The sequence below is a fragment of the Indicator indicator genome, chromosome 1 (assembly GCF_027791375.1).
Source record: "Indicator indicator isolate 239-I01 chromosome 1, UM_Iind_1.1, whole genome shotgun sequence".
NCBI lineage: Eukaryota > Metazoa > Chordata > Aves > Piciformes > Indicatoridae > Indicator > Indicator indicator.
In genome coordinates, this window is record NC_072010.1 from 69,136,131 (window position 1) to 69,208,219 (window position 72,089).

Genomic DNA, 72,089 nt, shown 5'->3' on the forward strand with positions numbered 1-72,089 from the left:
AGGGAATAAAGGAGAGGCACTTAGGAATTGGAAAACTAAAACTACTTTAATTAAAGTAATAATAATAAAATAAATTATATACAAAACAATTATCAAAACCAGGCCCCCTTAATGACAATTGCATCACTGTCACCACTGATGCTGTGGCAGAAGTCCCAGACTGGATCTGTTCTCTCTTTACATTTTCACAAAGTCAGAATGAAAGGCAGAAAGGGACTTTGGCCCAGAATCTCACTTTCTGCTGGGACTAAATCAGTTGGTATGACTCGCTCCTAACAAATAATTTGATCAGTCTCTGTCACTTCCTACAGAGTCTCAAGTGACAACAAAAGGTGACAGTGCTGAGTGATTCCACTTTCATCTATTCCACATGATTAAGGGGTTTAGTCTAATAAATTCCACTATATAAAAATAAGTATAAATGATGACAGGAAAGATACAGATTAGTCACTGCATAAAGAGATTTCTTTGGGGGCTTTCCCCCTTCACATAAATAGAGGTCTTTCTAGAAAGGTGAGTTTGTATATACTTATCTTCAGTTAAGCTCATGAAGCTTGCAGGGAGGCTGTAAAGCTCTGTAAGCTCACTGAGCTCTAAAGACTGGACGGCACTACCCCATGAGCACTGCATTTACAATCAGCAGAGACAGAGAAGCCCTAAACATAACTCCCTTTAAATAGTCAGACCTTGTTAATCCAAGCTTAGTTTAACCGAATGCCTGAGTATCTGAAATACTTATGTGGCAACTTGTCTCCAAGTCTGAACGCACCTTTGATTTGTTAATCTGATGGTAAGGATGGAGGTATCCTGTATGGAATGAAGTTTGCAAACAGCTTTGGATTAATCAGCCTTACTTACTACAAAACAAAGTAGATTCCTGCCACTGTATTTATCATCAAGAAGGGCTGGCACCCTCTCTCCCTGGCTGATTTATAGAATTGCACATTTGGCATAGCAGTGTAATATTCAGATGGCAGAGTTTGCTAATAAGGATGTGCAATGAACGGAAATAAACTGAATGTACCTGAAATTATGCACCTAATTTTAGAGTACATTATGTCCTGGCAGCTTAAAATAAATAAAGAAATCTTTATTAGAATGCATTAACTTTCTGGACAACCTGATTCATACATAGCATATTTGTAACCTTTACATTATTTGATCTCTCTGCCACATGTTTATTCTGTTCAAGTTCCAAAGAAATGTTCTTTATTAAATCTACTAGATTCTGATATAAGGCTGCCTGTCATTTTGGTTCTAGTCAAAGGACTTCTTATGCTTGATATCTCTATGCCATTAATGCTGGGGCATCTGTCCATTTCCAAAAATGAGCTATCACACATCTGGCTGCTGGTAATAATTGTTTTATCAATGGCTACTTGTTTAAGTCAATAACCTCATTTGGACTGTAGCAGGATAGGTCTGGTGTGCAGCCTAACTTATCTAATTCCATAGCTCTGCATTTCTGTCATATACATGAGAATGTCAGATGGCCCTAGTATTAAGTCATTTGAGTTCTTACCAGAATAAAATGTATTTCTGAGGAAGCATTCTCACTCTCCTCTGGATTAAGAAAATAATTTTTCTATATGTTTAATATTTTATCAAAATTTAAAGATTGGAATTAACAGTGTAAGGTTTGATGGACTTGTCTTGAATATACTCTACATGTATACTTGTGGACATACATAAATATTGTGTCTCCTTTTGGTGATATGGTTGGCTATCATTTGGCTTGAATGCAGTAATGTTGTGAAAAGGTCTTGTGACACTGTTGGAGCGTTAACTAAACAGATAAACTATTTATTAAAGATTTTTTCCTCCAAACCCACAACTTTTTAAATGTATTTTTTCCTACCACATTTCTGAGGTTCTCTCTCATTATGGAAAGTTACTGCTTTGAAGCTAATGTCTTGTTTACTGTGGAGGAGTCATTTGCTAAACCTAATTTAGACAGAGGAAGCACCAGGACAGAAGGCTTATCAAATGAATGGTATCAGAGTATCCTGATGAATGAACCTGGGTTTTCAGAAGAGTGCCAGTGATATAGGGCTTTGTACCTACCATCATTACTGACATATGAAACACATGCACATATGAAACTGCTTTATCTGAAGCAGAAGTGCTCGTGTGAAAATGGGAAATAAAGTCTCATCTGAGGGAGAATCAGGGCTCCTTGTTCTACTTTACAATCTGGACAGAAAGTATAAGGATTTTGACTGGAATCAAAGGACTCTTTCTTCCAGATCAAACTTATGACTGCTTTATTTTTTTGTTAATACTTCCAGTTCAAAATCCTTACCTTAGTTCACTTAGAAATCTGAGAGTATTTACATGATAGGAAAAGCAGCATGATGCAAGGATTCTCAGGGCATCACTGATTCAGGCTAGTAAATTCAACCACTGTGGAGTATCACTGTATGTGTCAAAACCAGAAGGCACACTCAGACTCAGCTGTGCCCAGACTAGAAAGTCTGCCTGTCTTTTTGGGTTGGGTTTATCATATGCAAACACAGACATATGGCTCTGGATTAAGATGGTTCAGGTAGGATGAGATTTACTGTTTAATGGTTGATGTGTTTAAGGCCAACAGTGGTATCTGAGAATCATTGTGAACCAGCATTTATCTACTTCTTCCTTCTCTGGTTGCTGGCATTCAGGAAATTGCTCTAACTTATTTAAGTCTTTGTCCCTCATTATGTTCATTTTTGAGTCTGAAAAAGAATATTAGGGAAATTAGCATTTGTCTGTTCTGATAGTATTGCTGTGACAAAAGTAGTAAAGATGTGAAACGAATGGCTATTGAGATAAGACTGAATTTGTCTCCTTTGAAAAGTTAATCCGCTCTCATCCATTTTATTCTTCATCTTGCCATGATCCATGCTGCAGTCATTCATGCCTCTGAGAGCCAAATTGTGAGGCAGACACCTTAAATGTAAGGTAGCACCCAGCGTAGACATTTGCACAGTTTTCTTAAAGGTAGTGACAGTAAAAACAAGCAGTTGTAGCAAATTAAGGTGATGGAGACTAACTGGTCCTCTGTTCCTCTGTCATGGTAACGCCGAATAGGTCCAGTATAAACCCAGACAGGCCTTAAGGTGTCTAGACATGGTGCCCCTCTCCCCCTTCCTTCCTGCAGAAAGTCAGGGCAATGCGGGAAAAGAAACAATAGGGACAGGACCATGCACATCTGGTAAACAAGTTGTTTACCTGGGATAAGAGCAGGTGTACTGGTCACTGCTGCCCCAGAAACAAGGCCTTTGTTTCTGCCTTTTATAGTCATACCCTGGCAGAACACCTTTCCATTGGGCAGCTATATGTTGGCCTCAATTGCCCCAATGGACCAAATGGATCTCGGGCAAGATATATATACAGGCTGACTAGAAGTCACCTTTGCCTTGCTTTCAAGCCTTGCTTGAACCTGCTTGGACCCCTCTTGCTAGAAGCTGCCTCGAGTTGTCCTGCCCCACCTCGAGCGCCTGGTCCAGAGCCTGGGATAAAGCCACGAGCCCATACACAGCAAGCTGGAGAAGCCGCAAGCCAGAGAAGCCACAAGCCTAGAAGCCAGAACCAAGTCTAGACTGCTTCCGCTTGCCACTACAATCATGCTGTACCTCAGTTTACCCAGGACAAGCAAGTGCCCATCGCGAGAAGCATTGTTAACCACCCGCCGTCCGCTGAAGCCAGATCAGCCCTGGGACAACGTGGCACCCTTCTTGCTAGCACCTTGCCATGCCAGCGCTGTACAAGAGCACCCCAAAAGCCTCTACAGATCATACACAGCAACAGCACTCCCCACTTGGGTGAAACCAGCTGTGAGTAATTAATTCATTGCCTCTTGGGCTTAAGGGTTCTTATCGAGTCTCCCCCCTGCTGTGACTGAGCACTACCTGCTCCTGGGGACCTTCTCTTTCCATGTTATTTCCTCCCAGTTTCATAGAATTATTGTTGTATTTTGCCCAAAGACTGTATATTCCCATTGTAAATATATATTCCAATCCTACAATGATCCTATTTAACAAGCTTTGGCAATTTTTCATATTAATAAAATTTTACTAGCATTTTTATTGATACCTGTTTGCCATATTGTTTATTAGTTAAGTGAATTCCTTACCAATATCCTCCCTGTATGTCATTTACATAAGCATCTAATGTCTTCAGACAGTTTTTCCCCCTGCTTTGCTTGGAAGTAAGCTATTGGTATGATTATGCTCACTCCCCTATTTGCTATAGTACGCATCACATTGTGCCTGACATGTCTCTGGCAATACCAATCTGTGATACTGGTGCATAGGAACAAATTCCATTAACAAACTTGCAGACTGGTGAAACTCTCATGCTGCAAATATGCAGCTCTGCAGTATCCGTTCCCTCTTTCTCCACTGCATAAAACTCAAAGAACTGATCTTCAGGGTGTACTCTGCAAACTCATTGATATTTGCAGCTTGATGTCACACCCTACATATCTGTTAGTACTATTCTGTATCAGTGTCAAGCAAAACAGATAACTGATTGTATCTGCCACAGCTAGGCAGGAATTCATAGCATCACAAAGCATAGATGCTTTATCATCTAACTGGTAGAGTGGTTTGGGACAACTTGTTTATTTACTCTTGGGATGTGAAAGTAAATATACTTGAATGGTGGGATTCCTTGCCTGGAATTTACCACACACAGCAATGATGAGCAACTATTTGCCTAAGATATCAAGGTACTATGGCTATTGCTGAAGCATAGATATATATCTATTTTTAACAACATGGTTGTTTCTCTTCTATGCTGCTTCTAGTTGTCTCAGATAGAAGTGGTAAAATCAGAAGCAGTTCTGAGGTCACTGAAGACAAAAAATAAACGTCTTTCAAAAAAAATTCAACACTAGCACTATTACCAGCACTACAGCGTGAGCTATTGGACAAGAATAAAGGAGCTGTAGTCTGACTATAAGCTGGCAAATGATCCCATTGCCTTCTTGAGTCAGTGAACACCAATTCACTTTAGAAGGAGCCAATTGCACTGGAAATATAGCAGTAAGTACAGAGTCATCTCATGAAACAAAAGCACATCCATTAAGAGGTTAGAGTACTCTGTCCCAGCCATGAAGATGCAAGTTACCCATCTGAGAAATAACATATGCTTTTGTTGCTATTTGGTATCATAAAGCATATTCCTATCTGGGCAGCTAAAAGTCAGTTCTCTATTAAGCAGAGCTGGGAAAATCTACTACTGGTGAAGTGGCCATTGATGTTTGCGAAGAAATTAATTCTTCTCTATCCCTCAAGGCTGTCAAAATTGAAAGTACAGCCGAACTAACAATAAGGTTATGAAAGTACCACTGATCAGACAGAACATGTATCCTTGTCCTATGCTTGTGAATATATTAATCAGGATAGGATACTATTTTTTTTAATGTCCATTCTTTTAACATGGGCAAACCAAATAACAAAAATATTTGGACTACAGCATTCATACCACCACATGGTAGAGTTATTCCTGATTTTTTTTGTTTAGTACACAGAACTGGAGAAGGAAGCTACTTTGATTTGGACTGTTTCTCTTCATCCTTAGAGCAGTTCAGCATGGTTTAAAAAGAAAACAGGCCTGTGAGATACATTAATGCCACTGAAAGTTTTTTTTTCTCAACCATCTTATAAACTTTTGACAAATTTGTGAGCTCTCCAGCACTGCAGGTCAGGCAGCTGCTGGTAATCCAGGATCCTTTGGTGTCCAAGGAATGGGACAGTATATTGTACAGCTCAAAGTAACCAAGAACAAGTTTCTTGGCAGCTGAAACATGACCATTCTGGTTTTGAATATACTTTCAGATCTCCACAATGTCCTGTTGTCAACTCCCTCAGTGCTATGAAATTCCTCTGAAAGTAATTCTGTCACCTTCCTTTGATCCTCTTCAGTGTCATTTACTTCTCTAATTAACTTTCCATCAACCACACTGTACTCCTGCTTCCATTTCTCTTCATTCCTGCTTCCTTTTCTTGCTTGTTTTTCCTCAAGTTCCTGCTCTTCTCATCACTATCGAAGTTTCCTATCAAATTCTGAAGTCTGTTACTTTGTTGGATGGTCTTCTATACAACAGATTTCTCTTTAATTTGTCAAACACAGTTGTAGTTGTTCCTGAAGAAGAGAAAAAAAAACAGGAAATCATAAAGCACTTCCCTTCTATTTATTCCTCACATATGGTGCTGTACATGAAGTAAGTTTTTATATCTAAAAACTATTCTTTCTGTGAGAGTTCCATTTTTACCAGAAGATCCTTACCATGTGGGACTTCCATCAAAGAGTTATTCCAAGAAAAGAAGCAATGAGACAATTTTACCTTTCAAATTTACCAAAAAAATGTGCTATGCAGAAAAGAAAAGAACTCTGGACAAGTTAAAAATACTAACAAACTGGAATTCTCAGGATTTTCCCTTTTTTTTTTTTTACTAGAAATTTCCTTTCATTAGGAACACATAAAAATTGTATGATTTCTGTGTTGTGAATTGACATCAGAAAATCTTAACAGTCAGGATGTTTGGGGTGGTAGCAAGTTCCCTTATGAAGAACTCACGACACCTACAATTTTGACTGTTATATTTACAACCCCCTTAAAATCATACTCTTTATCTTTTTTTTTCATACCATATTGAAGGGGGTTTAAGGGTGGTGTATTCATTTATATGTATATTTATTTAAATCCCTCCACATAGCTGTAGTTTTGAAGCAGCTGTCAACAACTGTGAGAAAAGAATGTTGTGTTTGAGGATGATGACCACATGCAGCTGCAGCTAAATCAAATACAGAAAGCAGATACTTAAGAACTCACTTCAGTATTTTTCAGTAGCCATTGTAATAAGACCAGACAACAGAACTCTATCTTCTCATCTCAGACACCTGTCTTTGTAGTGCAGGAAAACTATTCTACACTCTCTGAGTGTGTGAATATCTCCTAAGAACTGCCCACAAATGGTTTTGGAACATCATCGTATTTCTTGAGAGATTCTGTTTTACATTCATAGCCTCTGCCTTTTACTCAGATTAGAGACCCATACTCTCAGTTCTTCCTGACACATTTTAGGTAGAGTTTCATTTAAAAAATTAAGTTCTTTCTTGTTCTTTTAAGGCCGTATATCAGACACTGACTCAAAGTAGCTTCTGCACTGTAAGTTTCACAGACCCGTACACCATGACATCATTTTAACTTGTAGAATTATTTAGTTGGTGTAAGTTTGCCAACAATTTAAGCCATCATATTTCTTACTCATTTTATTTGGCTTATAGGCAAGATTTTGCTAGTAGAGGACCTGCAGTGGTGGTATCTGTGAGAAGACAATAAGACCTGGTGAAGCAGGCTGTCCCTATGCAGAACATGAAGGACCACGCTGGAGCAAATATCCACCTTGCAGCCCGTGGAGAAACAGTGAACAATAATGGTAGAGCAATGTGACTCATAACTGATAAAACCAGTGACATCTTTGAAACAAGTAGGCCTTTAGCAAAGTTTTAAAAGAGGTGAAATTTAAAGCATAGTATCTAAATTGAAGTATTTAATCATAGAATCATAGAATCAGTCAGGGTTGTAAGGGACCACAAAGATCATCTAGTTCCAACCCCCCTGCCATGGGCAGGGACACCTCACACTAGATCAGGCTGGCCAGAGCCTCATCCAGCCTGGCCTTAAACACCTCCAGGGATGGGACCTCAACCATCTCCCTGACAACCCATTCCAGGGTTTCACCACTCTCATGGTGAAGAACTTCTTCCTCACATCCAGCAGCCATGGTAATGGCAATAACTTGAGGAATGTGATCTCTGAGGTAGGGAGTAGGTAGAAGGAGCCACATTAAAGAAACACAAGTAATTATAAACTGGCACGAATTGTGATCTTCATTATTCAGATAGCATTATCTGACTTTTCTAAGTAAACTCAGATACAAAACAGTCTCTTGCATGAATGCATTTTCTTTAGACGAAAGGTGTACTAATTTCTCTAGTTCTTCAGAAACTGCAAGCAAAATAATTCTCCCCAGCATCTGACCAGTATTCTCTGATTTCCACAGCTCTTATTTACCCTCAAGGCATGAAAGTGCTGTAATCTCTTGGTCTAAAACCTAACAGGCTCCACATCTGTGTGCTTTTGTGTGTGCTTTCTCTAGTCAAATAAGGCTTTTGCTGTTGCTTTTTAATTCAGTAAAAGGCTTTTTTTTCTTTAATTCTAATATTGACATACTCTAACACAATTTATTGCACCTCATAGTTTAGTCAAGACCTTTCTTTTATGGCCAGATTAAAAACTCTGCAGTCTACTGACAGATAAAGTTACAAAGTAAGCCAGTTCAGACTGTGTACATTCCCAGGTTTATGTTGGAAGTCAGGATCCATCTTCAGATCAGATCGAACATATGAGATATCTTCTAAAACACTTTTCTTGTGGAGGGATGTGTTTTCAGATTAGTCCTCTGAACGTGGCAGAGGTTTGAATGGGGAACATCAGTTCTGCTCCATTCCTACTCCAAACTGAGAGTGTTTGCGAACAGATATTATTTCAGAAGAAAAACAGATTAAAAAGTCGTTTATTTCCCATCTCCAAAAATGTTACTTTTCAAAACAAAGAAACAGGTATCTGGAAGCAGGAAAAGAGGAATCAGATGCTTCTAGGCAAATTTTCCACTCAAATTTTCCATGTTGCACCCATTTCACAGCCATCCCTTTAAAACATTCATGTTGATTTGTGGGACTATGAAAGGCTCAAAATTAAATGAAACTAAATGCTTTAGTACTAAACAAGAGGAGGTCATTTCCTGCTATTTCTGGTCTATCTGTCTGTGCCTGGAGTGTGAGGGAATGAGGGAAGGGGGAAGAAGTGTTGTGGTGGAAGTGCCAAGCTGCTGAAGTTCAGAATAAATCTGTCTCCTGGCAACTCTGCACATTTGCTTTCCTTTCCCTCTACCAAGTGTTGTGGTACAGCAGAATACAAAGTCAGCAACTACTTTACATCCTCCTGTTGAAAAAAATATAACTGATTGCAAGGCAAAGTAAACACACAAGTGAATCAGAAAATGGAGTCTCTCCTACCCAGACGTGTTCCATACTTTCATGTAAAAAGACGCTGACAGTACTACTCCTGCATAATCATCCTGTTTTTAAAACTAGAGACTTGAGGAACAGGAACTGCTCCAGCATTGATGCCTGCACACCGTTATTGCTGGATTGCCCAGTGTGTGCTAATAACTTCTATGGGCTAAGACTAGTCCTCCACATACATCTTACTCTCTCTGTCTCTTCCTAAATCTCTTTTTTTATGCTGGCCACTTCTAAATTTAAATCAGATATCTTAAACTACAACAGAAATGCTTTAGGGTTGACATTCAAAACTCAATTTCATATCAGCATTCCCTTCTCCAAACCAGTCTGATTTTGGCAACAGATGGAGTATGTTTCCCTTTATCATCTTTTCTTTCATCTCAGAAAGATGCAAAACAACCAGGAAGGTGGTTTTAACTAACATGATTGTTATCATAGCTCAGATTAAAGAGGTAATATCCAGCTTAGTGGTGGTAGCCTCTGAAGATGAACTAACTCCCTCTCTTGCAACTGTGATATTGAGTTCAAATCTGCATATGATGGACAGGCAAAACTTGCTTTTAGAAGCTTTGGCCTCATCTTACAGACGGACAAGGCCTTAAATGACAGAAAAAAAAGCTCCCTACCACACTCTGTTTGTCTAAATCACTTTCTGTCCCTGATGATAAAAGAAGAAAATCCATTTTAAGAATGAACCTGCTCATATTATCCACATTTTCCCAGTAAGGATTCTTCAGACAGGAAGTACTCCAAAGGAAAAGATTTAAAATATTCTTAAATTTCTTTTATGAGCCAGTCTATCAGCTCCTAATTTCACAGACCTCTTGACACAATCAAGGCAGCTTTCCCTCTTGTCTTACAGGTACTCTGTTCCATGCTGAAGCTAGAAATAAGCCTGTAATGTGACTCAGGTGACTGATCACACTAGAAAGAGTAAAAACCAGTGACAGAAAATTCACAAATAGCTAGTGGCCTGATATGTTTTGCATGATTCACTGTTAACCAGTGAACACAGATCTTTTCCAACTGAAACAATTCTATGATTCTATGAAAATGACAGCTTAGAGATGGCAAAAAACATGAGTGGCAAAGATTATGTTTCTATCACATGAGAGTACCTGCTGCTCTAAAAGTTAAGATAAATGAAGAATTTCCTTTGCTAAAAGGTTTCCTCAGTAACTTGGCAGAGTGCATTTGTTATTCCCAAAACTTTCTTTCTGCTCTGAAATCCTGTGCTACCCTCCTGTGACATTTTCTTGCATGCACTCCACTGAAGTTTGGATCTATTGTTTCACAACAAGGGAGCTGATCCTTGACCAGTTACTTATTTATTGAGGTCACTTGAAGTCAGTGATGTAGGTTTTATCAGGTACTTTTTTTCAGAATACAGTCAGTCAGGTCTGTTGGAATTCCTTTAATTTTGCAAAGGAGGAGGTAGGTGGTGGAGGACTTTAATTTTTAAATTACAGATATAACAAACACATAGGTCTATAGCTGTATTGTATGTATAACTGAGTATTTTTAATGGGTGTCACCCTCCTGTCACAATTTCAGTTGGATATTAATGGACCCTCATGGTTTTTCATGAGCAAGATCTTAGTTCTTTATTTTTCACTGAGGGTATTTTTGTGTTATGCAGCAAGGAAGGGCTACTCTGCCTTACCTCTCACATTTCCTTCTAGCCTGGGTGACAAGGGATTTGTTGACATTTGCTGCATGCCCTGTTGCTATTATAAATCGGAAGCTACATTTCAAGCTTCATCACACTCAGAGTTAAGCTGCACTGGAAAGAGGACAATGGAAAATATAAATGGAAGAAATTTGAAGATGTGAAAAAAGAATTATCTGGATGAACTTTTTATTCGTTTTAAAGCATTTAAGAATGGAGTGAGAAACAAATCCTTACAAAGTAGTGGGTATCTTGCTTTGTTTTCAAAGCTGGATGCCTAAAGTTAAGGTTCTAACTCTGTGTTTAAGTCGTCAGAATTTGCCTCCACTAAAGCTATTCTGAAATTCTCCTGAAACAATCCTCAGCACAAAAAGTACAGATTTTGTGATGTGAAGTATTTTCCAGAATTTTGAAAGTGTCTTTCTAAATAGTGCTTAATGTCAGGATGTTAATGAATCAAGAAAATTAGTTTAAAAATCCCACTATATGAAGTTTCATCTTTCATTTTAAAAGCTTTCTTGTGTGTGTGTGTAATACATAATAAATGAATAATAACTATTGAAATATAAACAAAGAAATAAATTGAGAAAAGAAAATTTTACAAATCAGGGCAAATAAAATATTTCAGTTGATATTTCAGTTGATATTTTAGTCGGAATGGGTGTTTTACATCACACAATTTCCCTGAACTTAAAAATCGGGTTCTCCTACAACTCCAATGGCCAGATTTTCTAGTCACTTAGGAAGTCCAAGTGACTTTAAAAGGTGTTTGAGTTTAAACATTTTATCTGGACTAGTTACGATGATTGTCTAATGAAAAGGAGTATAATGCATGAAGTTGATTTTATAAATGAGGCCACAATTCAATACCACAATCCTTAAAAAACCAGAACAAACAGAAAGTGTAAAATAATAGAGAGAAAGCATATAATACAAAAATATTTTTCATGACCTATTTTAGCTTGTTTCACAACGTTTCTTCTTTTTGTGCAGAACAGTTTAATGCATAATTCAAACCTGCTGATAATTTCAACCTCTTTTCCTTTATTACTAGCTATTAAATTTTATTTAACCTTGATCGTTTTTAAAGGGATGGGTGGAGTAAAGTGAAGCTTCTAATTTTGCATCTTGCTCTAATCTTCAACTTGAGAATGCTACAGGCTGTGTTTTTACATAGTAACACACAGGCAACAGATAGATTTGATACACACCCACACCTTTGCATATCAATCTCTAGAGTGGCCTGTATGTTTTGCAGTGTTAGGTGGTGACCACAACAGTCTCTTTTGCTGTATTCATTCATAAATGCTACTCTTTCTATGAGGGATGCTCCTATATTTTATAGTTGGTTTATTTCATACGGAATTTGGGGTTTGTTTGTTTGTTTTTGAAGGTTTGGGGTTTGTTTTTGTTTTTGTTTTTTTTTTTTGTGTGTGTGTGTCTTTTTTTTTTTTTTTTCGGGAGCGAGGGGGTTGTTGGACGAGACAAACACATAGTTACTTCTGAACGGCAGTTCTCCTGCCCTTAACTTGAAGGCTATTTTCAGGCTTTGCCAAACGTTTTATTTTTGTAATTATTGCTAGGATTTCCCCCACTCCGCACACCACCACACCAGCCCCAGCGCCCCCCCCCCCCCCCCTCCCCCCCCCCATCCCCCCACCTCCCCCTACCCCCAACCTCCCTCTACACGGAAACTAAAATTGTGATTTAGATATTTGGTCCCAGCGGCCCTGCCTGTGCTCAGCAAATGGTTCCATGTCACTCGCTGCATCACAATATCGGAGCGGCGGCGCTCGGTGGCAGCTAATCCTCTGAGCCCGTTAATAAGCTTAGGAGCACGTTCATTGAAGACTGACGCGTTAGTCACAAACAGGGAGAAAATATCTACTGGGGGAAGCTGAATTGGTTTTAATCATCTGCTAATCACCAGTAATGAGACCTACTCTGGGGAAGAAAAGAAAAACAGATAGTCAGAGGGAGGTTTTGTTCTTCACAGCGGAGTAACAGGGAATGAGAGGGCAGCTGTTATTAGGAGAGAAAAGATGGAAAGAAAGGAGGGATTTGGCCAGACCAGATGAAACTTCTTCTGTGGCGCACTGTTTTGTTAGCTGAGTGTTTCTTTCATTCAGCCTCCAAAACTTCAGATCTGTCAGCCCCTCTGAAAGCCCCGGCCCACCTCTCCACGCCGCCAGGGAGAAAAGGCGCCGCCACCTCGCCCCGGCTCCCCCCTTCTCTGGCCCGGCTCCCCCCCGGTCCGAACCCCCGGGCTCCGCCGGCCCCCTACCCGAGCCCCGCGGCTCCGGGCGCGGCTCCTCCAGCTGCCGGGCAGCGGTGGGGCCCGGCTGGCGGGGCTGGGCCGCCTCAGAACAGCCGGCTGCTGGCCCCCAAATGGGTGGAATGGCTGGAGGGTTAGTCAGCTTTTGTGGGGGATGCTTCTCCGTCCTCCTGGAAGCCCACCTTGAAGCTTCCTTCCTGCTCACTCGACTGTGCACCTCGGAAAGTTGGGCTTCAAGATGACTAGTGGGAATGAAGCAAGAGTGGGGGCACATCTGCCACCACTAATCGCAGAGCGATGAAGAGACGTTGGCTGCCCTAATATGTCAGCTCTCCTTCCCACCTGTGACACCTGAACAGAGTGTTCTGCAAGTGAAAGTCGAAACAAAAAGCAAAGCTATGGTTCTTAAGAAAACCTATGACGGGACTACACATCATTCATCATGCAGATCAACATCCTTAATTCCAAGATGTTGGCATGAGGAATTTTGCAAAACACTGAGTACAGCAGGTCACTCAGCAGTGCTTTAACAGAAAGCCCTGGGTCTCTCCTTCAATCACCTTCACCTTTTTTTTTTTTATTATTTTTTTCTAATTTTAATTCGGTTTAATTTTTGTCTTATAATTGTACATCTGGCTCAGAGAGAGGAAGAAAGCCCTTATCTACATTTCTAAAAATCCAAGCTTGGATGAGATCTTTAAGTGATTATAAGGTTGACTAAATGTAAAAGCTTTGCAAAGGCAGTAATTTCAGACAGTTCTGGCTGCTAAAACATGTCTATGTTTCATTTTGTGTATATTTTTAGGGAGCTTAAGTGGAGTGGGTAGATCACTGGAAAAAAGGTTTTTTGAAATGTCATGCTTCATTTGGCTCTATGGAAAAACTGAGTATCAGATGTCCTGTCAGGAAATAAGATACACTGATATACAATGTGCAAACGTTTTATTTTGAAGAACTCCTTCACAGTCTCACTTCATGGAAGTGAGTTGCCCAACTTAGTCACACAGCAAAGAGAAGTCTACATCCTGATTCAAGTTTAGTTTCTTGGTTTAAGAGCTCACGCTGGCAGGATATCTGAAAGGGAATGGGTGCCTTTTTGTTGTTGTTGTCTGCAGTTTCAATAATTCTTATCTGTACCATCAGGAAATGGGTCCCAGTACACCAGGATATAAAGAGAACATTAGCCAAGAGAAATTTTTAACCTCTTCTTTTTATTAAGAATGGAAATGTGAATGACTAGTCTTTTATTTAGGATCATAACACCAGAAGTCTTTTGGATTATAGTGAGAAGACAGAGCCAGTTATTTCAGAAAAGAAAAAAAAATGATAAAATGAAAACTCATTTTCCTGTGTCCTAAAATAATTGACTTGTGTGCTGCTGTTTACTCCTGTTGTGCTACTCCTGATTTTGCAGCTCACCTTGAATGAATAGACTGTTCCTTAAAAGTGGCTGTGTATGTTGGAGACCATCATTCTCATCAGCTTCACATAGGAAATCGGATAGGCGTTACAGAAAAAAAAAAAAAGAAAATAAAAGTAACCCATCGGATATCAAGGCTTTTCACAGGTCTTCGTGGCAGAAAAATGCCTTTGCCTGCTTGTTCAAGACCCCTAGACTTCTCAAGCTGCAAACAGTCATGGATGGATGAAATGTACCCAGTAACCCCCAGAAGTAAGACAATGTGCAGAAATTGGTGTTTCAATACATTGGATTGACATTGAAGACAGAAAATGAACTTAGAAAGATGTCTCTATTCAAAATAAAGCTATCAGAGATGCCAAACACATTTATAGTGACCTGGTGTATACACTCCTAATTTGTAAGCAACTTTGCCATGATATCGAGCACATCATCAAAGCCTTGAGGTAATGTTTAATTGCACTCGTTTTCTTTTCTATTTCCACAAGTATATTCAATATTGTACTGATGTTTTCTCAGTTAGTTCATCTGTCTCCACATTTTATCTTTCTGTCTGTCAGGCTTATTAGCATACTTTGACAGATTAAAAGGCTAAGGTCAAACAAACAAATCCCCAAAGAAATACTGCTAATTATTGTCATATGTTTTTTAAATACTTTTGCTTCTTCAAATAATTTCATAAGGAAACTAAATTCAACTTTGCAGTCTGTTTCTTTTATGAGCCCCTCCTCTCCTTAACATCATTTTTCTTAGCCACCTTTCAGTGCCCCTATCCCCATTCTAATTTTTTTTTTTTAGATGAGCAATTAGCTACTCACAAAACCACAAGGCTGTGCTTTAGATAAATTACATTTTGTGGGAGGTACCTGCAGTACATATTCATGAACAATGAGTAGTATTCAGTGAGCCAGCAAACAAGAGTTTGGGTGACTTTTCTGGTTTGTGGTGTCTGAAGAAGTAAAAGACACTGATCATCCTTCTTCCAGAATCCTGCTATGACTGCTGCATACAGCTGTGGTCAACAAAGGGGTCCTTCACACCTCAGCATTTTCATTCTGTTCATAATCATATGAGGAGAATTGATTAGGATCTGGAGGTATACTCAGAAGGCAAATGAGCTCCTATGAGACACTATACAAAGTTTTCTTTACCTTCAGCTTCTTAGAAGACAAAACAAAGTGGATAGATGGTTTGAGCAAAAATTTTTAAAAACACACCAAAACACAGAAGTCCAACAAACATTCAGCTGGGAAGAATGATTACAAGTACAGTCAGCTGAATACTTTCTGTATTCATTGTTGGCCAAGGCAAATAATAAGGTAGAGGTTGGTCAGCTAAATGAAGGTATTGCCTTCTTGTGACAATGGAACAACAGGTGGCTAAAATAAATAGAAGGGGAATGATTTTGGAACAAGATGAGCAACAAAACAATTCTGATTAGCTTAATGAGCAGACATGTATTTACCTTATACCTCCACTTTTCTATTCATTTCCAGACACTTCTATGCTTCAAGACAATATATCTGTTTTTTAAAGGATTAATTGTTTGACAGATATGCAAAGGTAGCATTGCCAAACCTTGTTCATGGCAGGTAAATCATTACATGGCCTAAGACAGTGTTCATTAGCAGCATTGTCAATCAACTGGGAGTCTTGCCAGAGAATTGCTGATGATACGACAGGGTCAGAGACGAAGATATTCAGTCTCTATTCATCCATCAGATTTTTTTTTTAAATCAATTTACAGCATGATAATTGAGTCAAGTTTATTGTGCTGCCCCTCAAACAATGCAGGATTTGGTGATTATAAATCTCTTGGTACTGAGACCACACAAGAAAGAGAAAGAGAGAATGAGAGATGAAAAAGAGGAGGAAGGAAACAGGAGAGTTGGGGTAGGATGGGGAGATGAAAGCTAATTGTTTAGATAAATATTTTAAGAGGGGAAAGTTTCAACTAGAGAAGGCCTGTCTTTAAGATGAAAAAAAAAAAAAGAGTTGGGAGATGAAGTTCTCAGTTAAAGAAATTATTCACTAAAGGTGAAGGGCTAAATTGCCATTCATGTATCTGTATCATCGGAAATTATTCCACTGATAAAACCAATGTGTCTGCCTCCCAGGAGAGCAATACTGCCTTCAGAAGTATTGTTTCTTTCTTGTGTTGCAGAGCCCTTTTGTAAAACGTTTTCCCCTTCCCATGCAACTATGCACACCTCCATGCACATATGTGCGTGCAAGGTCTATGTGCTGACTAGGTCTCTGTGTCACAATATTAAAAATATATAAATTTAATGTGGAAGGAGAAAATAAGAAATCTCTTTCTAAGGCAGAAAGAGGAGGGCTTTACAGAAGGAGGAAAGCCCTCTTCTGGAAATGGCTGTGTTTTCCAGGACAAATGTCCCTCACTGTATTTCCAGTCAGGGAAAAAGCATTTGTCAGCCTCCCTCCCATGACCTGTACCATTCTCACACATACCAAAGTGTTCAAATAAGTTCTGTTGCCATCACACACAGGCTTTCTGTAGCTGATGTTACTGATAAACGTGTGTTTGCTTATCTACTTTCCTCGGTTTGCTGTTTGGCTGATTTCAGACACATGATAAATAGACCATTCCTGAATTTTTGTATAATTACGTTTAAATATAATTTTGAGCAATTAAAATGAATGGGAGAGGAATTTATATGAAATGTGTCTCAAAATAAACCTACAAAATATCTGAGTGATTTCAGGGTGATTTCTTAAACTGCCTCTTATACAACAGTCGTGCTCACAAGCTCTCCCCTCAGACCCCGACTCCTTTTTGGGACTCATCAGGCTGATGCTGAACATATTTAAATCCTCCCCATAAAAGGTTTAGTCTAAGTTGCTTCTCTAGTACTTGTTTGAACATTAAATATGCAAATAATCATCATTACACTTCCAACAATTACACATGTTTGCGAGCACCATGTCAAGTACTGGCAGCAGTGCAATCATTTGTAAAGACAAATATTCCATTCCAAGAGATGTCATGCTGCTTAGAAGATTTCTTTTTGTATTAGTAGCCACACTGCTGCTTCATAAAGTGTGCAAATGAACGTGACAGTGCTGCCAATAGCTGCCAGTTCCTTCCTCTCGGCAGAGCAGATGTCAATCAACCATCCCAAACAGACAAGGCCTCGGTACTGCTGCAGACATTAAACATGTAGGATGGAGAAGGGAGGGCACAAACAACACAGGCAGCAGAGGGGCTCGGCATACTCCTCTCTCTCCCTCTCCCTCCTCCTTCTCTCCCTCTCAGCCTCTCTCCCTCTCTCTTTCTCTCTGAGGAGGCCCGAGGCCGTTGGAATATTTTAATTTCTGATTTCTGACTATATTATCGCATGTTTGTAACAGACGAATTGTAATTCGTAGCTCTGAGGTGATATGAAAAGCTGCCTGTGACCACAGGACAGATGCAGGCGTGTGTGTCAGACTTCTCCCATTGCTGCTCTTGCCTCCTTCCCCCTCTCTCCTGGTTTTTATGTAGTTATGGATAATTGTCAGCATTCACTTTTATCACATCCAAAGTAGCAGCTTAGAGAAGATGTGACTTTAGTCAGGACTAATCTTGCCTCCTCCTGAAGTGGGAAAATCCCAAGTATTTCAGGGTCCTGTTGATAACCCTTGTGCTTTTTTTTCCATAAAAGACGGATGACTCTGGCAAGCTTGGGAGACTGCAGATAATGGGATTGACTTGGTACTTAAATCTCAGTGAACCAAGACAGCATAAGTAATTAGTGAATTGGATCCATACTGGGGTGCTAATGATGGCTAATGCTGCCCCACACCATTCTAAAAACCACAAGATACACATCCATCTCATTCAGATAAAACTGAAGGGACACTGCTTTTACAGGCATCATTTATTTCTTTCTTAACACAGAATTTATCCCCCATAAAAAAAAAAATCTAATTTTCCTGGAGTGACATCCAGAAGAACAAGTGACCATTCTGTCAGAAGAGTTCATTATGATCACAAATACCTCTGGTGTTTTTAATTAAGAAAGGCTAATTAAGAGAAACTACACATTTATCTTCTTATCTAGTTGTCAAGGGAAAAGTCACAAACACTAACTATATGCTGTTTGAATGGGAGTGGCAGTTAATATTTTTAATCTTCCTTTTCCCGTTTTTATTTTCATTTTTACTTCAATTTTCAAACAGACCAAATCCTCAAAAAGGAGAAACTTCACTTAAAGAAAGTATTCTTTTTTTCAAACTTGCACTCCAATTTATATTAAGTGTAGTTCAACTCCACAGCCCAGTTTTACTCTAGGTTAGTATAATTGTGTACAAACTAGCATTCTACCTCATTTTTCTTTCCCCTCAGAGTGATAGCATTTTATCAGGATAATTTAGATAAATGTCTTTCCATAGGGTTTGCTTATCCTTCCAGGAGCTATGATCGACAAACAGCCACGTAAGATGAATGGCATCGCGTTTTGATCAAATGCATTCTCGTCTAACAGTAGAGAGGCTTTCAAGGTGAGAGGAACGTCTATTTTCCTCAGATGTGATCGTCAGAGGGTGGTCCTCCAACCCCCTCCGCCACCCCACCTCCCCCACCTCCCCCTGCTCCGCACACACACCCCCCCGCCCCCGACATGTCCTCCGGTTTGTTACAGTGGCTACAAGTTAGCACATTTCTGTGCCTGAGTGTGCGCATTACACCCGACAGCCAGGGATGGCTCGGTGGAAGACGTGTCAAAGTAACCCATCAGTCTTTACAAAATAGGTTTACAGAGGTAACTGAAGACAAGGAGGAGGTTGTCTGGGTTGGGAGGGAACAGCACCAAGAAACTAGGAACCCAGGCACCTTCCAGATTTCATGTTGCCAGCTAAATCCTAAAACCAGACAACTGATTTTACCTTTATCAGATTATTTTCAATTTGTCCTTGTATGGAATTTTACAAAAGGTGTGACTCAAGGCAGGCTGGGCTGTAGCATATAAAGGGTTAAGAAGCAACATTACTGATTAACAGCAAAAGAGACTCCTGCCAGACCCTAATTTTCTTTTTTCCTTTTCTTTTCTTTTCTTTTTTTTTTCATTAGGATTAAGCTGAAATCTTTCTTTTCCCTGACTCTCAGAAGAGTCTTGATTCTGTGCTATGTTATTTCAGCAAGTACCTCAGTAGGTGTGTCTTTGACCACAGTAGGAAATGCTTTCTAAGGAGAACTTCATATTCAACATTTGAGGAGAGAAAGCTGTTTAATACAGGGGTTCTTCGTTTTCCTTCTCAATCTGTAACTGATTAGATGGCATTCAGAGCTAATGTAGGATGAAAAGGTGGACAAATTCTCGGCTGATGAGGTGGAAGGAGGGGTTGGTTGGGGTAAGGATCTGAACTGGATTAGTACAAACCCAAGTTTTAGTTTGGATGGAGCTGAAGTGTTAGCCCAGAGGTAGGCAGGCTGCCCTTCAGCAGGAATGCTCTCACCGCAATGATTCTCAAAAAGTGGTGAGATTCCTTCTGAAAGTAGTGCTTTGCAAATTGCATCTTTAACCTCATACTTTCTATCTGGCCCAGATTTTTCCACGTAAGTAACCAGGATCCCTATTTCATAACTAACATTTATTGGGAACCATTTCAGTGCACAAGGGTAGGAGAAGAGTATGAGAAATACTGTTAAGATGTGAAGATACACCTTTTGCAAAATTAGAATACTGTTTGTTAAGGAAGGCCCCATTTCTTAGATTTCTTTTACTAGAATGATTCCCTTTCCATGAGTTTAACTTTTGGAAGAGCTTCATTGTTTATCTTCCTAACAGCCCACATTTCCCCCTGAATATTATGAATGCAGATGCAGGATTCTGCATCACCAGTTTTGGGAGTTTGTCAGATGGTGGGGGTCTTTAAAGAGTTTTCTAGTAGAAAGAGAAATGCCTCCTTTCTTTTGACCTAATTTATTCAAATATTTAGGAGTTACTCCCATTTCTGCTGTTCTTACTGGAGACAGCCCTGCGAAGCGCAGGTACTGATAGAAATAATCATATCACTGGACAATGGCATCTAAAATACTGCAATTATCAGGTTTTATGCCTGAAATTTTATTCTCCATTTTTTCTCAGTAAACAGGAAGGCTTTGGCAGAAATCAGGGAAAAAGAAAAAGAAAAAAGAAGCTGGAAGTGATATGCAATCTATGCACTTACACCCTTGGAGTTACATACATTATTAGCAGAATCACAGAGATTGTAAGTAAATTATATTAAATCTCAGATACTTGGCTAAAAGCAGGCCCATATCCAAGGCTATAGAAAAGGAGGGGTCATTTTTAAGAAGACACTGATCTTCCCCAAACTAATATGAGCCACACATTTCTTTTCCTAGCATTTCAAAAGGAGGTCAATTCATTCCCATATCCTTTCTAGAAAGACTCTGAAAGTTACATTAAAAAAAAAAAAAAAAGTACAGAGCTTATACGTGAATCAGAAAGGAGGGTACACTACAGTAGTTAACTTATTTTTGATACTGAGAGGTGGAAGTCAAGATTGCACTTGTTTTTCCTACCCACTAGAAAAAATAACAGGAGCTGCAGGAATATTTTTATTAAGGGGATAAATATGGAAGAATGAATTCTGAATCACTCTTCCCTACTGCAAAAATACCCAGATTCTTCTTGTCTGCTGCAGGAAAGTTTGTAGTGCACATAGATAAGTAGTGTGGAAAGAAAAGATTTATGTAAAAGGAAAGTGGAAACAGTACATGTAAAAAACTTCTATTTAAATTCTGATTTTCCCTTTCCGTGATTAAGCACATACAGCAGAACAACATAAAGAAATGGGTGTTATTTTAGAGAAAGCAACTCAGAATATCATATGTTGCTTTCTACATCTGATACCAGATATCAGGATGCTGCTGAAATAGTGGCAGAATTAAAAGTATTCCCCTCAACTTGAGCAAACTGTCCTGAAATTTGCCAATTGCTGACACATTTCCACTGGTTTGAAAGTAGTCTCAGATATTTATGGATAATTTTTGTTTGTTTGTTCCTGACCAGTGGTAGCATGAGCTAGCAGCTGGTAGGAGAATAAAGGAAAATGTGTGTGTATTGGCAGCAGACAATTTATAACACGAAGCAATTATTCTCCGAGTCTTAAACAGCAGAACTTGTGTCTTAAAAAATAATAATTTGCTTGGATTATTTTACAACTGAGCGTTTAGTTTTTCCTATTTTTCCTCCTTCAAAGATGTGTAGGAATTTGTAACCGAAAAGATACATAATTTATCAATCTTGTACTTCTATTTAAGAGGCGTTTTTCAATCTTGTGACTTCTAGTCTTGTTGCAATCCTAGCTTGGTAAAACTACATCTCCACCTAGTGGTTTCACAGAAAGATGAAGTAACCATTTTCCACGGGCACGCAGATTGTTTGCAGTGCAACACCGGTGTGAAGAAACTGCATTTTTTCTGAATGGAAATATTTTAGAAGTTGTGATTATATACACATATATATAACTCAATGTTGACATTTATTGCCATATGTGATTTTTTTTTATTTTTTTTTAAGTTTCCCTCGTATTCCTTAATAATTTCAGCTTCCAACAGAAAAACTAAACTTTAGTGCATCATTGGTTCATCCTGTACTTTCTGTAGCACCATCCTAAACTATGCTTAAGCAGTGCTGTAAAATCCCCATGTTTCCGACAGTCACATTCCAGGTGCAAAGTGTGGCCAAAACTTTAAACTAAGCAAAAAACAATTAGCAAGAACTTGAAAACGCCCTGGGACCTGTTCTTTGCACAGAAATGTTTTTCTTAATCCTCTGATTTAGGATGCTTTGTATCTACTGTGAGGAAGTTTCAGGAAATCCATGAAGGGAACAGGCATGTGGTTTTGGTGCTAAAGCAAGAAAGAATTTTTAAAGCTATTCTTTTCTTTCCCCAAAAGCTTAGTATTGTCTTTTCTTGACCCTTCAAAAGATTCTTTTCTTCAATTGTTCTAAAAAACTATCAAGGGTACCTCTGGAAGATTATTCTTCAGAATAGAGGGACTTACATGGCTGAAAAAAGCTCCACTGCCAACACAGTTGTTTACTGTCCCATACAATCGTGGTAAACCATCCCTACAAGAGCTACCCAAAGCATACAAAAAACCTCAAATGTTAGGTACACAAAGAAACTAATACTTTTCAGTGCCAGCAAATCTATTCTGTTTAAAAGATAAAACATAGATAGAAATGAAATTAGTCTCCCGATCCTGTCCAAAATATTTTTTCTCAACTACAGTTCTCATTCCTCCCTCTTGTCTCTGCAGTGCCTGTCACTCTACACAGCAGTGAAAATCTAAGAGGTTTTTGAGGGTTAGATTCCACTCTTTCAACAGAACAGTCACTTCTGTAGGACTATTCACAGTGCACAAAGTCAGACGTGTTCCTAAACCTGTGAAGGACTGGATCCTTCACATGGATAGTAGATGTACTGTTAATTAAATGCTACTTGTAATAAAATATATTAGTGATTGAAGCTGCTGTAGCTGTAGTGGGCCTAGAAAGTACAATAATCCTTCACTGTAATGTAGAATCCTCATGTCAGAAACATGTACAGTACCTAGAAAGAGTATAATTAATGCACATTAACATATATATTCAGAGAGAGAATGTATGAAGAGGGTGCTCTGGGACACGGTTAAAAGTTTTGTGACTTCAAATTAGGCAAATTTGGAAAATCTCCAGTTCAGCAATTTAAAATGATTAAATGGTATCATAAAGTTACCCTAAAACTGAGAAAACGTGAAGAGATGTGGAAATGTGGTTTTATTTCATTAATCAGATATTCCAACCTTAAATATTGTTTTCCACAAATACAATAAATATTGATTTTTCATAGCTAGTTAAGAATGGATGGTCACCCACAAATAATTAAACTAAATATTTAGTCTTGTACAGTGAAATGAAAAATTAGATACTTATTTCAGAGGTGGGTACCATCTGAAGGTCATTAGACAATCCAAGGTCAGTACTAGATTAAAAGTGAGATCTACCACTAAAGAGCAAGAAGGAATTATTTTGGAGAAGGAGAGACTTTTTTTGGTGGTTTTGGCTGAGAACCATTGCTGTCTGAGGTGGTTAACTCTTTGAAATTTGGAGGTGAAGGTAAAGGAAAACTGGAGGTGAAAACAAAAGCTCTGCTTTTCTGCAGAGAGAGCTCACCCTTCTCTTGGGTAGTGAGACCTGCAGGGCACTGTCAGTCAGCATTGTGAATTCATCATCTAAAGACCCCAGCTGGGCTTGCTCTGGGCTCTGGTGGGTTGCTGGGCTCCTTCTCAGCAGTTAGGAACAGTGTTCTTTTATACATGCTGTATCTGACACATACATGTCACAAATGGATACCAAGTATTCTTGACAGCACCCAGTTAGAAGCAGTTGGGCAGAAAACACAAGTAGTGCAAAACTCTGGAGTAGCTTTTAGGCATTAAAAATGGAGATGATAGAAAAACAAGTCTGTCAGATGGCAAACCCTTCACACTTCATTTTCCTTCTACTTTAGTTGACCTCTGACTCTTCTACATTTCAGAATTAGATAAAAATGTAGGCCATGTAACTTATTAGAAAGTAAATGTTTAAAAAAAGACAATGTTGTTGAGTTTTCTTCTCAACCTCAATTCCCTCAGACACTCTTTGTAAGATCTGTTCTCCAGAACCTTCACCAACTTTGTTGCCCATCTCTGGACATGCTCCAGCAACTCAGTGTCCTTGTAGTAAGGGCCCAAAACAGAACATAGTACTCCAGGTGTGGCTTCACCAGTTCAAAGTACAGAGAGACAATCACTTCCCTGGTCCTGTTTGTGACATTATTCTTGATACAGGCCAGGATGCTTTGACCACCTGAGTACACTGTTGGCTCATATTCAGACAGCTACAATGCACATCCCCAGGTCTTTATCTGCTAGGCAGTTTTCCAGCCAGTATTCTCTGAATCTGTAGCAGTGCACGGGGTTGTTGTGGCCCCGGTGCTGAACCTGTTACTTGGCCTTGTGGATCATCTATACAGCCAATCCAGGTCCATCCATAGAGCCTTCCTACTCTCAAGCAGATCAGCAAACCCTCCCAACTTAGTGTCTTCTGCAAACTTACTGAGGGTGCACTCAATCCTCTCACCCAGACCACTGATAAAGATATTAAAGAGAACTGGGCCAAATTCTGAGCCCTGGCTAACTCCAACGGTGGTCAGACACTAATTGGATTTACCTCCTTTCACCACCAGTCGTTGGGCTTGACCAGACAGCCATATTTTTGCCTAGGTAACTGTCCACGCACCCAAGGCATGAGCAGACAGTTTCTCCAGGAAGATGCTGTGAGAGACAGTGTCAAAGGCTTAACTGAAGTCCAGGTAGCAAACAACCACAGCCTTTTCTTCATCAACTAAGTAGGTCACCTTGTTGTAGAAGGAGATCAGATTGGTCAAGCAGAACCTGTTCTTTATAAATACATGCTGACTGGGTTGGTCAGGCAGAAGCTGCCATTTATAAACACATGCTGACTGGGCCAGATCACCTGGGTGCCATGCACATGTTGCATAATGACACTCAACATGATCTGCTCCATGACTTTCCCTGTCCTTGTCCAAGCCACTGGAGGGAAAAGGTAGCTTTTCCTTGGTTTGTTCCTCCTACTTCTTTTTATATTACTGCATTTACACTGTGAAAATTGATAACATTAAAAGTGCATGAGAGAGAAAGTAGTGTTTGAAACCCGGGTTGAAATTAGTCCAAGATAGCATTTATCTGGTAATTTCAGTAAAGCAGGGATTTCATCATAACTGATGACAAAATCTTCTGACTGATTTCATTGTTACATAGATTTTCTGAGCCATGTAAAATATTTTGCTTGTTTGTAGTAAATCTTGATATATATGTCCATGTATATATGTTTATATATATTGTTGAGTAACTTAGAGAAGGAGTGAATATAAACAAAATCATCAAAATATATTAACAAATAAGAATCATTGATGTGTCTCCCATGTGAAGAAGTTGTAGTGGAGAAAAAGGAGAACAGGATGCCAGGAATATGCAAAGTATTCTCCACAGAGTACACAGGGTAAATGTACAAAGATAAGAACAAAAAAAAAAAAAAAATAGAATGATAAAAGTTAGAAAAACATAATAATCCTGCACATGTAACATTTATTAGCTAAGCTCATATGCAAAACAGCTTTCACAGTTAAACGAGGCAAGGTGATATTAACATTCACAGTACTGATTTTGCTTGGCATATACACAAAAACCCCCATAATGCATATATTCAATTTGATGAAAGGGTTTAGTTTTAAACTTGCTTATAGTAACCATAAGTTTAGTACAAATAGATGTGATTCAGACCTGAAGTTCTGCAAGGTGTCCCAGCCCACGTTTATGCAGGGTCTACCAAAATTTCTTTCAAATATGAAGGTATTGCTCAAACTTTAGTCCACCATTTAATTAGGAACTGATGAGGCCTTCATTATAAACATAGAGATTCTCTTCCCTTTTGACATTAGCAATTTTCTGTGCCATTAATACATAAACCTGCAATGGTTTTATGCTGTGAAACAGTTTCTGTGTTCTTGTACTTTTCTGACACATTCCAGCATCCTATAGGCAGCATCTATTGCAGTTGATTTTGTATTACTTCTCACAAGACTGTTGAATTTTCTCTGCATGTAAAGTTCACAGGCTGAATTGTCTTCCTTAGCTACTCCAAAGACTCACAGAACCATGCAGACAACAAGGGTAGTTCCCTCCATATATGACAGCTAGTGGTCCTCAGAAGGATCAGTCCTGAAATATTGGAAAAGCCAGAGCTGAGCTGGAAAGACTTAAGTGTCTTCTACAGTGCACTAGTAGAGCTTTTGAAAGCCTTAAGCTCCACAGGAGTTTCTGCCAAGGATTTTCTGTGAGTCTGATACAATCTGAAGTATATGGTTTCCAGCAGTCAAGGTCCACAGATTGTCAGACAAGCTTTTGGGAGGCTTCTCTTGTGGCTCTGCAACACATGTGACTTGCAGAAGGCCAGCCCCAAGAAATGGTACAGAAGGGTTGAGCCCCCACCACTACCCAGATGGAGAAGGCTCTCTTCTGTTCTCTAGCTAGCCTTGGCAACTGCTAGACCTAATAATATCTTTGCTTAAGCAATAGTTGTTCAGTTCTTCTCTTTAGAAAAGGCAAAAGTGTCTCTTTTTTTCTCTTCAGTTTCAACATTTTGAAGCTACATCACCACTAGGACAATGTTATAGGTTTTGACAACTCATCATTATTCTCTAAGAAAATAATAAGATTGTTGGAAGCACCTATTAATGTTCTCATACCAGTGACCCACATTTTTATGCAAATAGACAATTGCTCCGTAGTTGCAAAAATGTAACAATAGGCTGTAATTTGTGGCAGCAACATCAGAAACACCCCAGTAATGCTCTCTGTTGCTAATTGATTGTTTGCTACAACTACTTCCCTTACAGACATAAGCGAGTAGCGCCATTAAAAGTTAGAGGTCTAGCAGAGATCCTGCTGAAACAAAAGACTCCAGATGGTTGGACTGGGTACACAACAGCTACCAATACTAGCTTTTATCTATGGAGGCCATCTTTGAAATACAGGTCAAATCATGAATGAAACATGCTGAGGGATCTTTAACTATCAAGACAAGCTGTACCAGATTGTTTCATGGAACATAAAATTAATTTAGAAAATCATGAAATCTTTTAGAAGAGGTTGACCTGCAGAAGGTGAAAGTTTGAGGCAAAACAGGAGTTTGAGACAAAATCTTCTTGGAAAGTTTAATCTTTCAGCATAGCTGCCCTGAAGGTATCTCAGTAACCAGCTCATTGGGCTTAGGTTATATTTATTCCTTCCACCCATACAAACTGCAATGAACTAAACAAAGGCAAGCTTCGGGAGGATCATCATTGCCTTGCTCTTGCTTCAACAGCTCCTCTGCCTGATGGACACTAACAAAGCAAATAAATCTGATTTGAGGTCCTCCTGCTCTGTCTAGTTATAATAATTCACTAAATAACATATCTAGACATAAAGCTCTTGATAAATATTTACTCTATGTATATACACAGTTTATTTATTTATTCACCAAATTTGGCTATGACTGATTTGACTGAATTGTATATGTTGACTCCCACCATGCTTGAAATGCCAGGAGAGCAATTCATAATCTGATAAAGTTCTCTTCAAAGAAGTTTGGGCTATTTTTCTTTTTTTTTTTTTTTTTTTTTGAAAATACAACTCATCTCAAGTCAGGATGTCTTTTCAGAAGATATGTTCCAGCCTTAATTGGGGTGCTTAGTCTGAGTGTAAATGGGTGAAATTTAAGGGCCAGCAATATATAAACAGTTTCTATAAATAATCTCACAATCTTTTCAATTCTATGCATTTAAAATGAAGAATGCTGTAGTGTGCAGTCCGCAACATTTTAAGTATTCTTGGAACATGGGAAAAGCATTTACACCCCATAAGTGACTCTACATGACTTGCACAGTGAATTCTTTCCCACTCCACATGAAATACAGTATAAGTGAGTGCAAGTGTAGATCAGTCTTGCTTCAAAGCCATCGTGGAGTGGCCCTGAAACCGCTTCAAGCCATATGTCTGAGATCTGTGCTCTGTGGGTTTTAACATCTTACTCTACGATCCAAAAATATAGCCCTGTGATGTCAGAGTGACTCTGCAATCCCTCTTCTTAACGAGTCCTCAAAATGAGGAAAGACAAGACAGATCTTTAGAATTATGGTCTGAGGAAATACATTGACATCAGACCTACTAGCAATGCTTCAGCTTTGCCCAGAAGTTTGAAAACACAAACATAAAAAAGCCAAAAAATATGAAAGAAAGTGTAAGGGAACAATAATATGTGGTAAGAGAAGATATGATGATGAGTGGTTTGAGGACAGTTAATATCTCGTTTGGCTTCTTACAAAGTGCTGCATTATACAAGGAAAGATTACAAGCCTTTTTAATTTTTACCTTGGCATCTCCAGATTGCTGGGAGGTATGGCAAGCATTGTTCTGGTGAGAAGCACTTGCGAACTGCACTGTGTCTGCCACAATATGTGAAATCAAACATACCAGCTAAAGAAGTGCCGTGATTTTGTTCAATTAGTACTGTTTACTTTGTGGCCTTCTGATTAGCAAGTACAAATTTGTACAGTGGTCACCATTTAAAAATCAATATTTACCAAGGGTTATCACATCATCAAGCCTAGGACACTAAGTAGTTCCTTAAACTTGGAGCAGAAAATAATACTGCAATCTGGTAAATATTTAACACACGTATCATTTTATGGTAGCCACCACTTTTGATACAGGTGTTCATTACCTCGTCCTAGCTAAACTAGATTATACTGAACTTAAGCTTTGCTTAAGACAGATTTCACTTATAGAACTACAGAGAAGAACATAGTGAAACTGACTCTATAATGCATATAATGAAAACAACTGTAATGAATATTCACTTTCACTTTTTGCTGACCTCCCACCCCGAAGCATTTGATTCATTGTGGGTTCTTTGTGGAAATAATGAATTGATAGCTATAATATGTCAAGGGAAATTTTTAACTGAAGGTTCCATTTTCCTTTTTGATATAATAGGAAATTTTCTTTTTTTGCAAGGAAGGCTCTCTAGTAGTTAGCTACACTGTCCAGATACTTTTAATCTAACCATCCTTCCTTTAATGTTTAAGTAACAGATGTTTAAGAGATAAGAAACTAGATAGATTGTGATTACAGAGAAACAACTTAATTTCAATTCATTACTTGAGGTTCTCATTCACTTGTTCTGAAAATGACAGTAGTTAGTAGGGTTGTTGGTTTTTTTAATTGACATTTTTAATGTTTTAACAATCAACTTAAACTTAACCTATGCACACCTCTAGTTTTGAAACACATTATTTGCTAGCTAATACATCACTTTTAAAGCGTAAGCTGGAATTATTTCCAAAATGGCTTCACTTTAATTATTTGTATGCACCACTTAGCCAGCTTGTTTTCTTGTAGGCTATGGAAAGAGGTATGGAGAAAGCGGGAAACAACTGCTTCGTTCTTTTCGTCTTCCCAAAACAAACTCCATTCCCTCCCGGTTTCTAAAAATGAGGTTTGGGTATTTCTAGTGGAAAGGAATAGAGATGATTAAGAAACTGTCTTGGATAGCTCATTAACTTTCAAATATTGCATGTGTTTGGTTGATAAGGGTAATAATGCTCACACGAGTACTGTAAGGCGTTTGACTTTGTACCTCACAAAATTTTGATTAAGAAAGTAAAGTGATAATAAACTCAACATGGCATATGTTGAATAGCTTTAAAAGTACAAAAGTAAAAATTTTTTTCTTGTAATTGCAAGCAGGGATTTCTCACAGAAATTATGTTCTCCTAACCAGGTCCTTGGGGATCAGTTTTTGGTGCCATGCTTTGAAATATTTATAATAGTGCAGAGAAATATTTATAACAGTGCAGATAAAAAGGCTTAGGATAGGTATTTGGAAAAATGTTCTGAAATATCATACAGTTAGCTATACAAAGAAGATACCTAGAAAATCTGCTGTTTCTTAGTGTAGATTTTTAAGAATTGACTCAGCAATACACTGGAGTTGTGTAAGTTTACTTACACCTGGTTTCTAGTAATGTTATGAACTAGACAACTTTTTGAGACTCCTCTGGAACTGCATCTACATGATTCAAAGACAAAGTGATCACTGACAAAATTTGAGGGTAGCCAGGTAACTGGAGTAGTGGTAAATAAAAAAGAGGGTAGACTACTGAGAGTGCCAGTTGGATTATATTTTGATAACTCAGGTATAAGCAAGCAACACAGTGCTGTAGCATAGGCATAGCAAAAGGGCAGTGGGGAGAAAAGCGGAGAAGAGCGAACATAAGCCTTATTAGTCTGTAATCATACTTTAACACTGTACATCACAGAACCTCTGTTACCAGTTCTGATCTTCACAGTCCATAGAAAAGCCATCAGAATAGCAGCAATACTTTATAATTCACCTTTATAATAACCAAACCAAATAAACTATGCCTGTATAGTTCATTAAGTCAGGCAACATTTGCAGGGAGACTAATTATTTTTTTATGTCTAACTGTTATCAATGGGAAAAATACATGAGCTCTTAGGTGCACAAGGTGCACAAATCTCTCTCCTTTTTCCCAACTGCACTAATCTTTCTTATAAAAAGTACTATTGGCCCTTAAAAAGGTCTATTTTGTTTATACCCTCTGACCATCATAGCTGTAATTATCCTCCTGCAGTCAGAAATTGAAGTAACAAGTGACTTGATCAAGTCTAGGAGAATCAACATGAAGGAGAAAGCCATAGTCTCTTTCTTCTGACATACAAACTGTGATATACTCCAATGGCTGGAAGTTCAGTTAGGACCAATTCAGAGTGGAAACTACATTTGTTTTCTATCAGATGTAGCAATTAAGTCCCAAACAATATTTTAACACTTTTTGCAGATTCCCAGTCAGAAAAAAATACATTAAACCAAGTCTAGATATTTTAGTAAATTATATAGCTTAAAGAGGAGCTGAGATTTGGAGCTTGACAGGTTCTGGTCTGTATTTGTGGTGGGTTGAAATTACCCCCCAGGTAATTTGGAGAAAGCACCCCCCCAAAATAAATTTACCAGACTAGCTCAGAAGATTTCAGAAGCAAATGAAGCTATATTTAAAAGCAAACTAAAATCTAGAAATATGAAATGCAATGAATATGCACAAAATAAACAATATGTGTACAATATATATAGATATATTTATGACTTATAAGCAACACAGAAACTCCTCAGAACCCCCTGGACGGATCCGGGGACCTGTTCACCTCCTCCCCCACTCCCTCCCTCCTTCCTGTTACCTCACACAGTAGTCAAAACAGAGATACTCTGAAAGGCCACAGGAGAGGGAGAAGTTGGAAGCAGAAGTAAGAGAAGAAGAAAAAAAAAGAACTGTTTATGCCTCTGCTCTATATTCCCATTAGCAATCCAATTAATTATGTAGACCTTATCATTATTTTTCTTTTGTATCCAGTGGTAATTTTTTTTTTTTTACTTTCAGTCTTTGCAGTCAAGGACTAGGCTAAAGTTCCCTCTTTGAACTGTAGCAGTATTAAATGGGAGGTAAAAGAATGGATGAACTCAACTGGTCCTCTGTCTTTGTAATCTATGTATCTACATATGTGTGATTTGTTCCCAGAAGCTGAACTTAAAAATAGGGAGTAGAACAGTTCTAATTTACTGTAATTTATTGTTCTAAATTTGAGGCTGCTGCATCACTCGTATTTTCTGTGTTCATCTTGTAAAAAGAAGCAGGCAAAGGCTCCACAAGAGAGGAGTCAGGCCAGGGCAACTTAGGCAGGCTTTTAAACAATCTTCTCACCACAAATCTGTGCCCAAACCTCACAGTTTATCATGTGTTAAGCCTAGCCAGATGGCAGGTGATACTCCAGTATTAACAATCTACATACATCCCTTTCCATATCCATTCCTGTAGAAAATTGCCAGCAAGTTTCCCTGGTCGTCTTTGGAGAATAAAGGAACCTACTTCTATGTGAACATATATTACACATATATTATAGTATCTTGTTCTGAACTAAAAAACAAGCTCCTTGTAATTTAGAATCTTAAATATGTTGCAGAACATGGCTTCAAATGGTATGAAATGGTACTATTTGCAAGTACTTTACCTGACTCCCTATGACAGTCTCAGGTTCTTAAGACAGAACTTTGAAAAACAGAAGGAAAATCTAACCTGCAAGCAGTTTATCTGCCTGCTTGTGAGACCTGGAGTGATGGGGCTTTGCAGGAGCAAAGGTAGGATTCTTCTTTCCGCACAGCATTACAGGCACTACTGCAGCTCCACTCTGAAGTCCTGGCTGCCCGGAACCAATGCATCAGATTTATGGGCTGGGAAACCTGGAGATTTATAGTATCCATTCCAGACAGCAGAAATAAATATGGAGTTGCAGACGAGACTAAACTGGAATGGAGATCACAGTTAGTTATCCAGTGGTTATAGCAAAACATGGAACTAGAGAAAATCCAGTCTTGCAGGAACCATAGAAATCAGGAAAACTTTTATTTTTCTTACGAACTTCCACATTCCTGCATCTCATACAAGTTCAGGCATCCATAAACATTGGCAGATATAACAAGGGATTTTCTTGCATAGCTACTGCCTTCACTGGCATCTTTTTCTTTCTGAGCTGAAAGCATGCCGTGGCATTCAGAGCTCATTACAGGGTGCAATATGTTGTTACCCCATCCTAGCAACCCAGAGGTACAGATTTTTGTAACACTGTCTTTTTTATACACACTCATCCTTTGCAGAGAATTTTCATTGCATCTGTTACCGGCAGTGTTTTGGTGGTTCTGCTTCCCTTATGAGGTGTAGACAGTGCAGAAAGGAGGTGAGTAGTCAGCAGATTAAGCAGCATGGGAAGTTTTTCAGCTGACTGTTGCCAGGTGCTCAACATCCCTCACAGGGTTAACCCTGAAGTGGGCTATTGCCTGCCATGTCTTGACACAACTCGGAAGTTTGCCAGAGAGCATTAATTCAATTTCATGCTTTTCATCAGACTTATTAAATGTACTCATCCCTACCAGCTCCCATACTGACATGGGCTATTATTATTATTATTATTACTTTACAATTAGTGTGTTGCTCCCTAACCACCCTTAAATATGACTGGAGAGTATTTCTGAGTTAATACTTTAAGACCAGTCCAAACTGTATGAAGTGCTGAGAATTACACAAAAGACATTTATTTTATGTGTCAAAGTACTTTTCCTATATTAAAATTTTTAGGGTAATGCTTCTTCCCAGCTCTGTCTTAGGTTTTTACTAGACTCAAGGAATGTCTTGATCTGAGATGTGTCTGCATTTTGGAAAGGTGAGGTGCTTTAAAGGGGACAGAAAATGGAATGATTGCTACAAGGGAATGTGGTGAAATATTCCTGAAGACTTTAAGAGGAAAAAAAGTGCTGAAAATATTAACATTTACCCAATTCTTGGCAATTTATGTGAATAATTTTTTTACAATTGTTATTTAAACCCTATGCTATTAATTCAGTGCAGCGATGTGAACCTGCACTACATGTGAACCCATGTATTTTTTTTTAGCCTGATGATGAATCTCAGACAGCATGAGTGTAAATAGGAACATACACTCGTTCAGCCTTTTGCAGTGCAACCTGTGATAGAATTCTCATGGTGGATGACATCAGCTGCTGAGGGGAGATCACACAGCTGGTTAAAGCACTATGTTGAGATCAGGTAAACACTATTAAAATTCCTATATCCCATTTCAGAGAAGTGTATTGGAACAAATATACTAAACTGTCTGGTATTTATAGACTTTAGTAATATGGAGTATTCATTAACAACTACTTACGTTAGGAATTCTCCCTGGTACTACATTCAAGCTCATTGTGAACTGTCCTACTTTTCTTTTGTTGGGTAGTACAAAAATCAACTTGCATTTTGCCTTGGGAAAGAGGCTCAATTTGTATTTGCTTAGCCCTAAGACTTGAGCAGAGAAAGCAAGTTTGTCATGCATCTGTCATGACGTTATCTAGATAATTCCCTTTGATAAGCAGGATCATTTTTCTGGAGCAGCATTGAAGAGGACTTTACCCTGGAGTGAACTGAGGGCAGCCGATATGGTTGGATAAATACTTAAGTTCTGCCTGGTATCAGGTACATGCCTTCCATCTGAGAGAGACAGTCTATATTCTTCAAGTCTTAAAAATGTTTCGGGTTACCCAAGAAATGCTCCTCCAGACCTGATATTTTAAAGTTGGCTCTTTTCCAGATCTGGCTATTAATACCTTCAGAAAAAGAAGGTATTCCTGTTAAGACACAGCATTGTACAGAGGGAGCTTGGGAACAAGATAATTTCTTTCATGGCAGTTATACCACTACTGCTGAGCTAGACTGATGTTTGGACCACAGAGCTGCAAATATAAAAGCATCACTAGACTGCAAAGGCCAAAAAAAAATATTGTTACAACACACAGGTCCATCATCAAAGAATAATTCTTACCAAAGGATATTTTTTTCTGAATGCTTTTATCATCTTTTCTGTAATAATGCCCAGCAGCAACAACCACACAATAATACATGTAGAATACAGGACATCTAACCGTGGGATTTGTGTTATCATTGCTTCTATTTGATTGAGCACTGGGTAGGAGATTAGCTTCCAAAAATACCAGTACAGGCAAAGTGGTAGAAAGTGCTCGTAGTTAAACCTGTACACATACCTCAAGCTTCTGCAAGAAGGCTAAAGCTTGAGCCTTTCTGTTCTCCTGTCTGCTCTTGAGCTATTGCTCCCTGCCACAGCTGTTGCTCTTCCCTGCACTCACAACCCAAGACATCTGCAGAGCGGGCAGCACACGAGGGTGGAGGATTGCAGTGTTGATACACTCAGTGAGTTGAGGGATCGTGACATACTAAGGTGAGGGAGCAACAACAGCCCCCCACACTTATCCATCACCTCTGACCTGTGCACAAAAGTCACAGCTTTAAGGGCATTTGTCAAAGGAAAGTGAGCAGCTGGGGAGACAGTCTTCCTAGATCCCAGAATTTTTATTCTACATCTTGCATGTTTCTTAAAGTGCAACCTGGAGGCAAACTGCACAACCTGAAGATTTCATGTGTCATTAAAATTACATGCATACATTCTCAGATATTGTGTCAGTGGAGCAAAGCTTGAGAATATAGCAAAAAAGCCCACACAAACAAACAAGCAAAACCCCAAACACCCACACATAACCAGAAACAAAACAAAATAAAACAAAACAATACAAAACAAAACACAACCCCGTGGACAAAGGAAAACAGTACTTTTTAATTATTTAAACATTATGATCCAGCCTCATAATTTCTAAGCATTTGGAGCACACATTAATTTATATCACTTGGTACATGCCTTAGCACAGGTGGGACTTGTCTGCTTGAGAATCTGAAGGTAATATCTTTTATGGTTATAAAGCAGTCAGCCAATTTGTGCTTTTATTCCTGTTCCCACTTCCTTCCAGCTCTCCTATTCCTATTTTCCTTATGCTTTTCTTTCCTCAGCACTCCCCCAAGTCATGCACCCTCCATCTCACAAAGAAGAGGGAGGCTTATGAATTGTTATATTTGGTGTTGAAGCACAGGCAAACTTTGAAGGGATCAGGTGAGTTCGTTTTCATCTCACATAAACAGCTTCTCCCACGCTCTCTGTGCTGCAGCTTGTGGTGACACTGACCTCTGGTGATCACGTAAGTAACACACTCAAGTGACACAGTTGCAATATTGAACTAGGGTGGGGTTTTTAACCAGAACAGTGGCTCCCCTTCAATGAGACTGTATTTGCCCATCTATTTTACACCATAAAGGATGGGCATGGGTATGTCTCCCAAGGCTTGCTTTTACATGTGGGAATTATCACAGCCTTTCTGTTACTCTAATAAGTTTTGTACAACATTTCTCAAAGTACATATTGTACACGATAGACAAGTTTATGTTCTGTCATGCTATTTCCTGAAAACTGACTTACATATTATGTTTCACGGGGACATTAATTACTAAAACGAATTCAGAATAAGTCTGTGGCCCATGCAGAAATTACACCGGGCAGCTTCTCACAACGTTCTGCAATCCCCAGGATTTCTTCTTGCATTTGCCAAACGTGGCATTAACTCCACTGAAGTGAACGGAAACCAGATCTCTACGCAGGCTAGCTTTTGTCCATCTAGCCAAGAAAAGCAAATAAATCCAGGGCTAAGGCTGCAAGCTTTCAATCGCTCATTTTAAATGTGCTCTATTATGATATTGGAATGATCTCAGCACAGTGATGTTACAAAATCAAACGTGCACTGCAGACCTTGGCAGAAGTGAGCACTGAGTTAATGAAAAGAGTTTCAGCTTGACATTCACTCTATTTTGTAACCTTAATTCTACTTTAATTTATTCTTTGGAAATTTTAGAGCTCGATCCCATGCAGATGGAGTGAGAGAAAATGTTGTCTTACTAATCGTTAGCAAATCTACAAGATGTGGTGATAGGTTAATGACACAGGTATTGGAAAGTACACTTTGAGTGAACTTTAATTAAAAATGTAAGGACTGATGATACCCTCATTATACAAGCAATACTTTTTGAACATCATCCTATTCTGCTATAGCCCAGTAGGTATGAACAGTCCTTTATCTACTTAGGGTAGCATAAACTGCGGGGAAAAGAGGCAAGGATTAATTACAAGGAGGTTGTTTAAGTGAGTAAAAAATTGTTTTCCACCAAAAAAAAAAGAAACCTCACATGGCAAGGTGACAGGTTAGAAGAAAGATATAGACAGCTAGATAATAACCCCCTTGACTGTGTGTTTAACTTTTCTTCTATTGATAGGTTTGCTTTGCTAGTATTAAACCATTTCATGAATCTATTTAAAACACTATGTTACTGTAGCAGAATGAAAATGAATCCTTAGTCGTTTGCTGTATGCTTTTAACAAACAGATTTCATTTACTCCTTTGAGCCAACCAAAATTAGAAGGACCTAAGGGTCTCTGATCATTTGCCCAAAATTAATGATCAGTTATTGAATAATTAACTGTCATTGATATCTCATTTCTAAACAAATCAATGGACCCATTTAAGCATTTGTGTAATAATAGTAATATAATCCTTCCTCATATGAACTGCAAGTGAACAGACCAAAGAGAAAAATCACATTCTCCACCCGAAGTAATTATAAGACCTACTTAAAAATCATTTGCCTCAGCAGAAATATAAAGTATTTTTCTGCATAATTTACCTCTAAAATGTGTGCTTTTGGCTTCCACTTTAAAAAAATGAAACCTGTGTGAGTGAACATAGTGGTCCAGTGTCTTTGAAATGTGAGAGCAGGAGTATAGATGATGTGCGAGGCACCTATAGCCACAGTGTCCAAAGAACCTGCAGAGAAAGGTATTGATTGCCCTCCAGCTAGGCACTCATGGAGCATCAACGACTCATGTGAATTGGCTTGCATAAAATAGGGCTAGGGAGGGAAGCAAAAGACAGGTCACTGGTTCATTAATTTCTTCCTCCTGATTGTGTACTGCTTTCCTTCTCACCACCCAGCACCGCTCTTCAAGGCAGCTGAACTCAGTTCGATAATCTAGGATTTAAGTTAAGAGGACTATCTTTTTTAATAACAACATAATGTGTTTGTAGTACGTGGACAAAATTGCTGCCACCAATGAGGACAGCTTTATAGATGACACCCTTACTGTACTTTTGAAAATACTCTGGGGTGTCACATTAAACACCGAATGCTGATTGTCTTAATAAAGAGCAGTGGCACGTAAGCATTTCAGCTGGGGTGCGGGAGGGAGAGGAATGCAGTTTATTTAAGGGCACAACTATACAAAACTATAAAAGCATTCAGACCAGGAGGTAATTTAAAAATGTAATGTAGTTTGCTCAGAACACCACAGACTTACCCATTGCTAGCCCTTCAGCTAGTAGGACAATGAATGCTTGAAGCAGAGTTATTTATTAGTATTAGGGAGAGATGGCATTTTGAGAGTTTACTAAGAGGCTTGTGAACATAACTGGAAACAGAAATGCTTGCTTTATTATTTCAATGAATGTTTAAATAATAGCAATAACAATAACTCAAAGCATAAGAAATACAAAATACAGGACCAAAAATCTTAGTGCTTAGCTGTACTTTAAAAAAAAAAAATTATTATACTGCTAAACCAATACAAAAATCTAGTTATTTTTACTATCACTCATTCACTCTCACTCTTTGGCAACAAATTTATTGGATTTGCCTTCATATTTCTATTAACTATTGCTTAGAGAGTTACATTCCCGCTCTTCTGGAACAGCACTAGCTGGATATTTCCAAAACAAAAAATCCTGAAAATCCTGAAGTATATTCTCTACCTTAGCTGTCCAATTTCAATAAGCCACCCATTCTGCTTCAGTTTGGTATTTGTAGGTTTTATAAGAGAAAAGGCAGAGTCAGTAAGAGATTGGACAAGGCACAGATTTCCCTCCTGTCCCAACAGAGTGTCTTCATTCTCTCTGTTTTGAAGAAGGTTTATGTACTGGAATATGGTTGTCCCCTCCTATTCTGCTGAATTTACCAGCTGACATGTAACAAGAGCATATTTTAAAATGGTTGTGAGCCTCTTTTTAGTGAAAAATATGTAGGTATTTCCTAGCCTTTTCAAATATGAAAACATTAGAGACATATGCCAGCATATTGGGAATATTTTTTTTCTGTTGCAGAAATTAGTACAAAAGCAATACACAGTTATGCCTGGTTCCACTTCTGAGTGTGGAGTAAGCTGGGGAGGGGGAAGAAGATCCCTACTAAAAACCGGGGAAGGGCTGCTGCCATTTCAATTTTTGTATGTGCCCTGCTGCTATAGGGCTCCATTTATGATTGTTTCATGTGAGGAAAATTCAGAACCGTACAAGAGTTTGTATCTGAGTAATATATTCATCACAAAAATTTTGTTCTTCATAGCAGAGATGATTTCTAAACACAAACAATAGAGAATTAAGTGTGTTTACATGAAGAAGGAGTTTGTAGGATAAACAGAGGATAAACATACACTGACCTACAGAATGAGAGGACTTAGCAGCTCAGCTTTAGCCAATCGCATCTACTGTGGATGCCCAGGCATCACAGCATGTTGCAGCAAGCTCCCATCATCTCAACCTTAAGAATGCTCTCATGCATTGAGTCACTGTGTATGTTCCTATCGTACCTGAAATGTTAGCAATTGAAAATGAGAGGTGTGTTCAGGTGACATATTCACGACATACAGAGCATGGGAAGAAATTAAAGATGCAAAAGAAATGTTAAACCAACCCCATTTTTTTCTTCCCTTTTAGCTGTTTGAACAGCAAGCTTCTTATTTCTTTCCTATGAATCTACACTGATAATAAAAGAGAATTTTTAAGCAGAAGTGGTAAAGTTTCCTAGCAGAAAATGTTTATATAATACCTACTTATCTCAAAATTATAATGGTGAGAACAGCTAAGAAGCAATTACTATTTGCTTGAATATGCTGCCAGCGATCATGTTCTGTGATTTTATTTATTATTTTAGATTCACAGTATTTGACAGAAATTGAATCATCCATATTCGTATTATCTGTACATCAAGCTTTTGTAGCTGGCAGTTACAGTTACCTTCAAGTTCTGTGTAGAACTATACTATATAACATTTTCAATACCTACTGCAAGTAGAAATATTATTTAGAGCATTTTCAATCATGGAAGTGCTATTTTTATAGCCTTATTTATTGATAACATGATAAAGGCATTTATTTGTCAGACTGGTATTTTAAATAAATAACAGTAGCATACTCCTCTTTCAATTTAATAAATGGTGTATGTGGGTGAAAACTACTAACCTGAATAAAGGATGTGATGAATATTTCTTTTCAAAGCTATGATCTAGTTCCTTAATTTGAATATAAACAAGTCTGATTTAGTATTAAATGGATACCTTGCACTGAGATCTGCCTCATGGCTTTGTTGGGCATTTTAGGTTTTTTTCCTTATTCCTCTGTTCTAATCATGTGTTCTTAGATTTTATAGCAACGAAGACCAGCAAAAATGTTTCTCTGCCTCAGAATCTTTAACTACGTGTATTTTATGTACATGATATATGTTATTGTATCTGAAACAGCTGGTTTTGAAGTAATTCCCCTTGGAATATTTATAATTCAATAGCAGTATCAGAGACACCATAATGTGAAGCTCACTACAAAGAAAAGTAAACCAGGCATAATTTCAAAGTTTAGGCAATTAGGAAAAATCTAACAAGCAGCAAGACTAACGAAAATTAAACAAAATTTCTTTTAGTTTCTTTGTTTTGTTGTTTGTGGGTTTGTTTTTTGTTTGTTTATTTGGGTTATTTTTTTGTTAAAGACATTATTCTATTGCTTCCTCCTGACAGTCCCAGTTTTCTTTATACACACCTGAAATAGATAAATTCCAATCTGCTTGAGTTCTGGCTCTGAGACATAAGAGCAACTTGGTTTTGGTTGTCATTTGATACTATCCTTTTTGGTGCAGTAGGTAAGAGATTGTGAATTAAAACAAACTAATTCCAGCATTTGTTGACTTTTATCTCCAAACATACGTTTACCTGAAATGACAATTCAAAATAATTTGGAGAGGGCAAAAATCTGTTTTCTTTCCAGTTAAAGGATGGATGCTCTTATCCAGTTTACCAATTTAGCAACCAGTTTCAAGTTTAACTACAAAATAAAAGAGTGAAGGCTTTTCTTTTTTTCCTTTCACTCTACTTTCATTACTTCAGTATATTTATAGGTAACATGACAGAGAATTAAATCAAAACACTGATCGAAAAATGCACAACATTAATGTGACAACAGTGTTTTTATATCTAATGATAAACTCAGAACACTTCCCTTAGTTTACACAGCTGATTTTAGCTAAAGGCAGCACTAGACTTTTATATGTTTAGGAAAGCCATTATTATAGTTTTAAAAATCATTACTTTTTGTAAGCAAAATTTATTTTGTTTACTCAAATCAGATAAATGTTTATGGGTATTTTATTCATCATTTTTCTACTTATGTATATTGACATTTTTCACCAGATTCTTCCAGCGCTCCAAGTTGGGATGTCAAAAACTGTGCTTGCAGAAATGAAAGTATCCTCATTATGCAAATTTAGGTTCCACTGATAGGCATGTTCTGTTTTATAAATTACATCCTTTTGTCAGAAGTCAAATTGTATTTGAATAACTTCACGGAAATTGTCACCAAGATTTTAAATTGTGTGCCTTGTATGCCATTGTTGATTTAGTCAGTGAGTAAAAAATGGACATACGTTGATTTTTAAATATGTGCATGATTGTTTTGTCATAAATGTTATTTAAATGAAACCTAGATGCATATGTAATTTTTCATGTATATTTTTGTAAAGTTTTGCATTATATAAATAATCTTAATATTTATATTTAATAAAATATGTTAAGCAGTATTAGTTGCTGTATATTTTAGTCTTAACAAGTTTGTTTCCTATAAACATTCTTGAAAAAATTTCCTGTAGGGTAAAATAAATATACATGTTTCGATAAAAATATTAAAGCATAAAAGTTAGAATGAAAAGTGAACTTGAATTATGAAAATCGTTTTTATCTGCTATAAAAAGCCTGCCTTTCCTATTTACATTTTTTCATCAAATTTACAAAAAAACAAACACAAGTACATTTCACTCATTGTTAAGAGTATTTAGTAATATACAAATGTAAGCTGATTTCTTATTGTGCACTTGGCAATTGAAATAAAAATACATTTAAACTCATTAAAAAGAATAAACTGAGTTCAGAAAATAATATATTTAAATAATTTATAGAACACTGAGGTGCTCATTTTAATTTAGAAAATGATGTATTGCTCTCTTATTAAAAAAAAAAAAAATGATGAGAGATATGTTACCAGCAAAAATATGTCCTTTACAGAAGCTCATAGTTCTGTTGATCTTAGTTTTCAGAATGACCATTATTGCAGCTGGAGTAATCTTTGATGTTAAGAAAAGTGGAAAAATCAAAGTGAAGTGGTAAATCTGTTCATTTTTCAAACATATTAATCTTGTCAAGATAATACATAAAATCAATCTTTGCAATTTTTTTCAGAGCCTTTTATTCCCTTTTATCCAAAATATGAAAGCACTTAGGAGGATAAAGAAATGTGGATGACTTTGGAAAAATGATCTGAAAATATATTTTGTCTGTTGGTATTAAACAGTGACACAATAATGTGAACTGTGCATGGTCAAAACATGAATTTCTTGTTCAACTATTGGTATTTATCATATTTGTTCTGCTCATAATATGAATATACAGCAAATTTCTGGTACAGCTTTCTTAAAAATTCAACTGAATTTCAAACCCTGACAGTAACAAATACAAATTGCACCAGCCCAAAAAAATTGTTGGGGCTAATTTTAATATTAATGAATTCTTTACAACCTCAGTTCAGCAGTTTCGATTAAGCTTTAATTAGTAGCCAGAGGGGAATCCAAAACAAAAATAAGGAGTTGAATTGCTAATTAAGTTAGTTTGATGAGGTAGAGTTTTAGTAAAAGACTGGTTGTTGTTGGCTGTGCAGGTTCTGACAGGCTGAAAATACTAAAGATTATCATTATTGTAACTAACATTCTACATTACCACCAGATTTCTGCAAGGAGCAGACAGTTCATTAGAGTACAACACTTTTGTGTGTCAGTACGAGAATTAAAGTCTTGTTAATAAGATAGCAGTGCATGGGAACCACAGACCAAGACAAGGAATCGTGGTTTTAAATTTGACTGGTGATAAATTATCTAGTTATTTGATACTCCAGTATGCATCTGAATCTAATGTGCATTTATTTGTTAGGAACTGCTTGTCAGTCAATTCATTTCCCAAACGGAATTTTGTTTATTAGGCTACTGGGTTTAGTGATTTTTCTTTTGACATATCCATCACAGTCACAGTTTTCTGGATTTACATGCTTTAGGTAGTACAATGCTCACCAACAATTGTATTCAATAGTACATATGTAGATGCAAGTAGGTGTGGTGTTAGATGCTCTACCTCCAAAACCTACAGCTCAAAGAGGAAAGTGTAAGAAAAAAAGTAAAAATAAACAGACTTAGCTGAAGGAGCAGCATGTAGTTAAATTATATAGCTATGTTTCTTTCCTAATGATGTCTTTGATAGGAGGTTAAAATCTCAGCCAGATTAATCATTATGAAATTAATTTTTACATTGCCAAATTAACTATTGCATTCAATTAAATATTTTTGACATTACAAGTGTGCTACCATAGCTCCCAAAAGATTACTAATTATAACCACTAAAGCTCTGCAGTGATAGCAATCCAAACAAACTACACATAAGAAATGTGTTAGATATCTCTGCAAGGATCATATGGAATGTCATTTGATTTCACTATTCTTTGATATTTTCTGTAATTCATATTTTGTCCTTTTGCTTAAGGTTTCAAAGCCTGCAAGCCAAATAATGAAGGGATAAGGGAAGACAGAAAAATAAATGATATTGTTTCTGTGGCATTAAATATAAGCCTGCTATCAGAGCTACATAGCACTAGCGAATTGTAATCAGGTGCTTTGACTTAACACTGTTTTGTTTTATAATAAGAGTGGCTGCCATATGTTGGAAGTCCTATCTATCTGTGTCTTAGGGGTTTCATACCTCTGTAACAAATCCAAAAACTCATTTTATAATACCTTAAATCCACCCATTGTAATGTAACTCCACTAGTGTAAATCCACATCAAACTTTCCTCATGAATGTTGCTAGAAGATGACTTATATTATCACTGAAAGCAAAGGGAAGTATTGAATTAGGATGCAGAAGATAGAAGAAAAATAACTTTCACTAAATCTTCTTTTAATGCATAGTTTACAATTTTCTTTCACTCAGCATGAAACTGATTAAAAGCACATGGATGCCTCTCATAAAGAATGTTTTGCACAAATAGATACATTGTTTAATGTATCTACATCCCTGAATGCTTGGAATTTGAGCTGTAATACAGCAATGTAGCAGTTGTTGGAAAGGAGAATATGTTACCCAGTATACATCTATTTGAATATACAGTACATTCCTCTGCTGTCTTACTCTTTCCCAGTTGCATACAGGGATTCCCACTGGAAGACCAGAGCCTGTTACAGTAAACAGATTGCATTGCTGTATAAGCTGTCAGGGGCACCATTTCTACTGAGTATCACACCACCAAGCAATAGGGTGATATGTCCATCCCTAAGAGCAGATGTACAGGCACACACAAACTCCCTGCTCATGACCTCATTTAATTGAAACAAAAAAGCATTATTTAAATCTTTTAAAGGAGCCATGATGAGTCTGCTTTTTCTTGTTTGGATTACTTTCTTCAGTGCACATTTATAATTTTTTTTTATTTCTCAGTTCACAATTTTCCAAATACTAAAAGGACATTTTCTCCTGTGGTTCACTTATTGTGTCAAAACTAAAAGAAACATCTAATTAAGAGGTAAAATACAGCTCCCTGAATCAACTCACACCGAACAAAAAGACCAAGCAAAGATTTCTGGATTAGAGAAATAAAATGCAGGATCATTTAAAATCCTCACAATACCCCAAAAGCAGCTTGAAAGTATAACCCAATGCCACATTTTAACGTTTTACATTCCCAATGTTCGTCGTCTTATGCCAGTTTTAATGCTGGTCTCTCTACTGACCTTACTGTAACTATTCCTGACTGGCAACTGTGGAAATGACAGAAAAATAAGACTTTTTATGTGATGAAACAAGTCTGTGAAAGTTGTCTCAATGAAGAACATTCAATTACTCCTGTTAATAAATATTTTTCATTTTCGGATTTTGTTTTTATTTATTTCAGAATCAAATGCAGACTATTCTAGTACGCAACACTTAGAATATGAACATCTTTTCATACACTAAAAAATCAAAATCTTTGCAGTCATAGTATGTTAGCTAGATGTTCAGTTTTATTAACAGAGTTCATGTAAAGCTAGTCATCATTTCAGATTTTAAATACTCAAGACAATAAAACCAGCAATACTACACACAGAATAGATTATTTATTTTGATATGGAATGTTAAGGTAAAATTCATGGAATACATTAAGTCAAAATGAAATTAATTTCTGCTTCGTATGTCTGGTGCGTGTGTGCATATGTGTATGTATGTCTATGCATAGATATATAAAAACATAAATGCATATGTATTTATGTCTGAAATAATCTTGTTTCCCCACACTCCAAAACCATAATTTCATCATCAGACTCCCAATCCTACTAGATATGAGTTTGTGTGCCTGTGTGTGCATGCACGTGCATGTGTGTGTCCAATCCCTGTGAGGGCACAGAGATAAGGAAGGAGGCTGCCTTTGTATTATTTTGTTTAAGATCTTGTTTTATAATTGGTTTGTACATAGAAGATGGTTTTAATTTGGTGACTTTAGTTTAGGAATAATTGAATAGCACCTACCAGAAAGAAAATTAGGGAATATATGAATATAAAGGAATCCCAGAACTTGTAATATTTTGTTTGGATGTGGCATATTCTCCTGCAATGAAGAGAAAAATAAAAAGCGTGTGTTAGACTTTTTGAGTATAGATGAAAATCTTAAAGTGGACAATATCAAGAATTTTCTTTGCTACACTAGGTGTTGATCACTTGTTTTCTGTAAATTCTCTACAAAGGTATCACCCACAGAACTGTTTGAAATAAACCTCAAGCAATAATTTTAGAGAGAGGCTTGAGGGGAAGATACCTTCCAAAAATACACTCCTGGTTGTCATAGAAAATAAACACTCTTTAGAGGGACAAAAGTGTTGATGAGCAATCTATTGTCATTGCAATGAGTTAATTAGACAGTCCCAGAAGAAGAAAGTATCCAACATTTTTTGCATGTGAAAAAAAAAAACAAAAAACCAACAAAAAACTCACAAAACACCCTCACTTGGTTTCAGTATAACAGGATATTTGTATTTTGAGTAATCCAATAATTTTACTGCATTTGAGAATATCCTGAGAACTTTTACCATAAACACTACAGCACAACTGCTCAGCTCTGTGTTCAGTGGAGTTAAAAAATAGAAAAACGCAAATTAGAAGACAATAAGCTTTTAAGAGCTCCATTGTTTAATGGATGATGCCTTGAGAAGTCTGAGCTTTGAAGACTGTACAAAAACATCTGTGAGCTCTCAGCTGAACAGCAGCTTACACCTCTTTCACTACTTAACTACACATATTTTTATTATTTTTTAACATCAGGGGTTTTTTTTAATTTCAAAATTTGAATTAATAGCAGGTATTTCTAGCTACTGTAAATCGCTTCCCACTGTGCACGTCAAACACAGAAGAGCTTTCATTTAACCTAGTTTAGTCAGGGTTTTCGGATCTCCACTCCATAGTGCCCAGATCTCTGCTGAACTTGTGGTGAGATCTTGCCAAACATGTACAAAAGAATCAAATTTCTGCTCGGATTCACGTTCCTGGTGATTCGGTAGGAGTTTGGGAATGTGTTGTAACAGTGTCCACTGCAAAATCAATGTCTCTTCCCATATCATTAGGCAGATGAACAGGCTGGCGGACAGGACTAGCCTAGTTTGGGGGCAGGAACAAAAATAACGCGATCATATTTCAACTCATTGTTCAAGTTTAATGAGTTCTGCCATAGCTCCAGCACTGGAAGGTTATTGTGGGGAAAAAACAAAGGGACCCTTCTTTTGTATTTCTTCACAAACTATCAGGCCCCATTACTGAAAATTAAGGTTCAATAAAATTCGTATTCAGAGATAATTAGCGGGCAGCTTTGTGGTGTGGCGGATAATGTGACCAAAGTGCTGGTTCACAGCAGTGTGTGCTGAAGTGTGAAAGAGCCAGTTCTCCGTTGCTGTTTCTGAGGTCATACCCCCTCATCCTGCATACAATGTGGCAGTCAAAATGCAGCATTCTTACCTGCTGTGATAAAAAATACACCAAAGAAAATAAATTATTTCAACCCCCCTTCCCCTCGCAGCTTTTTTTTTTTTTAAACAAAGCTAGATCATTAGTAATAAACTATGACTTCATTAGAATGTTCCACATAACAGGATTACAGAGGAATGTGTCAATAATTGGCAAAGGTTTGTCTTTCATTAATTAACACCTTTGTATGAATACAAACTTGTTATCCTCACTTTTTATAGGTGAAATATTACCATTAAAATTAGACCTTTGGTTTTTTTAAAAAAAAAGTAAATTCTTGATGTTGTTAATTTGTACAACCGAACATTTTCCAAATATTGTTTAGATTGAAAAAGAAATTAAATCTCAAAACAGGCAACATTTCAGGAAGACTGCTTTTCTCTCCACTCAGAGAAAGGAAAGTTTCAGAATTCTGCTCTTTTATATACACATACATAAAAGAGTGTATACACATTCTCTCCATACAGGAGAATATTTAAAGCAATAACTAATTAAAGTATTTCTTCTGGTTTTGTTGCTTAACAAAAAACCCACATAAACTGCTTTAGCTTTGCTTTTCCCATCTGTCACTGAGGAAATAGCTCATAAGCTCATGGGCAGCACATAATACTTGATTGTTTATTCTCTCATATAAACATCTATGTGGACAGAGAGCAAAGAGCAAGCTCCAACTAAAAGAATAGTATTTCACTAACTTAGAAGCACAGTCATTTATATTTTTACCAATTTCCACTGATCTACTAATTTTTACCAATTTCAACTGAGCAACCTGATCTAGCGTAAGATGTTCCTGCCCATGGCAGGGGGGTTGGAACTAGATGATCCTTGAGGTCCCTTCCAACCCTAACAATTCTATGATTCTATGAATGATATAATCTATGTCTTGTAAATTTTAACATTTGTAAAGATCGTGAGTAAACTATTAATACATTTAGTGGGATCCTGGCTTAAACTAAATCCCAAGATATGTGATGTTATTTCACTGATGATGTTTACAAGGTGGATCCCATTATTTACAAGGTGGATCCCATTAGGCGAAATGTGTGCTCACACTTAAAATCTCACCACCACCATTGAATTTGACAGGGTGATCAAAACTTCTAAAATCCTCTTCTGTCCCTGAGGGTTATAATATCTTACATTTTGGAAGATCTGGACTAGAGTCCTACTTGCTCTGACACGGGCTTTTCTCGTAGAATCAGTCAAAAAATACTTACGCAAAACAATGATTCAGTAAATGGACATTTTCACACCCCTTGCCCAGCAGTCACTGTATATTCCCAGATACTGATGGGGGTTTTGTTTTCCTAAATTTCTTTTTATTTCACAATTTACTACACAATAAGCATATTCTCAAAAAACTATAGCAAACAGGAAATGGGAGGACATTTGCTGTCTAGTTCAGTCAAAGGCAGTATGTAGTGTTCTCTTAAAAGCCTATATGGAAATATCTAAAACCAAGGCTGGATTTGTCATCCACAATATAGAGCATTTCCATGAGCTTAAATTTGACTTAAGCTCATTAAAAGCAGATCACTTTTTTATTCCTCCCACAAAGTCTGTTCTCTGATTGGTGGGGGAAAAAGTCTGTACTTCATCACCATTTTTCAGGAGGTGGCTCTTTGAAATTTAATGGTGTTCAAGATTTTTCAAACTCTTGGGATTTCTTTTTTTTTTAATAGCAGCTTGATGCAGGAAAATCTCAACACCCTGCAATACAAGGCTAAATTCCTACTGATTATATGGAACGAAATTTATTAACATTATGTAAGGAAGCACTTTCATCTTTAGTTTAGTGAGTGGTGAACTTACCATGTGATTAGAAAAGGAGGATTAAGGCTGTGTCTACATTAGCAAATAATTCAATGCGATAAGAGTAAATCAATAGAGTTAACCAGTCAATACTGAAGACCTGCATCTTGCTATGTAGTTGAAAGTTCTCACTTCAGAGCAAGTTTAGTATGATCTTCTGGTCTGAATGTCCTTATTGCATGTATGGTTCAAAGTCACTCACTCAATGTTCAAATGCTTATGGCTCTATGAGGGAACACACCACATTTGGTGCACCTCTCCGTTGGAGATCCTCATTTATTTTTCTCTGAAATCCAGTTTGCAGGCAAAAAATCATACAGTACAATAAAGCAAAATGGATTGACATGAGGAAACTGAAAGACTACAAACCAAGTTTTAGTACGATGCAACCTAAAAAACCGCTTTCTAACCAGATGAACACAAGATACCACAATTCTTAGAATGTATATGATTGTCTGACCCCTGTACACCCCCCTTAGGTGTGCAGCATTCAGCCATTAACTCCTGCTGCAACCCCCACTCTAGACCAAGAAGTCAGGCTGAAAACCCTCCTGTAGTGTGCTGTGGTTACTTCAGTAATTCCAGCACTTGCAGTTCAGCTCCTTCAGAAACATCCTAGGGAAAATATATCATAATATAAATCAAAGTCTGCTGGACTGTTAATCTTACCAAGGATTATGTCTTGGATACAGGGAGGTAAATTAGAGAGGCTGGCAGTATTCTGACACTTTACAGTGGCGTTTCAAGAGAGATTTCCAGTGCCGTGAGGACCCTTTGTCAGTCACCGCAGCACAAAGCCATGCAGCCTCTGCACAGTGCTGTTGCAGAGGCAGTCTCACTGAGTTATCACAGCCCTGCACCAAGCTGATAAACTCTGTCAAGGAGTCAATAAATCAGCTGTGATTGTTAGCTTAAGCCTGGTGACCCTCAAATTTAGATATACTGCCACTAGACCTCAGCTGGTTCACCAGCAGTCATCTTGGCTATCTTTGCCTCCATGGTGAAGAAGTATCCTATCCACAGCTTCCTGTCAGTGTTTGAACTACACCTTTTCCAAATCCTTAGGCTGATGGTATTATCCTGGTCTATGCTCTTTTGTTGGAGGTCTTTGTCAAGCAATTCAAGCCAGAATATAAATCTTCTTGTAATAGAGTTAAGCAGTTTTCTACCTATGTGAAGATTGACATTAGCTATGTTCAGCACTTCAGCTCCTACAGGAATTTTTTTTGTTGATTCTTTTTCAGCAACACGATCCTCTATAATACCTAATAATGTCAATGCAGAAGCTTTTAAATTTTCCACCAGATAGTAGGATCTGACATATTTTGATGTTTACATAATCCCAAGGTCTCACATCTGTCACTTGGAATTGGCAACTAGTTTGTGTGATGAAAACAATTGCAATAAAGCACGCTTAAATCAAAGCTGTGCTCCTCCTTGCAGTCTTCTTCTGTTTGCTTAAACATTGATTACTTAAGAGTGAAATTTAAGTCAAGTCTCATTGTGATAGAAGTATTATCTAAATAAAACCATTTCATTCTATGCATCTGTTAAGGATGAAGTGGGATTGGCAGGTATTTTTTCCAACAGCTGCACATAGTATCATGTACTAGGCCACATTTTCTCAGTTGCTCATTCATTGGATGCCAGTCAATTCTCATAAGCAAAAAAAACAGAATGAAGAGAACAAAATCAAAGTTCAAACCAAGCTGCAAATAAAATACACAGTAAATCTGGATCAAACTTATGTTTTAAAACAAAAAAATACAAACCAAAACAAAAGCCCACATTTAAAATGAGTGCTGAAAAACACCTAGCTTTATACATTATTTAAAAAAAAAAAAAGATGACAAAGTTTTTTTTTTTTTTCAGGTTAGTGCCATGTATACCTGAAAGCTGTCTGAATGTCTGTCAATGGATGATGGCTGATAAATGCCACACAGAAACCCAAAGGTTTCTTGCGGTTGTGTGAGTGAAAGCTTTTGCTACCACCTCTCTCACTGATTCATTTTTGTTGTGGAACCCAGGATTGCTTACCACAGTCTTGTTCCGAAGTTATGCTCTGCAAGACCAGGTGCACTATGGATCCATTTCCAGCCCCGTCTCAGTTACTTACTGCAGGAAGCTAACTTAAAACATTTAGACCAAACAGGGCACCAACATCATCCAGAACTCAGCCTATTATGGAAGTCAAGACTCCAAAAAATTTATGAGGCTTATTTGGGATGGAGGCTTAGCTGGGATGGAGTTAAGTTTCCCTGTAGTAACCCTCCTAGTGCTGTGTTTTGTATTAGTAGCTAGAAAGGTATTGATCACATATCAGTGCTTGGGTTACTCCTGAGGAGTGCTCACACAGCATCAAAGCTTTTTCCAGCATTCCCCCCACCAGCAGGCTGGAGGTGGGCAAGATCTTGGGATGGAATAAATCCAGGACACCTGACCCAAACTGACAAAAAGGATATTTCATACCATATGATGCCTACTTAGCAATAAAAGATAAGGGGAAAGGGATGATGGGGGCAGGGTGAGGGGGAAAATGGATAGAATAATGTTAGTTATTACAATGTTTCTTACCCAGAGCAATTGCGTAAATCTCCTCATGTTGAGGTGAACCTTCTGTGTTCAAGTTCGAACCTTTTGTTCCTTGTCTTTTACTGTGCACCACCAAAAAAGAGCTTGCCTCCTCCACTTGACACCCTCCTCTCATATCCTGCCCATTTAGGCTACACGTTCATGAATTTTGGGGTCTGGCTGAGAGGCAGAACTAGATGTTCAATGCTCTCTTCCACATTAGCCAGGGTACAACACTGTCCTTGTTTGATACAAAGCAGGTTTCCGCCAGAGGAGCACCTAACACACGAAGGATATCCCAACCTGCTAAATGCCATTATATACCCAAACTACCTCTGCCAAGCTGCTGAGTGCAAACTTGGATCCCAAATCTGTGCAAGGCTCTGCCATTGCCACTAATTGAATCTTCCCTACTGATATGTGAAGATATTGTCCTAAAACTTATGTTCTCATGTGGGCAATGCACTCTTTCTCTTGGCCTCCATATCTACAGGATGAACTGGCAAGTCTTTTCTGCCAGCAAGCAGCAAAGCAGCAAAGTCTTCCCAGTACAGAAAGATGTGGGATTTCCCACATCTGGAGGTATTTCCTAATAGAACAGTAATGAAAACATTGCAACTGCAAAGGGTACAGATAAATTCTGATGTAATACTTCAAGTAGTGCATAAAATCAATTCCTATTGATTAATATTAATTTACTAATCCAGCAATCAGTTGTAACTGAGTGAAATATACATTGTAAACAAATCCCGAGAGATGCCAGTTTTGGCCTTCTCCAATTTTGTTTAGCAGAAGATCTGAATAATTGTGTCAACTTTATGGTAGCAAATATTGTAAATGTAAAGGTAGGCAATTAAAGAACAACATCTATCCCCTAAGATTACAGTCCAGCCACCATTATGGCAGGTATCTGTTGCTAACACGGCCCTTGCTCTCAAGAGTTTGAGGCACTCACTGCAGAGAGGGTATGAATTACTTCAGTCCTTGCAGAACAAATCTCTTTAGCAGCAGCTTGGGGAATTTGGTTACATGAAAGTGTAACAAAATTACCCTGTGAAGTCCTGGAAAAAAGGTAAGGAAAAAGCAGCTCGGGAAATGCCCTGAGTTACTAAAAATTTTAATTTACTGTGCATTAATTATTAGTTAATTAAGTTCAGTATCTCTTGCAAAGTTTTACTGGCGTTCGTATTTTTGGTGGTTTTGATAACTTTTGTTCACTGGCAGAATAGAGAAATATTGGAAGGTAAAGACCAGCACCACTATCTTTGTATCATAGACGCTTTGTAGATATGAAAAATTACTCTCACTGGAATTTTGGTTCATTTAATAAAAACTTGAAGTTTATAAAGAGATTTATTTTGTGATTAGAAATTTGTTCTTTAATTTTTAAATGAAACGTGTAAATAGTTTATCTCTATTTCTATTTGTTTGGATTTGTGCTTATATTTATTGAGCACAAAATGGCAAGGCCACAATCTCCTAGTGCTGGAAACATCTACTGACTTTCTGATTGCCTGACTGAATCACAAGGAATAACCCTTTCTCTCTAGAACCAGAGGTGCAGGAAGTGTAGATAAAAGGCACTGTTTCTTACAGATCCTACCCTTCCTTTCACCACCCAACACCTGTTCTGTTTAGAAAGAACACTGAGCCATTTCATGTGCTTTCTTTAGGTACTTTTCTGTAAGGGCCCAGAGGTCTATAAGCACAATGTCAAGAAGATGGGAATGTTCTTCAGTTAATGATGAGCCTCAGAATGTGCTTTAGAAAGGTGCAGAAATCCCTGTATGGGATATGCTGAGTCACCTTTACTCAATGAGTTAGTAATGATGGGGGAATTTCACTTTAGGCTTCATACTAGTCTGGCACTGCAGTATAGATGTAGTGTCTGTGACTGAACCTTTCTAGAACTGAAAGAAGGCATACTTTACATGTGGAGAAGAGAAATACATGGATCTTTCTTTGCAAAGAGAAGTCTGACTTGTGTTCACATTTACACCTGGAAAATAAAAGTCAAAGGAAATTCTGTTTTGCAGTCATCGTAATCCTGTAGACAACCCATAGGTAAGGTCTACAGTTCATAGTTTAAGATTTTAAATTATGTACAAATGTTGGGGAGAAAACAACCCAGAGAATAAGGAAGTAATTAGGACAATAACCAAATGGAGATGATATCCTACAATCTTATGTTTTAAGGTTTGGTTTGGGTTTGGGGTTTTTTGTTTTTTGTTTTAGGTATTTTTTTTCCTTTCTCATTTTATAGTTTATAAGCTTCAAAAGTAGTCTTGGCATGCTATCTTGATGTTAATTTAGAAAATATATAGGAAGTAAATACAGGATTTTTCATTTTAAAAAATCTGGTTTGTGTATATATACACACATTTATATATACACACACACGCACACATATATGAAGACTATTTGTAAAATATACACAAGCAGTAAGGCATACTGCACCCTTAAAGTGAAATCAGGGTTAATGCTCTAAATGCTCTAGTGTACTAAAAATTTAGCAGTCATTATCAGATAGGACTTTTTAGTGTTGCTGAGTAGGTTAAATCATTAAGCAACCTAAAGCCACCTAACAGGTCTCTAAGGCAGGTTGTAGCAGCCCTAATAAAATCAGTCAAAATGAGAACCCATATTAATTAAGACAAGAATAGCAAGTACTATGCTGTGTTCTGACTGCTTTCCTGCAAAAGTATAAATACTATCACTCACTCTTGCAAGTTTTGATTCAATTTCATCATATTTCACAGTTACATATGTAACTGCTGCTAAGCCTCATCATGAGGACAATTCTCTTATGCATTTACACAATTTCTCTGACAGTCAGGTAGAGGTGGCAAATGAAAATTCTTTTTTACTACCATGTAAATGGAAGCAAAGAAAAAAAACTGCTAACCCTTCAGTACCCTTGATGATCTTCATTCATCAGTAGAAAAAGCTTACAAATACAGCAGTTAATAAGTCAATGGTAGAGAAGGATAACTTACTGCACCCATTTAGGGATAAAGGTATCTAATTTAAAAAATGCAATCAGAATCTTAAATTAGTGAAGTTAAGCAATTAGTTAGCATGTGTGGCAGTGTAGAGCATCCTTCATATTGCTTGTGCAGAAGTTTAAAGTAAAAAGAACAGTATAAAGTCTCAACATATTGAGCCCTACACTGTATTGCTTTCTAGTCCATAACATTAGAGAAGTATTTGTAAGAGTACAAAAAATCTTTCTTCTCAGAAGTCTTCAATTTGCGTGCCCTCCTTTTGAGTTTACCATGAGTCAATAACTGGTTCAAATAACATTTTCTATGTCAAACTCTTCCGAACAGACTGGGAGAACAAAGTTCTATGAGATGTACAGCTGCATGAGTCTAGCACTTTTAAGGCCCTTTTTTATAGGTCTATTGAAGCTCATGAAAATTAATAGTGATACCTAAAACTCTAAACAATACGACTGTTCTTAGTTTGAACCAATTACATGCTGTAATAGTAGAAAAATGGTAGCTCCAGTCTTTCCAAACTTGTGAATAATTTCACAAAAGCAAAGACAGCTAGTAAAATAAGAAAGGTGGGACTACAGAAACACTACAACAGGTAGCCTCTGAATCCTGAGCTCATGGTCTTCCTTCAAGGTACAAATGAAAAGTCCTATATCGAGTTGCAAAAAACTGAGGTCTGATTTAGCAGCTACTGATAAACCCCTCAAACTTATCTGATTAAAATTTTTAACTAAGGAGATTCTCTGTGAGGTATCTGTATGATATGGGCTTAGCATCTTTTATTTTTAAGTCTTCCCTTCACTAGGCAAAACAGAATTTAGTGTTTCCACAGAAAGGTCAGTAGTAGCCTGAAGGTCTATGTAAATCCTTCACACCAAACACTAAGAACATTAGAATGGAGTGAGTGATAAAAGAATTAAAGATATTAAGACTAGAAACTACTCTAAGTAAAAAGGGGTGGGGACTAGCAACTAGTTAATGCAATGTTTTCTCTGCAGGAGGTCATAACTTGAGTGTTTTTATAGCCATGTGCACAGTTGTCCCTATCACCTGCAAGATCCTTCAAGGTGATCACCAGGAAGTTTGATTTGGATTTTACAATGTTCTTTTCCTGGTATGCTCCTGTGTCATTCTTTGTTGAAGACATTGACCATATGATGATATTCAAATGGCCAAGCGTTTACAATTTCCAGATCTGCCAAATAGCGAATCAACCTTTATAATTAAAGGTGACAAGCTGACAAGGAAAATGAATGTAAAATTGTATACGTATATGAATTTTTATGTCAGATTGCCGTCTGTGCACTTGTTTTCTCTTTGTCAATAGCCGAAGGCTCATTTCTCTGTACTAGAAGTGCATTTTATATCGAGGCCTTCAGACAGCTCCCCTTCGCCCTAGTGAATTTGCTGATTAATTTTGGATGCTCCTCTTAATTAACACCCCAAAGGAAGTCTAGATTTTCTAGCCTATATTCCATGTAAACCAAGTGAATCTGAAGAACAATGACCTAAGGAGACAGGCGTGCTCTGTCCGAATGACATTACAAGAACATTGAATATCTCACAAGTCAGGACCTGGTCAGGCAATGCCTAGGGAAAATGTAGGCCTTTAATCAGGGCAGAAATGAGATTCATATTAGTCCAATTTCATTTTCTTTATTGCTGACAAAGAGAGGCTGGGATGGATGCCACCTGACAGTTGAAACATGGTGCCCCTATGCAAGAGCGGGTGCCTCTGGCCTTGATTAATAATTGGTATCATTTTGACTTGCGGGCAGAGAAGTTGATGATGGATGGGAGAAAAAGAGTGAAGTGATTTATTATAAAATTAGGATAAAATAACTAACTGGCTAATTGCACACAAGTCTCATAAAATGTAGCTGTGGAGTCAGAAGTGCAATGCCAGGCAACAATAATTTCCACCTCAGTTTTCACAATAAGATCTTAAAGCAATGAAAGATACAGAGACAGCTTCTGCAGCTGAATGGAGAGAAAGCCTTGCCCATTCCTCAACTTCAAGCAAATAAAATATTGAGACTTATATTTCAGTTTTTCTTATTACTGTTGCACAAGAAAAAGAAACAGTAGAACTAAACAGGTCACAATAAACCAACTGTTGCTTCTCTGTCAAAGCTAATAAAACCTTTTAATTCTTGCATTGCTTTGTATACTCTGGAAGGGTAAAAGATCTAAAGTTATGGGCCTGAAATGAATATGTGTTTAATCAAAATACAACATAAAAATTGACTTGTTAACCTCTATGGGAACATGTAATATTGTACAGTCATCTTGGTAGATATTCTTTTTCTGGTTCACTTTTTGATGCTTTGAACTTCCAAATCTGTTCTGTAGTGGCTGTTTTAGAAGTGGAGTCATCTACTATTTGCTGGTTTATGCTTCATATGTTCAGTAAAGTACAATTATAGGTTAAAAAAAATGTGTATTCTAGTAGTCATTTGCTGCCTGGTAAAAACATTTGTTTTATTGTTATAAATCCATTTTTTTTTTCTTTACAGGACAAATGATTAGTCACTTTGCCTTGGAAATTTTAGTTTAGTTTAGTTTAGTTCAGTTTAGTTTAGTTTAGTTTAGTTTAGTCTAACCTGTTATAATTCATTTCAAAATACTTTATTACTAGCAGTGCTAACCAATATCCAACTGTTTTTTAGTGTAAGGTCAACTATTAAACTAGATGAAATTACTGAATTAAATACAAATGTTTACACTATTGTCTGGATAAGACTATAAGACTGTGATAAAACTGAAAATTGAAGCAGTATAAAGAGCTAAAGTTTAATTTTTGTGTGACCCATTTATATTCTACTCCCAAGGCAAAAATGTGTCAATTTGTCCTTATATTCTACAACTTTCCAGAAACTTAATTTTCCATGCAGATTATGATATAGGGTTTTCAAACAATAGTAATAATAATAATATGCAAACAATTCATTATGGTTCAAAAGCAACAGTGTTAAACTTTTTCTTTGTTCCTAAAGAGAGATGAAAATGGCATTCACTGCTATGAGTATTCCTTATCTGGTCCAGTCTTAACTGCCTACCATGGGGAGCAATTTATTTTTGTGGGGAGATTTGAGAAAAGTGAACCTTAATTCACTTCTAAAGTGTGTTACTTAAACCGCATCAATTCCACAGGAAATTTTGGTTTGGAATTCTAAGGTGTCTTTTATATGGCAGGTTCATGAATTAAACTGAATTAAGACTGATTCTGAATAAGAATATACACAATTTATCACATCTTGACTTTAAATCATTTTTAAATTAGGTCATGGTTCTACCTGGACTAATTTCGTTAAGAGTTCCCTGTTCAAAAAACTTTTCACATTAACTCATTCATAGTTTATGTGGAGAGAAAACAAATAAAGAAAAAAAAAAGGTGAAAAATATTTAAGAGAAAAGTTACAGAGGAACTGTTCTATTTTGTCTAATTCTGAAATAGTAAAATTTATCATCATCTCTGTCAAAATATGAAGCTTACATCTCATCATGACAGTGGGAGTATAAGCTTGAGAAAATTGCTGTGAAATAGGAGATTAGACAGTAGCAATGTCTGTGCTGTCCTTCCAAATTTCATGAACATCTTATCATCAATATTTATGTTCTCTCAATATCTCAGAGGTTTTAAGTTTCAGGACAAAGGAAATAATTGTAATTAACCATGGTGCTTTTAAGGCCAAGAGGTGAATAACGCCGCAAGGAACAACTTGTGCTCTGAGCCCCACCGACTCTATATTCAAGAGAAAGCAGTGTGACTGGTAATGAAAAGGACTTCTCTCTATCAGTCATACTGTAAGAGGCATTTGGGTCATCATCCCTCTTGTCTGTATGAGCCTGGCGTCATGCATGAGCTAACTCCAAATTTTTGTTATCTCCACTCTGCTCCCTGTGCTACCATTGGGAACCACATGTCTGACAGAGGCAAGGCTAACCGTTTCTCCATCCTACAAACATGACAGCATCAGGATAGCATCACTAATGTCTAGGAGTCTTGAGGCTGAAATGATAATATAACATCAAAGTTTAGGGCAGCTGAACATTTCTAGATTATCCAATGGACTCTGAAATCAGCTTTAAGATAAGGAGGGGAATTAAAGTCTGTTTACCATTTCCTTGAGACTTGTTTTCAGGGTTCACAAAATGAAGAATGTCTCTCATGGAATTAGTGCTTGCCCACAAGCTTTGCCACAGGTAGCTAGAAAAACAAAACAAGAACAAGTATTTCTGGATTTGGAAGGAGGTGGAAACAATTAAAGAACTGTGGTTTCTACACACTACTATTTTCAAGAGATGACTGTAAGAAATCTAAGTGTTGGCCCTCAAGTGTGATCTGGACTTTCAATAACCTGAGTAAAGAACTAGACATTAAGTTGTGAATTAGATTAGTTTTGTGCAAGCAGCTTTTGCACTTGTATTAGCTCTCTGTATTTGTCCCTCTCCAGGACCCTATATCCTTCTCACATTAGTTTGTTCCCAGACTTCGGTGTCCTTTTTGAATGCAAAACTCAAGCAAGCCTCTCTTTGCAGCAAGGTACATTTTTATTTATGATATCCTTTAAAACAAAAACAAAAAACTAGTGAAAGGAGGGTAAGATTTAGTACTTGGTTCTGTCTCACTCAGCATGAGTTAAGTGGTGTATCATAAAGAAAAAAAGGGTGAACTGTGACATGTCTGCTCCATAAAAGTACCTAAGGTACATTTGAACAGGTTTGAACCACTACTGATATTTTGTTCAAAACTGTAGCTAATCACAAACTGCATATTGATAACTATGTTGTTTGTTACTTATTTTGCAATGCATTGCTTTGGAAAAGAGCACAATTCCTTCTGGTTTCCAGTACAGTTCTACTTTTCCTGCCTAGCTGTCCTTCATGCTTCTCATTTTTGCAGTCATTGGTTTAAACGTGTCAGCCAATTGTGGTGTGCCTGCCAGCAGCCATGTCTGCTCCTAGCAGGCTTCTAGAAAGGTGTACCATCAAATGCTGTGAATAAAGCTGAAGAAAGAGAAATCTTTCTTTATTCTCAGTTTTCTCTCAAAGGAAGGAATAATACTACCTAAGGGGAATGTTTATATCAACATGTTTTTAACAATGTAAACAAAGTGTCATCTCATTTTACCACATGTAATGACCACATAGTGATCTAGTCATGATCAAAAACTGGATTAATTATTATCTCTGAATTATAATGACTGCTGTTTATTACTCTATTTGCTCCATGTACATGTCTCCATGCTACCTTACATTTTCCTCTTTTTTTCTTAAACTTTTCTTCAACCTTTTTGTTTATATTTTTCGTAAGTTTTCTTCTGCATTTCCTGTTTGAGATTTTTCCCTTGAATTTCTGAAGTTTTCCATTAGTTTCCTCCATCCAGTCAATTTTATTTTCTCTGATTTTATTTTTGGATCTCTTTTACAAATTATGACTCAGCTTTATTTTTACCGGTCTGTTTTCCCTGTCTTTTATTATTTGTGACCAGTGAGAGTATGCAAATCCTTAAAACACTTAGCTTCTGTACTGATTCATACTGCTGCCTTTATATAGCCTTTCATTTATCAAATCACTCATCTCACACCTTAGTTTTTGTTGTTTCTTGTCCAAGAAATCCAAGTTCCTGTTGAGGAATCCCATCTTTCTCCACTGTTGCAGTTTATTCTGATGGGGTTTTGCTTTTTGTACTATGTTTTCTACTCTACATTTTCTCCCTTTCTCTCTTTCTCCAGCACCCTTCTCTCCCATCAGTTTTGTTCCTCTTCTCCAGCAGCATCTGCATTGCCTCAAGATCTCAGGCTGCTCAATTGTTCTCATATATTCCATATTAATCCTCTCCCCCAATACTTTTTCCTTTCTTGACGCTTTCACCAATGACAATAAATTTGGGTTCTGAGACCTCCTTCCATGGTTCTCCAAGATCAGTAAGGGCAGGGTTTAATGTAAGATTACTGTTCTGTAGTCTTATTTCATCCACTTTTTCTTCCTGGGGGCTCAGAATGAAAAAAAAAATTGGAATGTGCTTTGTGGAACATATGTTTTGGGTCTCTAGAAAGCTGGGAGAACATATAGGTGCAGAACAGTTTTTAACTTTAACTTTCTGCTGAGTGGGACCAATTAGGCAAAGGCACAGAAGTAGTCAAAATGTGAACAACAAAGGAAGGCTATTGCTGTGTGACAGAATATGAAGTTTGGTTTCATTATCTAACGCTTCTGCGCTGGTTTCCATTTGGGCTCCATTTGTATTTAAGAAACATGCACAGTAGTAGCTAGAATCCAGTCTGCATATTTCTAATACTCTTTCAGTGTGGGAAAATGTGCATCTCCCTTTTCATGCTCTGTAGTCTTTACATGGGACTTCATATAAGACTGAGTAATTCTAACAAGAGCAAATTAAATCTTATTAATGTTACCCATTCCTAAACTGCTGAATTTCCCCCCTGAGAAGGCTCCCAGATGTTAGCCTTTGTGATATCCCTGTCCCCATCACAACACTACAGCAGAGCTCTTGGATGTGAGTGTCATGCTGTCAGAATAGTAGGCCTTTAGATCAACATGAGATTAGTCTTACCGCAAAAATCTTTCACTGTCAGGATGGGCTTTGTGTCTGGCCCTGCCCTCTCAGAAGACTATAACTTACTCTCTTAGAAGCTGCATTTGAAATGTGTTTTGTGTCAATGAGGGATAAAGAAACAAGAGGCCTGCATGTAATTTGGATTTTTCTAAGTATCTCATTTCAATCTAATGTACTGTTATGTAATTAAGCCAGTAAGTCTATATGACCAGCCCATTTCAGTACTTGGTCTGCTATCGTTATTCAGTGACAAATTCTGGTTTCCATTGCTTGTTCAGAGATGATAACAGTGTGACTTACTGGTATAAGTAACAAATGAGATCAATTAAAAAGACTAAGAGTGGCACCTGTCTAAGTGTAGGGTTGCACTAAATGAGTCCCACATCTTTGTTTCCTGTAGGACCGTGCATTTGCAGCCTCTCCTCAGGAAGGCTAACAATGGGAGAGTTGTTTCTTAATGCTCATGAACCAAGAAAGCAGTCCTTATCCTGCAGCCCAGGGATATGATTATTATCTCTGAGTGAAAACAACAACCGTATTTTTCAGCTCCATGTGTACAAACGATTCTTGTGTTTCATATAATTCTTGACTACAGCATCTTGGATTGCCTGATTTGTTACGAGTCTGTCCTGTGAGCTGCCTTTCTATAGCTGAGCAGAATGCAGACAAGTTCACGTCCATCTTTGTGTACAATTCACAGCATTTCACATTCTTGAAGACATTCTAAAATATTTAAAAGTTAAAGTCTTGAGAAATTTTCATTTTTTTTTAATATTGTCAGAAAAGGTAAGCAATTTTAGAATTAACAGAGCCAATTTTGTGGTATTTCCATTCCTTCTCTCTTTATTACTAATAAAATTTAACAATCACTTTATGACAGGTCATATTAATAAAGAAACTCCTTTAAAATTATGCTTACCGTGAATGATGAAATCTATGTTTTTATTATTCTAGTTAAAAACTTAAGGGCATACCTGTGGTTTATTAGAGTACATACATCTTTGGACACAGGAGCCTTAACTCAGCTGACTAACAAATATCTGCTATGCAACACTCTGCTAAGGGGAAATCAGGAAAACAAGCTTTTTATGACAGCAAGAGATATCTGAACAGCTAAGGGGTCCAAGAAATGAAAGGGATATGGACTATTCAGTGGTCTTGCTCCCTACTGTTTCTTTAATAACAGCTTTGCCAATGTTGCACAATGGCAGAAATATTTGTTGGCCTTGGAGTTCAAGGAAAAGGATAAGAGTGTTTCTCTCTTTGGTATGTCTATTCAAGTTCTTGAGGGATAGTGCATCTTTGTACAATCTTCTTCCTAAGTCAGAAGTATCAGTTCAGACTGTTTCACCTCTACCTTTCAGATATGTTTGGCTCCTCTGAGGCATGGACAGAATCTTACACTTCTTCTAGCAGTCTGTCCCACATTAAATAAACATCATCTTGTTAGAATCGAAATTCCAAGTGAGGAACCCAATATTTGATCTCAGAAACAAGCCCTGCAATGTCTGAAAGAGAATTTCAGGTTTCATACTGTTTGATTACTACTTAGATCTAAAGTGGTAAGTAACATCTGTGCCCCTAGAGATCCTCAGTCTAGGACAACAGCTAAATTTAGGTTGGATTGGTGAGTACTGAAAAATATTTAAGCAAACACTATTTAGATGGCTATCTTAAAGGAAATGCACTCTGTGTTAATATTGGAGGATTAATGTCCCTATCATATCTCTCCTGAGAACCATCCTCAAAAAACCCGAAAACACTTCACCCTCTTTGTGCAAGCTGAATTAAATCCATGAGCTAAGTGATATGAATTATCTTTATATTCCTAGAACTACACCCTGTGAGTAATGGTGATCACATACATTGACAAAGCAGCCCAGGGAAAATTACTGTACTGATGCCCACAGAGTACCTGTAGAGGGAACAGAAAAGCCTTTTAGTAAAGATCTGTCAGTTTATTCATGCTGATGAGTCTTCATAACCATTTACTCACTTACTATATTTTGCAACACTTTGTGTATGCCATTTGCACAGCAATTGCAATCCCATGCTTATTTGTACTCTGCAGACTCATGTGCAAGCCCATGTGCAGAAATTGGCCTGATCCTCCAAAATTATTACCAACATGTGATAAGAAGCAAAATAGGAAAAAGGAGTTGGAAGTTTTACAGTCAAATATGAGTGTCTTCTGTTCTTCACAGGGTTCAACATATAGTCACTGTTTCTCTGAGAGTTCTGGAAATACCTTCTCCTAAGGACCAAATTCCAGAGAGGAGTGCAAAGCATTTTCCATTGCTATCCAGTCTTTGAAATTATTAGAACCTATTTGGAGACAGACTTAAATTATTGTTGTCAGTGTTTTGTTTCACTTTGTTTTTTAATAGAAACTATTTATTGCACTTTGCTTTTTCTGTAACTTACCTGCTTTTCCGTGTTACATCAATGCCTTTCCAAGCGATGCTTATACTACTCACCCCATTACAGCAGCTTTTCTAAAGCAAAATCTCAAATTATAGAGGAGATTTCTTGGCAGTACATGATATAAATGCATGAACCTTTTAAACAGGTTGAGCAGTGTAATAAATTTTGTTGTGACAGGTTTCCAAAGGGGCCCAGTAATATATATTACCAAAAAAAAAAAAAAAAAAAAAAAGACAAAAAAAAAGCCCTTAATGCAATAGGACTATCTGGGTTTACTTGGAAAGGCGGGTTTATTGTGGGAGAAGGACCTCAGAAGGGAGAGGAGGTTGATCTCTCTCTCTTGGTTAGACTTGAATGGTGAATGTAGGAGTGGGACTGCACCTGTGGACAGAACTTGCCCTGTCAACCCATCCTTCGGCTTCATCCAAGCCCGGAAGGCCTAAACAAACACATAAAAAAGAGGCCAGACATGTCCCAGGGAGGCCATTGCCTAAGCAAAGCAAAACTGCTATACCTTGAAGCATGAAAAAAGCAGCCAAAGTATTCATTTTTTTGTTTTCCACAAGTCTCACGATTAAGATTTCATAGAAGTTAATGCTGATTATAAAGGAATGAAAAACACCTCTGTAGCAAATGAGCACTAAAGTCTGGCCACTTACTGCTTGAGTTAAAGCAACAAGGGCTGGCCCACCACTTCCCTTTGTGGCTCTGTTTGAATTCAGTTGATTAATGTTGTATGTGCACGTCTATTGAGGCACCGCATTTAAAAAGATTGTTTACCATAGCCTTGTAATCAACCTGCCTTGGCAGCACCCTATTACCCATGATAACAAGGCTGCTGCAATTTGGGTCTGAAAGAAAACGCCTCAGATGGGCTTTCGGATGCTGTAGTGCTAGTATGCTGCCCTGTTATCTTCATTTGTAATTTGTTTTCAAGAACAGTGATTTACATTTCAGTTGGATTACACCTTTTAATGTATCACAAACGTAAAGTGGCTGCAGTGAAAACTCACATCTCCACTAGATTTCAAACGACAACATTTGAGGCTTCAGTGGAGAGGATTACAATTACAATTAAAATCAAATGCTTACTTATTCTTTTAATGATGCACGCTAACCCTTTGTACACTAAGAAGCCTATCACGGTGCTAGACAATCACAAATTTTTTTAGCAATATGAAATAGCTGCATGTGTTCTACCTTATCATCTACTACATGCAAATGCTGTTCTGACAAGGAATACATCTTGCACGGTGAGTTCAGAGGACAGCTTATGTTGATAAAATATAGAACTTGTAAAAAGGGAGTGTGGACAAAAAAAGTGCACGGTTTTGTTATTTGTTGGTTTTTTTTTTTTTTTAATAAGGAACATACTTTAGTAATAGATTTAATTTTCTTAAAGTAATTGTCGCTAAAGTATGTAGTTATGAAGACTTCGGTTAAAAACATACTGGATGAAGTGCAAAATATTAATCAGTGGGGTATTTTTGTTTCAATGAACATTACATGAGTGAAATACTGCTTATTTTGTTTGAGCTTTGTGGGTTTTTTTTTGCTTTTTTATAAATCATGTATTTTTCTCACAGCAGTAAATTTTCACAAATCTAGATCTATTTATTTTCAGCATTTCAGAATAATTTCCATCTAAGGCTTCTTCTGTGACTTCATAAGGCTTTTGCAAATAACAGATATTTATGTTCTTACTTGGGTCTTACTGTGTTGTTCTTGGCCTATAAAATGATTGAAAAGTCTTAATGGGGGAGACTTACAGTGAAACAAAAAATTCCTCAGATCACACATGGCAGAAATATCTAGAGTAGGACTTTCACTGCAGTGTTCAAAAACTTCTGCCCCAAGCCAAAACCTTACCTGGGCTTAACTGTGCCCTAAAAGTGTCTGTGCTAATTGCCAGGCTGGGACCCCTCCTTCATCCCAAATACAACTCCCTATCTTCTTAAGGGGCTAACCTCTGTCCCAGGATGGAAGGGACTGAGACTCAACAGCAATGGACCAAGGACTAGCTGTAGTAGATGTTACTTATTCTCCCCAGAGAAGGTACCAAATATTAGTCTTCAGATGGTGCATGTTGAGAGTCCAAAGTACTGTCTTTAGTGGGGAGGTGATGAATTAGGAAGAGAAGTGTAATAGTTGAACAGTGTATTTTCTGCAGACCAAATGAAAAGGATTTTGTTTTCCCCTCTTAAGCTAACTGCAAGTCCTTGGAAGACACCATTTAGTACCCCATGTAAGAACAGCTTTCCCAGGCTGTGATAATGTGAATTTCCCATTTCCTACAACTCAGTAGAAGTCACAGCAATGTGTACCATTTCTTGGCTAGAGATCTGAATGCATTGTAGGAAAGAAGGTAAAGAATTCTCATTTACTGTTAAACAGTATGAAACATGTTAAAAAGTTTCAGGCAATTCCACCAAAATTTCCTTAGCTTATCTTTTACCAAAGATAGCTAAATTCAGAAATAATATTTAAGATTGGATCAAATGTCTCAGTCAAGCCAAAGTGGTTTTCACGAAGGTCTTCTACAAAAAGATAGATTAAATCGTGACTCTAAAATGAAACATTCTTTACACCTTTAAAATTGATTGTCCCCTTGTACTCAACTCTGGTGAGGCCACACCTCAAGTATTGTGTCCAGTTTTGGGCATCTCAGTACAGGAGAGATGTCGAGGTGCTGGAGTGAGTGCTGAGGAGGGCATTGAAGCTGGTGAAGGGCCTGGAGAATAAATCTTATAAGGAGCGACTGAGGGAGCTGGGGTTGTTTAGTTTGGAAAAGAGGAGGCTGAGGGAAGACCTCGTTGCTCTCTACAACTACCTGAAATGATGTTGTAGAGAGGCTGGTCCTGGTTTCTTCTCACAGGTAATTAGTGATAGAACAAGAAGGAATGGTCTCAAGATACGACTGGTTAGGTTTAGACTGGACATTAGGAAAAAAATTTCACAGAAAGAGTGGTCAGGTATTGGAATAGGCTGCCCAGGGAGGTGGTTGAATCACTGACCCTGGATGTGTTTAAAGGTCATTTGGATGTGGTGCTTGGGAATATGGTTTAGGGATGAACTTTGTAGAGTAGGGTTATCGGTTAGACTTGGTGATCCTGAGGGTCTCTTCCAACCTGAATGTTTCTGTGATTCTATGATTCTGTGATCAAAAGTTGTATTTTATCATTCACAGAGCAAATGGGACACCCCTCACTGAACTGAAACCTTCTGAGGGAAAACGTCTAACAAAAATAAGTCTTTGTTATTTGCTCTGTCTTTAGTGATAACAGTGGGAAAGTCATGTTGACCTGAGGATTTCTCATAGTAAAGCTGAACAACAGTTGGTGAAGAAAAGGTTCCTGCCTTCATGATAGCCCAAAATGGAGTTTGCAAACAACTCAAACACAGCAGTCACACATATTGTGGCCAAGCATACTATCTTGATGTTTCTTTCCATCTACTTGTATCACTTTAGTCTTCAGGCTAAATTAAGTCTTTGTTCCCTCCAGGCAAGCCTTTTATTTTTTCTGATAAAAGCTGAGGTATTTAACAGCACAATAAAGGCAGGATAAAACCAGATATAAAACATCATCTTGTAGATCACCTAAAGATCATATGTCATGAATGAAGACATCAGATTTTTTTTCATTTTCGTGTAGTTACTTTTAATTCTCATCACAAACAGCATAAAGGAATCTTAAATTTTATTATCAAAATGCAGAAAGTGATTTGCAAATGTTATTAAGGTGTTTCAGAGGAACTCCCTTTCAAATGCCTCATGCTTTAGAGCCAATCACCAAAATGCCTCATGGAACAGGAGATCAACCGGACCCCTTGGCAGAAGTTCTAAGTGTTAGGCAACAAAATTGTAGTTTCAAAGGCCATAAAAAGTAGTTTCAAAATTAGTCAGAGCTTTAATGATTTTTTTTTTTTAATCTAAGCTTTTATTTTCTTTTTTTTTCTGTTTTCATGTATCTGTACTTTGGTAAGAAATCAGTTTTTCATTGATGACTTTCATGATTCTCTTCCACTTTTGTTTTACAAAACCCCCATATATCCACTCATATGTAGACTCATCAAAATGAACTTGATGATCTGTGACAATCTGTACTTGATCATAATCATAGTATCAGAATCATTTCAGTTGAAAAAGACCTTTAAGGTCATTGGACCCAACCTTTGACCTAACACCACTCTGGCTATTGAACCATGTACTAAAGTGCCATGTCTACACATTTTTGAACACCTCCAGTAATGGTGACTCCACCACTTCCCTGAATATCACCCTTCTCAAAAGAGCTTGGTGAAGAAACAATCCTAGACAGTCCAGTGGAGATGTGACTTTAATTTTCCTGAATGCTATCTTCACATGTCAATCTCAGATGTCTTGTGCAAAGAAGTTCTGACAAAGGACTCCTTTCAAATAGCACTGTAGTTCTCTCATCCCCATCACTCATTCTTCTTCAGATGGGGAATTTTAAGTCCTGTCTTCCTGCAGTCTTGGAAAGGCCTTTAATAGAGTTACCTGTGAAGGATGATCACCAGCATACAGGCCCTCTACTTCTGCCCTTTAGTCACCACTCATGTCCTGACAACCTAATTTGACTTGGGCCACAATCATTTTCCCTGTTAACATTCTTTCCATCATGGTAGGGAAGTTCTTGGAGGAGCTGAGGTGATAAGAGAAAATGTAGTTATATCTTTTATGTATTCATTTCTAAGTTTGATTCCACTCTTGACACTGAAAGCCAAGGGCATGAGAGATATTCAGCACAATTTAGTGAATAATTATTGTTTTGGCTTACTGTCAATATGGAAAAGGCATTAAAAAGCTAGAAAACATTCACACTTTCAAATCAAGTTGCGTGATCTCAGAGGGGTTCTCTTTGGAAATCAAATAAAAATTGCACTGAATAACAAACTTTGAGCTTAAATAGCAGTATTTTGCTTCATATTCTAATATCTTTTAGAGATATTTCTAAATACAATCACTTTCAGCTAAAAGACAGATTTTATAAATACAATAATTGCTTTATTTGGGGGATTTATCATTGCTAACAATGATGAAGGTGAAATGAAGACATTTGGTACGTTTCACCCTATCTGACTCTATATTTCATCAGTGGACAAAGGTTTCACACAAGATTTTTCACAAAAATTTTGATCCATTTCAAATAATCACGAATCCCCAAGAGACTATTTCTGAAACTATTATCAGTCATTGCCCCTATAATTCAGAAGCTACTCTGTTTAGATTGTCCCATTTCAGGCAAACACCCACAGTATCCATGTTGCTCCAAATGACAAAAGTTCATATTCCTAATGGAACTGAAAATAATTCCAACATGATTTTCATGTTACATATTACATCATTAGCTACAGATTTATAGGGAGAGAGCTAATATGTTAAAGACTCTGACATAGTTCTCTTTCTCAAACGCACCTAATTTTTAAAGCTAGGCAGCACTGAATTTCTTCTTATATCTAAAGTATTTTTCTTTTATTGGCTCCTTCCTTTAAGCAAATATTGCAAAGATTATGAATATTTCATGGGTAGAATAACACCTAAGATACAGGGTTTTACCTACAAAATCTTTGGGGAAAGGGAGAAAATAACAGGAAGGCACTGTAAGGACAGTTCTTTTAAGGAATCTTTGGAAAAAGGTCTCCATTTCGTTTACCTCATAAATAACGCCTCCTTCACCCCTTAATACTTTCTTCCTTTCATTTTATTCCATAATGGTGTTCAGTCATTTTGCTGCTTTTCTTTGTATTAAAGAGTGTCTCCTGAGCTGGCTAAACCATTTTAAAGCTAAAAATTTAAATAGAAAATTCTGAACGAGTTAAAAAAACACAATCAAATATAGTGGCTGCAGATTTCTACAAATGTGTTACAGAGGAATAATAATTGGAAAAAAAATAATCAAATGTACATTTTAAATGGATTTCTTCTTTCTTCTCCTGTTCAGTCTTAATGGAGCTCACTCCCGGACTTCAAGAATACATTTAAAGTGAGAAATGGCAAGGGTGACAAAATGACTTTATTTGACTAAAGACTGTACCCTTTCAGACATTAGATGAATTCTCATGACCATGACCTACCTGTAGAACACTTTTTTTGACTAATGGCTTCTCATAGGCAACAATGACAAAAAAAACCCCAACAAACCAAAAACAAACCAACCAAACTAACCAAAAAAACAGAAACAAAGCAACCAAGCAAACAAAAAAACCTCTGACCCTCAAAGCAACCAACCAGACCAAGAAGGAAAATATATCCAATAAAACCTATTCCAAGGAAAAATTCCTCTCTGTAAAGTCCACTAGCAGCTTTTGCTCTTATATAGAAGTTTCTTACGTAGCATGATGATTGCAAAAGGAAATTGTGAACGAGGAGGAAAGTTCCCAAATCTAATCTCTCTATCTACAAGTGATTTCATGCAAGGTTTCTTTGAAACCATTCTTAGTCATTCTAATCTTAAACTTGGATGGCACATGGTAGAAAATACCTGACTGGTTTGTCAGCTACTGAGAAGTCAAATATTCAAACTAAAAATTTGTACTCACAACAAAACAAAAATTACTACATGGCAACACTACTGAGCTTTTTACTGAGTAGAATAAAAACTTAGAAAAAAACCAATGAGACTTAAGTTAATGTTCCTCACCCAAGTTAAGCCTATATATATGATGTTGAAACATCTAAACTCCAAATGGCTAGGCTAAGCTTTCTTTCTACTGGGCTTCCTAAGGCAACCAGTGTGTATTAGATTTTCTAGGCTGACTGTTATTCTTTCTGTATCCTTACTCTTCCTCGTCTTATGTGGAAATTACATACTGGTCTGGATTTCTGATATTTCATCTAAAATTGGGGAAAAATCTCACTGGATCCCTCTTTTTTTCACTTAGGATTGCATTATTCTTGTAGAAGTCTAAACTTAGCTGGTTCTCTATTTTGTCAGTTATATCTTCTTTCAATGCACTATTTATTTTGTTGTTTTTTTTCCCCCTTTATCAAAAGAGACACCTGCATCCTGAAAAAGTCACCTACCAGTTTGTTTTCCCAAATGTGTGACCTTTCATTTAACTGAAAAACATTAACATTATGTAAGTAAGCATGTCTAACTGTACAATACAGATTACTTGCTAAAATCTTTCTTTGTTATTTGACATGCCACGGAACATCTACAGACTTAACCAGTAAAAGATTTTTATTTATTTCCAGATAAGTGATACTGAGCAAGCCTAGGCCAAGGATTGTCCTGTTGCAGCTCCTTTTGGGATTTAAATTAGCAGATGATTTATTTTTCATCTACAAATAGTTTTTCTGATCCCTCACTTGGTAACTTTAATGAATTTATTTTGTATGTTGCACAGACAAGTATCTGGGAGATGTCTATTTTAAAAACACAATAATGTTGGTTGAACAAGATTGAAGTCTCAGCTGTATCAAATGTGTGCTATATGACCTTTTTTTATATAAAGCTATGCTAACTCTCAGTAGTTAGGCTACTACCTTTTCCCTCCTTCCTAACTGCATCTCTGTCTATCCTGTTCATTAGAGAGCTTGCAGTCAGCCTAAATGATATTTGTAGCAATTTAGATTGTTCTGCTTAATTTTTTATGGTAGTTACAGAACATTCCTGTTCTGCAATATTCCTCTGAATCTCACTATTTCAAGTTGTTTTCAATAGCAATATTAGAGAAAATACCTTGGCTAGTATTTTAGTATTTTTCCATATGTTCTGTATGGTTGTATGAATTTAGGTATGCCCTTTCAATGTGACAGTGATTTTGTTTCCAAACCCTGCATACATACAGGAGGACAGTTACCATCTATATCTACAGCAGAAATGTTTGAAACTTTAGAAATTACTTTGTCTTGTACTTTCTTTTCTTTTCTTTTTTAATGGATATTATGGGAGGAAAAAAAAGTCACACATTAATGTTAGCCTTTTAAGCTTTTAAAAACTAGGATATGGAAAAGGTTACCTTCTTAGCGCAGTCTTTTATATTCCTCCTTTTCTTTGTAAGTATATGTATTACCTTTAAGTGTGGTAAAATATAAGTTATGCCATAAAATATACAGGATGTCTGAGATAATGTTACTGCAGGAAATGTTATTTCCTGACTTTCAAGTGCTTGAAATTGTCACCTTCCCAACACATTTTCTTTACATATTCAATTGCACTCTTATTTGTTCATTTTTGTGCCTGTGAGCACCCAGTAATATTTGGTTGGCCACAAACAGCAGGGAGTACCTACTTAACTGAAGAGTCAGCAAGTCACTTCGACTTCTGGAGCTGCCAACTCCATAACAGGGTTTACTTATATGTTTTGCCATCTAAAAATGTCCTCTCTTCAGAGGTTCATGTTTTCTTGCTAAATAAAGGTGATCCAGCCTAGTTTCTCTGCTGCCATCTGTCTACTCAAAGTCACTCAGAACTATGATGTAAAAATATTATTGCATTTTCAGTTCAAGCTGGTCTTCTGTGAGGCTTCAGTCTTGCACAGCCTTTTGCTGCTAGATGCAAAGGAATGTACTATGGGCTATTTTGAAAGAATAATAAATAAAAAATAGACTTGGATAAACCAAAGTTCAGTGCTGGGGCTGGAGCACTTGCACCATAAAGAATCATAGAACACCCCAGGCTGGAAGTGACCTAAAAAGATCATGTGGTCCAACCTTCTCTGGGAAAAAAGGAAAAGCTGTGGGAGCTGGGCTTGACTGGCCTGGAGAAGGGACAGCTTTGGG